This window comes from Pararge aegeria, chromosome 24, assembly GCF_905163445.1.
Source record: "Pararge aegeria chromosome 24, ilParAegt1.1, whole genome shotgun sequence".
In the NCBI taxonomy this organism is placed as follows: Eukaryota; Metazoa; Arthropoda; class Insecta; order Lepidoptera; family Nymphalidae; genus Pararge; species Pararge aegeria.
Genome location: NC_053203.1, coordinates 740,981 through 813,069, shown reverse-complemented (window position 1 = coordinate 813,069; position 72,089 = coordinate 740,981). Strand labels below are relative to the sequence as shown.

The 72,089-nt window shown below is 36.8% G+C and overlaps 1 protein-coding gene across 2 annotated transcripts; it reads right to left on the bottom strand.

Moving 5' to 3' along the window:
* Positions 1 to 35,939: 35,939 nt before the first annotated feature.
* Positions 35,940 to 63,265, bottom strand: LOC120634521. Of its 2 annotated transcripts, none has more exons than XM_039905197.1 (6): positions 63,056 to 63,152; positions 62,258 to 62,393; positions 58,366 to 58,499; positions 38,195 to 38,391; positions 37,783 to 37,928; positions 35,940 to 36,747 (listed from the first exon to the last, which is right to left on the bottom strand). In XM_039905197.1, the coding sequence occupies exons 1-6, from the start codon at positions 63,098 to 63,100 to the stop codon at positions 36,683 to 36,685; spliced, it is 723 nt and encodes a 240-aa protein (XP_039761131.1). In that variant the 5' UTR covers positions 63,101 to 63,152; the 3' UTR covers positions 35,940 to 36,682. The 2 variants fall into 2 exon arrangements, with proteins under 2 accessions (XP_039761131.1, XP_039761132.1); XM_039905198.1 differs by lacking the exon at positions 35,940 to 36,747 and adding an exon at positions 37,133 to 37,259 and having other exon boundaries at positions 63,056 to 63,265.
* Between the last annotated feature and the right edge of the window lie 8,824 nt (positions 63,266 to 72,089).

The following is a 72,089-nucleotide window of genomic DNA, read 5'->3' as shown; positions in this document are numbered from 1 at the left end:
AAAAAATCAAATATCACTTGTTTCAACGGTGAAGGAAGACATCGTGAGGAAACCTGCAAGTCAGAGAGTTCTCCATAATTATTTCCCATGCCCTGAGGTGGATCGGTAATGGGTTGATATGATGATCGTGATAACTGCCGTAGGCCATAACAGGTTTAGCTTGCTACCATCTTAGACTGCATTATAATTTCCCAGCAGGGGAGATTGCAGTCAAGGGCTAACTTGTAGTGTAGTAAAAAAATCTTTATTCCCTTACTGTATAATTTTTAAAGTGAAACTTTTTTTACCCTCGAACTTTTTCGACTGTGTGTTGCATGTCGCGTGACGGTCGGCCGCGGGAGAAAGTGACAGGCGCTCGTCAGAGCAGCCGAGGCCAATATGGCGGCGCCTATAGTTCGCATCAACTGACCTTTTAGTGTATAGAGTATCACTCATTTGTGCCAGTGCCTCAAAAACAAAAGACTCAACGATTATAAAATATTGTTTTAGTTTTTTAATATGTGTATATCATCTAAATAATTGTTGAGTGTTATGTATGCCGTACTCTAAGACTCAGAGTTCAATAAAAATATTAGTCGGAGACCTAGTCTACTTTTATCATTTTTCATTATCATTCCCATTTTCCAAGTATAAAATTAATATTGATGAAGCTATTTTTATAACCTCAATTTAAACCTCAAAATTATTCCGAATTTTTTTATTTAAATGGCTATAATGTGAAAAAAGTTTTACTTTTACCGTGATTTCATAAAACCACACAATCCTTTTATTATTTAAAACTTTGATTTCTTGGACATAGATTCCATTCCCATTCCATAAATATTTTAGGTATTGGTACTTTATGTGTATCTCGTATATACTCCAGTTATATACTAGTCTCCTACATCTCAGTGGCGATGAGGATAAGTTATACCATTCGTCGCCATAGAGATATTATAAGTGATTCATTTCAATTAATTAAATGGCGGCCTACTTAGGAAGTCCGCAAATAATTGAGCAAAACAAAATAGCAAACGGCAATTATTCAAAGGAAAAAAAGTGCAGGTTTTGAAAATTAAAAAGTTTTGGACGAAGACAGTAAGATTGTAGTTATTAGTAAAATATCATTAAAGTTTTTGTTTTGTTTGTGCTTTTACAATGTCCCGATATGATTTGAAAAAAAGTCTGAGTGTATGAAGCGGTGATAGCCCAGTGGGTGGGACTAAGTCATCGGGGGGGCGAGTTCGAATCCCAGCACGCACCTCTTAGTTATGTGCGTTTTAATTAATTAGAATATCACTTGCTTCAACGTGATGAAACCTGCATACCTGAGAGTTCTCCATAATGTTCTCTAAGGTGCGTGAAATCCACCAATCCGCTCTGGGCCAGCGTGATGGACTGCAGCCCCCTTCTAAATGTGAGAGGAGACCCGTGTTCAGTATTGGGCCAGTAAGGACTGTTATAATGATGATTATGACTCTTTTTTCGTATGTTTAACAAAAAAAAACAAAATAGGATACAAAATAAGAAGTCTGATTTTTGCTAACAGCATTTAAATTGTAAGAAAAGGGCCGAAGCCTTAAAACAAACAACTAAAAAGCGAAGGTAAAACCTAAAACTAAGTAAAATGTAAAAAAAATGCGACGTGGTATCTTATTAAACTTTAACGCGGCCGACGAAAATCCTTTTAAAAGCGAAAAAACCTAAAAGCTATTCGTCCCTTAGGGACTGTGAAACAGAATTTTAGCCCCGGTACGTTGTGCGAACGTAAGGTTTGAATATACGTCTAGTAAACAAGTTAAACCCTTGGATAAAAAGCAAAAACGTTATTGGTTGAAAGAACAATGAAAAATCTAGCAGAAAAACTGCCAGTTTATTGGTTTTTTTATTAAACTACGAGTTGTTTTTTTAATAAAAAATGAAAAAAGTTAGAGATGCGTGCCGAGGATTGAACTCGGCCCCGCCAAAAGGAATGCCGAGTTACAACTGTAACTGCTCTCTGACCTCACTTGACCTTAAATTTACACAATTGATGTAATGGTTGACACTGCGTAATTTTTATGAAATCTAGGTATAGTCATTTATATGAAATTATTAATAGTTTTGGAACAAAAGTTTTTCATTATTATAAATACGGTAATAACTCGTCGGCTCGAACCTTATTTCTAACAAGCCTTAAATAAACGATGTAGGCAGTTCATCGATCTCGAAGTTAATATTTGGCGAAACTTGACGAAATATACAAAAACAACAACTACTATTAGCATGGCTACGGGCGATATCAAATATCATGTCTTGTCTTGACTTTGTTATTCAAATTGTCTTATATCTCACTTATATACACTCATTCCCAAAATGTCGACCTTATATTCTGCGGGATTAAGTTCAATTTCATATGGATTATAACACAAAAGCTTTATACGCATTAGTCGCAGAGGCAGTTGCAAAATTTATAGTGATATTTATACATTTGTTTTCACTGATTGCGAGGTGAAAGAGTAACTTCTGATCAGTAATTGAGGATACACGTAGAACGTCAGAATATCTTATATAACACTTTATGCGTAATGTTGGAAAAGAGCAACTGCTGAGTTTCTTGCCGGCTTCTTCTCGGTAGAATCTGCCTTCCGAACCGGTGGTAGAGTCACTACACACAGACAGACTTAACGTTTCAAAAGTGCTTATATTAGGCCTACTTGAAATAAATGAATTTTGAATTTTGAATTTTATAAATCTAGTCATCATATATTATAATTATGTAAATTCTTATTTTTAAAAAATTGTCATTCTTTTCAATGCAGTAGTACCTCATATTATTTCAAACTCTTGGCAGTGTGCCTAGAGTTAATAAATAAATATACTACGACAATACACACATCGCCATCTAGCCCAAAGTAAGCGTAGCTTGTGTTATGGGTACTGAGATGTCTGATGATTATTTTTATGAAAAATACACTTAAAGTCTTATAATATACATATAAACACCCAGACACTAAAAAACATTCATGTTCATCTCACAAACATTTTCTAGTCATTTTCTACAAAAAGTATCAGCAGAGTGACAGTAAAGATATTTTATATTGATAAGTGTTTTCTTTCGTAATATCTACTGTTTCATTATTAATTGTTATTCATTACTAAGCAACACAAAACTAATTCTTTAATTTTAAAGTACGTATAAAACAGATGGATGGACCAAAAGCATTTTCACCCAAGTTCACTCTAAAACCTCGCTTAACTCAATTATAGACCAAAAATTGTAATTTTTGCAAAAAAAAATTTTGCATTTATTTCAAGTAGGCTTAATATGAGCACTATTGAAACATCAACAATATACATTTTACATTTTTCATTCATTCATTAATTATTCTATTTTATGAGAGCTGAAAGCGACCTAAAGAAATTCATCAATTGCATAGTAACCTGGCTGTAATAAATGTGTTTTAACATATTATTTAAACTTATGCATTGGTATACTCATATACTCTAACCAACACAGGAATTCTACAAATTTCGTTGACGATACGCAATTATCACAAATTTATGTCCGTTTCTAGTAAGTCGAGTGTGAATATCATTTTTTTGTTTATATAGACTAATATGTTGTCTTACAAATACTATATTATTATAAATACATTGTGAAGCTACAGTAAGTATACCTATTTCTTTAAATTTCTCACGGAGGGATTCGCGTGATTTAAGTTTATATATTGATTGTAGAGCTCTTTTCTGCAATATCATTATCGAGAAATTGCATTACGAGAAGTCACCACCGTCTCTTACACTGGATAGTAAAGGACTATATTAATTCTTATTTCGGCAAATATGAAAGCGTGTACTGACTGAGCACTTTCTTTGTGGGTGGTGCCGCGCTGGGTTCCGAGGAAATGATTTTCAAAATATCCCAAATGATACACAATATCTCACAATATCTATATTGTGCTCAACATATTTCTCATATTTTTGGGATGATATTTAGATTTAGCGTCTATTTTTAAGTGAAATAACCGAAAATGACGTGCTAAACGATTTAGCGTCGATGCTGCGTCGAAACCGATTAGGTGTGGTGTTTATACAAAAGCCATGCCCCTAACAGGTGAGCCCACTACCATTATTGACACGAGCTAACTTTTAGCAATATAAATCAATAACCGCTTTCGATATATATATATATATATATAATATATATATTTATATAAGTTTAAGGTATACCTTGGTAGACCAAACGGAGGCCCCACGCTGGCCCAGTGCAGATTGGTGATCTCCACACGCCTTTGAGAACATTATAGAGAACTCTCAGGCATGCTTTCCTCACCGTTGAAGCAAGTGATATTTTAATTGCATAAAAAGCATATAATTTAGAAAAGTTAGGGGTGCGTGCTGGGAAACGAACTCGGCCGAAAGTGAAGCAACAATCCTAACCACTAGGCTATCGCGGCTTAAAAAGTTTAATAACGTCAAAATGTTAATGTTATCGTCCACTTAGAAACAGGTCCGAGTGAGTCCGACATGTCGAAACGTCACCCGCACTAGCCCGGCCTAGATATGAACGGGACGGTCACATGCGGGTGGTGCAATTAAGGTTTAAAATTAAAACCTTACTTTATTTATCTTTGTTTATCTAGTTGACTTACGGATTCCGATAATGGTCCGTTTCTATCGGCCTCATAAGAAGGTTCAGAGTCACTCAGCGGGCGATGGAGAGAGCTATGTTAGGAGTATCTCTACATGATCAAATCAGAAATGAGGATGTCTGTCGAAGTATTAGAGTTACCGACATAGCTCAGCGAGTCTGTCTAATAAGTAGAGGTTAACTAAGGGGTTACAAGCATGAAAAGTACTTTATAACATAACAGTGTCGCGCGGCTGGCGTACGAAAACGTAAAAAAGCAAGGCGCTTTACCTGTCCACCGGACGCATGCAGCAGCAAGCGAGAACCGGTATGTACATAGATAAACCTGATGGTACGTAATTATACAGTCTCCGATGGTAGCGGGTCAACCTACTCAATATAACTGTCATCCCTCGAACTACACTGGTTTCGATATAGAATGCTTCCCGGCGTAAAATTGCTTGGTGGCGTCTTTGTCGGTAGGGTGATAACTAGCCACAATCGAAGCCTTCGAGACCAGTCCAGATATTATAAATTTCCGAATTTTCCCCGCACGGGATAGAACCCGGGGGAACAACGTGGTGAGGAAAACATCGTCAGAAAACCTGCATGCCTGAGAGTTCTCCATGACGTTCTCACAGGCGTGTGCAGTCAACAAATCCATAAACGTACAACCCGTGCATTATAGTGGAGTGGTTGATAATGATTTAGATGAGAAGCAGTGATAGCCTCACTTTCGGCTGTGTCCAGTCTCGGCACGCGCCTTTAACTCCTCTGAGTTATGTGCGTTTCTAGCAATTAAAATATCACTAGCTTTGACAATGCTAATCTTCCTAGCAGAGCCCCATTCCGAGGCGTGCCAACAAGCCCGCGTTACGCTGTTAAAATCATTAGGGTTAATCAGCTACACACAATGCGAAAAAAAAAAAAAAAAGGTTTATATGTTGATGATAAATTATAACTAGCAACATGACGTAACGGACGGAGTTAGCAATGCCAACTAATGTTACATACATTATGTAGTTATGTATGTAACATTAGTTGGCATTGCTAACAGTATGATGCTCATACTTTTTAAGAATATTTTTACAGAAAATAAATAAAACAACTTATTGCTTTCTGATCCAACCTGATAATAAAACTGAGGTCCTCGTAATCCTTTGTTAAACAATCTGACCGATTAGCCCATGAGGCAGATAAATCGTCAATAGTTATCCAAATAAATAGTAATTTTTTAATAATTTTTTTCATGTTTCACTTCTACATAACAACTGACAATGGACAGTTACTGCTTACCCTCATCACAACCAACATTTCTATTATGAAAATGAAATGAAACTCTAAGCCCTAAGATTTAAAGCTTCATTTACTTTGAACACATTATGTTTTTAATGAATTCAGCGAGAGTGTTACCGAAAATGTCCTGGTTGACATTTTGCATGTAACATGGAAACAATTGTTAGTTTGTCTGTCACACCCGCTATCTTTTTAAAGCAGGTTTAGGGTTCCGTGTCTCAAAGCAAATATTACTATCTTAAGTAAGTCCACACATTCCGGTCTGGAGGGCGTAGTTTTCGGTGTAGTAGAAGGCACATGTCTACACCTACGTTTGAGGTTGTTGGACAGGGCGCGCTTTTAGCATTTTTATTTCTTTCATATCTTCCAAACAGGGACGGTCGGGGTCAAAGTCAACGATCATATGGCTTTGTCACCAAATCGGCATAATACCTAATGTACCTTACCGAGCAAGACTAAAAAAAAGTTATAAAGAAAACCAATTTCATTTTCATACATTTGAAATATACAAAGTCATTTTTTTATCTTAAATAGTCAGAAAATCACTTCGTGACTACAAAATTAAATCATTTTTTTATGTTTAAAACAAAACTGTATACTTCAAACTGTCAGAATAAGATTTTTTTTTTTTAATCCTAACAAACGGCAGCTCGAAATTCAAAGTGCTGTTAACGGGCAATAGTTTTCTAATATGCACCAGATCGTTTGCTTGGCCTGTCAATTATAGCTATTAAAAACGTCAGTAACAAAAATGGGTGGAGTAAGTTTTTTTAAGTATAGTGGATGTGTGTTCGCTATACAGTGCCTATGTATAGTCTACGTGATGACTTTATTATTATGATTTCAGTTTGCTACTATTATAATATCGTTCGATGATTACACCGTCTGGTGGTTAAAAGTGAACCATCTTATTAGTATTAGTGCATTTAACCTATGACAACTTTACACTAAGTATAATAATAACAATAATTACGTTTAATTCAGATAAAAATCCATAGCTACAACAATTACAATTACCTTTTTACTATATTATAAACTAAACTTGGCCAAACCTATAAATAATAAATAATGAGGAGTAATAGGTGCGTATGCTTACTCTTTACACATACACACACACACACACACACACACACACACAGGCGCACAGGCACACATTAACGTTTCACGATCTAAGCATGGGTTTTGACTTTTATTATTTTGTGAATTGAAGGTGTTAAGATAATTTTGTTAAGTTGTATTTGATTTGTATCTATAAAAAAATCACAGTAAAAATGAATTTATTTATTTTAGCGATATCCATTAACATGAAAACCCGCTGGACCTTTAACTTTACACTTTAACATGAAAATTATTTAAAATTATTAATTATCAAATAAAATACTTGGATAAATATAGTATTAGTTTATATAGATAAATTATAGTTGTATAACAATAATAATTGCAGAAGAAAAATAATATAATAATAATATAAGTCAAAGCGAAAATAGGTTCAGGATACCTAAATAATACCTACTAACTTATACCCGAACAATTATTTTCTTTTTACGCCGACTAGAATTCGACGACGACTAGACGTCCTACGTATCAGGTGTTCCACAACACCACCCTTTTTAAAATATTTGTATAGCATCTGTAATATATAAGAAAAGCCATAAAATTTATATCGCATAAGACAACAACAGCAATGGCGCCTTGAAGCCATAAAACTGTATCTAGTGCCATGAATTCACCATAACTTATGACGTCACGGATTTAAGTACCGCGGGCACTCGACTTAGTTTTATTGTAACCCCAGTGGCTTAGCCGTCAACTTTACAATCCATTCTCGCAGCTCGCTTGCAGCTGGATATTATATTATATTACTATATTATACTATATGAGAAGTGGTGATGGCCTAGTGGGTAAGGCATCGGCTTTCCTTTCGTGGAGACCGAGTTCGAGCCCCGGCACGCACCACTTACTTTTCGGAGTTATGTGCGTTTTTAATTTAAGCAATTTAAATATCACTGGTTTTTAACGGTGAAGAAAAACATCGTGAGGAACCTACATGCCTAAGAGTTCTCACTGCCGTGTGGAGTCCACCATTCTCACTGTGGGAGGAGACCCGTGCCCTGTAGAGGGCCGTCTACAGGGCACGAGTCTCCTCCCACAGTAATGGGTTGATATGATGATAATTTCTTAATGACAAGGTGTAGTGGAAGCATTCGGCTCCGATTTCTTCTCCCACAAGATAGGAAAATGTATGTAAATATGTAAAATGTAAATTGTTAGAAAAGAGTTACCGCTGAGTTTCCTGCCGGCTTTTTCTCGTTAGAATTTGCCTTCCAAACCAGTGGTATAGTCACTATAGATAGACTGAATTGACGTTTTGAAAGTGCTTATATTAGGCTACTTGAAATTGAATTTTGAAAATTTTGGTAACCCTAATCAGCTTGGAACGCTAATCAGCTTGGTGACACATCTTTGTCAGTAGGGTGGTAACTAGCCATGGCCGTAGCCTCTCACCGAAGTAAAAGAGACAATTAAGTAATTATAATAAATAAAATTCACTAATACTAGCAGCGCTAACTACTGCACCAGTAGTTAAATATAAAATAGTCAATTAACGCTGCAATTTTCTGCCAGCAATATTTTCTGTAGCATGCATGTTTTGAGGCTCCATTACAGTAACTGAAACTATCGAATTTCCGAAATAAATACCTGTCTGAATGCGTAATTGTATCTGCTATAAAAGTTTCGAATAATATCAATTCATCAGTTGATGACTATAAGCTAGCAGTAGAATTATGATATACATCAGAATCTATAGAAGCTTCGTGTCATCTTTTTTCCAAAAGCTCATAGTGCTTGCATGAACTATAATATATATGTTACAGTATAAATCATATTTAATCAGTTTAAATTATTTTGTGGTTTATAATTATAATATCCCGTCCCGCAACTAACAGGAAAAAAATCTATATCCCCATTCTAGGTATCTATATTATGGTGTTCTCTATTTCTTCTTCCTCTCCCTCTGCCTCTCCCTCGGCGTGTAAAACATATATTTTATATATTATACTATAAATTATGGTATATGTTGTAATTTATTTATATATATTTTATATATTACACTATATATTATGGCATATGTTGTAATTTAGTTATTTTTTTCATTTATAAATGAGGATGTGCGTTTTAAGCAATTAAATATCACTTGATTCAACGGTGAAGGAAAACATCGTGAGGTAACCTGCATGTGTGAGAGTTCTTAATAATGTTCTCAAAGGCGTGCGGAGGCCACTAGTCTGCACTGGGCCAGCGGCCTAAACCCCTTCTCACTGTGGGAGGAGATCTGTACCCTGTAGTGGGCCAGTAATGGATCCATGGATCCATTTCTAGGCTATTTTGTTACAAACCCACGCGGCACACCCGAAGCCAGCAAGTTTAATAAATATGCATTCACATTTATAAAGTAACTGTGATTATTGCAATTTTTTGCACTCATTTGTTTCGCCGGGCATTAGTGGCAGATGCAGTTGACGCCGAGAAGCGATTCCTTACAACTGCTAGTATTCTGTTTATTTCCACGTTCTGTTTATTCCGACGCGAGCGTATTATGTAGTTGTTGCGAAAGACTCATTTATTTAACGCCAGCACTGAAATGTTGGGACTGTGGAAATGTTTGCAATTTTCTTTTCGGAAAATAGATTAATTCCAGCTTCGAACTTCAACCCTTTGTATATTTTACTATATAATATAAACTACCTTATTGGTCTAGTGGTTAGGATTTTTAGCTACGGAGCCCGAGGTTCTGGATTCGCAGGCTGGACCAAGAATTGTTAAATATGGGGTATTTTTTTTAAAAGGAAATTACCAGTGAAACCTATTAGGTGTATGGGTTAAATATAACTGCTATAGGTGAGTCCGTTACCACCTTAGACTGCATCATCACTTACTAGCGGGTGAGATTGCAGTCAAGGGCTAACTTGTAGTGAACAAAAAAAAGTGTAAGGCCCCACAATTACGCACGTTAAGCGATCGGCCATAGTTATTATCACTTAATTGATGTGATAACAATCTTTAAAACCCTCCAACCTGCATTGACGCAGTGCGATGGATCTATGTTCTAAAGTCATCTTAAGAGTGGCCTGTGCCCAACAGTGGGACTTTAATAGGCTAATGATAAAACTATACAAGGCTGTTAACAATGGCACAGTAAAATGCATATATGGACATAACTTTTATTGCACGTCACCATTATAAAGCCATACAGAGCCGGTCCACTACAGAGCACGGGATACCCTGGCAAACAAGGATTAGGCCTTAGTCCTCCGCGCTGGCCATGTACGTATTAAGTTTCTGGACTTCATATGCCGTTGAGAACATTATGGAGTACTCTTAGGCCTATAAGTTTCCTACGCCGTTAAAGCGATTGATATTTAACTAAAAAAACAGAGCAAATTCAAAGGAGGATCTCCTTTGAATTTGAGTGGTGACCCGTGCCCAGTAGTGGGCTGGCAATGGATTGAAAACGATGATGATACAGGTTTAGATACCAAGTGTACCAACCAACGGTAACGGTTAACAATTACTCATTGTAAAGTCAACATCTCCGCTTTCGGAGCGAAACGTGCGTATAGGGTACATTGCCGAGGATCTGTTCGGTGTGGAGTATACGGATTGAAGTAATTATAAATTACACCATACAGATTCTCCTGCTGTTCGCGGAGTATAGAAAATTAAGCTTAATTTTCGTAATTTTATTTATGGTTAATATTGAAGGTTAAAAAGCCAAGTGGGTAAGCAGTCGGCTTTGCTTTCGTGTGAGCGGGTTCGATTCCCGGCATGCACCTCTAACTTTTCGGAATTATGAATAAATACAATTTTATTGTACACCAAAGAAAAAAAGTAGTTACAGAAATATAAATACATATCAAGAGAGTACAATTTGGTGGCCTTATCGCTACATAGCGATTTCTTCCAGGCAACCAATGGCGTAAAAGGAAAAAACATAGAAAAGAGGTATGTGGTGCAATAAATAATATTTAAATTTATACAAATATATAAATAAAATATACATCTAAAATAAAATATATATAAATATGATTATCACTTGCACAGGAAAACATCGTGAAGAAATCTGCATACCTAATAGTTTTCATAACGTTCTCAAAGGCGTGTGAATTCTACCGTTCCACACTAGTCCAGCGTGGTGGACTACGTCCTAAAGATTTCTTATGAGACGTAGTCTGTAGTGGGCCGGTTATGGGTCGAAAATGGTGTTTAATAATACTTAAAAGGTTTTCTTATTTTTATCTTTCATTAATACTTTTTCTGTAGCAGATAGAACACTTAGTACCTACATTGAAGCTACAGCAAAAATATAAGATTTATTATTCAGAAATTCTACTATTTTTAAATGGATGTTTAGTATATTAATATAATTTATAATAATAATTATTTTTTACCAAGAAATACGAAACAAATGTGACATAAAAATATTAACATCTAAAATACCAGTCAATTGACTTAATTTAACTGTTATTTTGATTACGAATGTATACTTTGGTTTCTAAATGTGATTTTGTAGTTGTTATGGAAACAGTTTTTCATGCCTAGTGTTAAGGTAAAAATAATCTGTACAAACTCCTAAAACTCCGACACACCAGTATTTTTCTGTAAAATAAATAATTTGAATTTGATCGACGACTGACACAATTGTAATAACAGACTCGGGGCCAGGCCTCTAGTATTTTGTCGCCCCTTTTAATAATATATTATGATCGCAAATGTAAATGAATCCTGGCGGTACATCTCGAGCACACGCGTCCCGACAATCCCGCCAGCGCCTCACTTGAATCGGAATTTGTTCTGTGGGTTTCCATTGTAGCTAGGAGCTCGTGGAAATTTCGGTGTGCGAGTGAATGATTTTTTTTATTTCATAATTTTCATCATTCCATGACGGACCACTATAGAAGGTCTCTCTAGTAATCCACCAAGCTGGCCAAGTGTGGTTTGGTGGACTTAACCTGGCTAAGTTTGTTGTGGACTCTTCTTACCCTCCTAGCTTTAGTTTTAAGTTAACGAATGCAGTTATCACCATCACCTAACATTAGTGTTAACATTTTAAATGTATGAACGCTTCATAAGAGCCTGTGTCGTGGTCTTCGTGAATAAAACATTTTTGGATTTGAACTTTGGTTTTTGTACTTTACACCGACCGATTGGCGCAGTTTGCAGCGACCCTGCTTTCTGAGTCAAAGGCCGTGGGTTCGATTCCTGGAAAATGTTTGTGTGATGAGCATGAATGTTTTTCTGTATGTATATTGTGTTGTATTGCATGTATATTCTTTCTAAGTATTTATGTATATTATTCATAAAAATATTCAACAGTCATCTTAGTACCCATTACACAAGCTATGCTTACTTTGGGGCTAGGTGGCGATGTGTGTAGTATATTTATTTATTTATACACGCCTCGAGAACATTATTAATAAAGAGAACTCTCAGAAATGCAGGTCTCGATGTTTCCCTTCACTGTTAAAGCAAGTGATAATTTATTACTTCAAACGCTTTCTTTTTTATATAAATTCAGAAAGTTCGAGGTTCAGGGGTTTTAAATCTGCCCTTTCGAAAGTAAAACCGGAGTCCTAAGCAGAAGCGTATCATCGCTAAAAGGCTAGGTCGTGCAAAAAGCTAAGGTATTGCGTGTTTTCGTCAAAACATTCTCTCTTCGAGAATTAGAGAAATAACGTTGTCCAACCTGGTGTGTTTTTAATTTCCTTCAATAGTAGCTATAGTTTTGAATATTTGACCCTATATTGTTCTTTTAATAAGAGCTAAAAAATTAAATTCACTCAATTCGTAAACCACTAAACATAAAATGTGGAGTAGTCATAATTAAAAGACAGCAGGGTTGATCTTTATGATACAGCGTGAATAGTTTTTCAATGATTTCATTACATTTTAGTTTCTAAAATAAAGACTTAGCCTGGTTTACTAATCTAAGTTAAATCATAAATGTATCTAATTCTTATTTTGCCAGGTGGCGAATCCCAGCTTCACGGTTACAGTAAGTCAGCATGAAGCCAATTTAAATTCAAATTAAAAATTCCTTTATTTCAAGTAGGCCTACTGTGTATGTACTTTTGAAACGTTAAGTATTTACGTCCGTAGTGAATATCACAGTCATCATCTTCCCGTTTAAAATGAATAGATTTTTTTGCCACAAGCTCTCTGCTCTACGCTTCTTGATGTTACTGTCATTGTTCTACCAACTAATTAGAACAATTGATATTTTATTTGCATTACAATGCCTATGACCTCTACTTATTGTTGTAAAAAATAACATTTCAATATAGCTTTTCAATCGAATGATTAACATCATGTCTACTATTTTTTCAGAGCTAGCAATACTGACGTATTGGTGAGAATGGTGAGATCTTATATTACAGACGATGTAGGTTGTAATTACATTTGGTAGTTCTGCTGTTGAAATTGTGCGATTATGATCTCTACTTCAGCGATAAAAGATAAAACATCATTTTAGATTTTCGCGTATCTTCATCTGCTTAAAAAGTGAGCAGAGATTTTACACTTGATAAAAATAGTTAGGTACCCAAGATTCGAAGTGGTTTTCCTAATAAGCCTACCATTTGAAACAGTGCAGATCTTATAAAAGCCATAATAATATCCCCCCTTTATGTGAAACAAGAGGCCGGGAACAAGCATAAAATATATTTTAAAAAAATCTTAAAACTAGTAAGGGTTTAGAATTGATATAAAAAACATGGTGCCGCGGTAACATTAACAGTATTATGAACTGTTTTGCTGGCTATATGACTCTCTTATCAAAACAAAAATATTGCTACGTGATCAATTTAGGGATGAGGAGATCCGTATAAGTACTAGAGTTACCGACATAGCTCAAAGAAACGCTAAGCTAAAGTGGCAATGGGCGGGCCCATAACTCGGAGAACCGATGGACGTTGGGCTCCATCTTGGATGGTGGTGGTGGTGGGTGGACGGATGGTGTTTGTAGACCCCCGATGAGGTGGACTGATGACATCAAGCCAGTCGCAGGTAGCTGCTCGACCCTGATGGTATTTGGAACTCCGTACAAAAGACGTAAGTCCAGCAGTGGGCGTCCACATGTTACATGATGATGATGATGAAAAGTTCCATGGATATTGCTAACATATCCAGTCCATTCTCATATATTTTTCGCTGTCGAACGAGAAAAAACTAGTTTCCTCGTTAGCCAGACTTAATTCTCAAAGCGTTTCATAAGCAGTGTATTGGAAACGAGCGTTAGTCGCATTATTCATCGAAGTGCGACAGAGTTGCACTTGTAGGGTACAGCGAGCCACCCAACTCTTTATAGCTTCACGCCATTTCGGTCTTTAATGCCTTTTGATAAGGTGCAAAAAGTTTCTGCGCGGTTGTCTGTACATCTTTTCACTCGCGCCAAACTATCAAACGAAGTGGGGTGTGTTTTGAGAATGCAGGACTTTATCGCCGGCCTTTGGCATCCTTCTCGCGGTGCAGTGGTAATTTTATTGTTTGTTGGAACATTTCTGCAGTTTCGCGGACGTGGGGGACTTTAAGTGGAGAGTTTGACTTGTTTTTTACCGATTACATAAAAGGGGATATCACCCTTCGATTGGACAGGTTTTTTTGCAACACTTTTTATTGCTTGCGACGTTGTAATATGTTAGTATTTGACCCCTAAATTATCTTGCTTGGTGAAGAACTAAGACAGTATTTTTCTTAGTTTTTGGCGGGTAATGAATTGATTTGATGATGATGATGATATTATACATATATCCACAAGAAACTAATCCTAAACAGGTTTTTTTCTTTAAATCTTTCATAGGAAATCTTTTGGAGTTCACAAAATAGTTAATTGATAAACTCTCAAGTGTAACGATGTGAATATTGAACTCAAAACTAATTTTAGCTGCAGCGTATAAACTTAATAACGTTTTGCAATAAGTTATGTTCTACTCTACCAACATTTCAGTTGGTACTACGAAAAGTAGGTAAGTTTATTCCAAACTTAGATCCAGTGATTGAGTAAGTTAAAATAAAGTGTTGAAACATATTTCATCCTTAATATCGCTTGATTAACACTGTTTATTACTTAGTAAACAACTTAATTAGTAGTGGGTTCTTTTCTTGAGGTAAGCACTCAACTTTTCATTAGACATTTAATGCCAAATCCCGAAAGCCATCAGCGAAAAGAGATTGAAGATAAAAAAAAAATCAACAATGCGTTCTAATTTTTTATTTTTTTCGGTAACCTTGGAGTGTTTAAAATATCAAATCTAACTTAAATCATGAGTCATCATCATATGAACCCATTACCAGCCCACTACCAGGCACGGATCTTCTCCCACAGTGAGAAGGGTTTACGCCGTGGTCCACCACGCTGGCCCAGTGCGGATCGGTGGACATGAGGATGAGCTTACTACCTCATTTCTATGTGTTTATGAAACTAAAATTAGTAAGTACCGAATAAAAACTTGGTATAAAGTTAATCTCACTCTAGTGTATGAATTAATAAAGATTTCAGAGAAGGGATAATACACACAACATTTACAGAATTTAATCCAAAAACACTTACCATTTAAGTTGAGGAAAAATACCATAAAACGCCAATAAAAGTATTTCTTGAGGGGCATTTGTAAATAAGAGCCTACAATCTATTAAAAGCCTCTCGCGAAGGGTCCGCCCCGAGCGATAAAGCTGTTAAAAGGGGAAGGTACTCTCATCACCATAAACGATTTGCCTACTGGTTATCGCTTTGTGATCACATTACCATTTCGGTCAAGAGCATGTATATCTACCTCAGTACCAAATGTATGTTCAATTTAAAATAAACTCGATGAGAATTTCCCACTGCATCGCGAACGATGGTTTCGGTGTTTTAAAAATACCCAGGGACAAAAATGGATCCAGGATTCCAGGTATCTTAGTGCAAAAATTCATTAAGATTCATGCAGCGGTTAAACAGAATGCGGGTAACAAATATCAAGACATACCTTCGTATTCATTCATTACATTAGTGTTGATGTTCAGTCAGTCAAGTGAGTGAGCTTTTTTTGACAGAGCTCGTCCGGGGAAGTACGCCATGCTTATTCCTGCCGCTAAGCAGCATTGTTGCAATGCTGTGTTCCGGTCTGAAGGGCGTGGTAATAACAGGCACACGGAGCTTTTTGCGATAGAGCTGGTCCAGTGATAACCGCCACATACATACTAATTCCTTCCGTAAAGCAGTCAACTATGCTGTTTACTGGTCTGAAGGTGGTGGTTACTGGTGTAGGTACATGTGTAGAACACTTGTTGTTGGACGTGTTCCATGCATTCCTTATTTATTGTGTTATGTTTATAAGCGATTATTTTCCACTTTAAAACAAAAAATACTCATATTTTTATAGATTTGTAGTGTTTGTGAAGTCACACTCAAAACAAGGGTGTGTAAAGTCTAGTCTAGTCTAGAACATTATGGAGAACTCTCAGGCATGCTGGTTACCTCACGTTATTTTCCCTCACTATTGAGACAAGTGATATTCAATTGTTAGAGTTAAAACGCAAATAACTCCGAAAAGTGAGATGTGCCTTGGTCGCTCAAAACAAAAGCCGAAACCTTACCTAGGCTTTCCCAGCGAATTCATTAGCTTTTATTTCAGAATTTAATTTTGAATGGATTAAATTTAAAGTTTTGCACTCTCAAACTCTCGCTTATATGTAAGAGAAGGGACATAATAAAACTGATAATTACCAACCCGTCATTTACTGACGGCAATGGGATAAACGTTACAATATTTGAACGCCGTAAATCTATAAGAAACATCTTGTACAAATCGTCGATATAGTTAACAGTACCTTTACCGATAACTGCTCTATAGCCGACTCGGCCCTTTGAGCCCTTAATGGTTTTCCGAGTCCCTCCGACACAGGGTCGCGAGCGCTTTTATTGAGGGCTTATTGGTGTTTAAGCTGCTCGTTTATTGCTATGGGACTTCTTCCTACAGGTGCTTTTAATTGATTCCGTACTTTAAGGTCAAAACGGGACGCTTTTAATAAGAGTCCGCTGTCCGTCCGTCTGACACCAGGTTGTATTACATGAACCGTGATAGACAGTTTGAATTTTCACAGAAGATGTATTACAGTTGTGGCATTGACGGTAAGGTCTACAAAACAGAATAAAATAAATATTTAAGGGGGTTCCGATACAATAGACATAATTTTTTGCACTTCATTTTATGGAGCATAAATCCGATCAACAGCCCGTCTGCCCAGCTAGTGATTATGGGCCCTTCCGTTAGTCCAGCAGTGGACTGGTATAGCCTGTTGATAATAAAGGTGACAGTCAGCGGCTGACAGTCTTTAGAAGCTATGTAAGCCTCTGTACTCTGTCTCGACAAAGAAAATGTTGGTATTCACCGCCAGATCAAAAACATCTTTCGAATGTATCTCTTTTTTATGTAGACGAGTGCTTGGTTGCAATCACACTGTGGTAAGTAGTAATGCAGCCTAAGGTAAAGCGCGCTTGCCTAGAAGACGCTTATTCACTCTTGATCTTAAGGTACTCATATTGAAGGTACTGGGAAAAATGGAAACTGGGAAGGCATTCCAGATCATTGCGGTGCGAATCAGAAACGATAATGCAAATTGCATCGTATGCGTCCATGGTATATCAACCACGTTGGGATGCAGATCCTTCCGGAGCCTAGCGGTTCGATGGAAAATAGGTGAGGGGGCTTTATCAAACAGCTCTTGAGCACACTCACCGAAATATCTCTTCTTTGTACTTTGCCATCACAGAAGTTACCTTGACACCCCGACCTCTATCTACACTCTGAGTTAGATAATATTCACGGTTATTGCTTTGCACCCTTTAAGCTACAGCAGTTACTGATTTTAACGCATCTCCTTATTTCTGAATTAATCACGTAGAGATATTCCGAGAATCATTAAGCACTTGTCAGTCTCCCAAACATCTGTTGCTAGCAAACATATATCACTGCAAACTTTATATATTAATACTAGTACTGTTGAACGCGACTTGGTCCACGTTTATTATAAACAGTGAAGGCTTCGCCTGTGGCTAGTTACTGCCCTACCTACAAAGAAATTCTACCAAACGATTCAACGTTCCAGTAAGATGCTAACTAGAACACAGTAAAAAAAAAAGAGTGGTCTATGGGTTCAATAAATAAATTTATTACGACAAAACACGTAATCATCTAGCCCCAAAGAAGGCGTAACATGTGTTATAGACCCTGAAAACACAAACATTTTCCAGAAGTGGGAATCGAACCCACGGCCTTGGACTCATAAAGCAGAGTCGCTGCTAACAGTGCAAATCGGCCGTCTATTATGCACGAAAGAACTGCTCTGTAGGGCACGGGAGGTGACAAAGTCTCAGCTGAAGTAGAGAATCCTGTACACCTCCTTTTGAACCGCCCCGGGAACCCCGGATATTCAGCTTAGCACTTAATCAGTGGGGAAAAACACGCATAGACTCTAAATGAAAAGGAAATGGTGGTTCAACTCATTATATCCAACACAGAAACCGGAGTACTGCGACTTCTCATTAATGGCAAAGCAATCGATACTTCGAAACTCAATATCGAGGTCTCTGGAACTTTTAACGAGAATTTTGATTTTGCATTGATCGCTATAATATTTTTGTTCAATTTTAGAAGTTTTGGGCATTTCATACAACTTATCTGTGATATTAGAATCGTATCACACTCGTTAGTGCTAATTGTGTCATAAAACTTGACATTAGTTGTACGATGAGGTGTCAAACGTTTGAAAATGCGGTCTTAAAGTTTATACATTTATCGCGAATCGTTTATTAGTAGACCATTAATTAATAAATAGTTAAATTATAAAACAATATTAAATACTTTATTGTTTATTAATTTTATTTAAAAGAACAATTATTTACTGCAAGTTAGATAAACTATATTTAAACTGATAATTCCGTAAAACTGAAGTGTAGAACACTTCAAATAACTGTTCTACAGTTTACAGTTCTCCGCTTTTGGTCCGACTATTACACCTATTAAAAAACAGTTTTTTACGAACTCTGTGGCACAACAGTGAGCGTTGTAGTTTGAAGTAGGAGGTCCCCGGTTTGATCCCTGGCTTAGCATCATCATTACCATCATGTCAAAATGGTGACGTAGGTCTTTTGTAGGGAGTTCCAAACACCATGTTCTTGTACCGCATGGGTAGGCTATTACGTAACTTATAATTTCAGAATCATCTTTGGTTTGGTCTAGTGAGAGGCTTTGGACGTAGCTACCTGTACCTGTTGCTGCTAATCGACTGAGCATTCCGGTACGATGTCGGGAAGAAATCGATTAAGGCATAGGTTATACAACTGCCTGACATAAATAGGTTAGCCCGTTACCATCTTAACCTGCATCATCACTAACACGTTAGATTGCAGTCAACTTGTAAAGGTAAATAAAAAATAAATTTTCCCAACTACGCCAGTTAGGTTGAAACGTACGTCTTAAGTAGATTGTAGAACATATTCAACTGGTTAATAGTCCTGATTTATTGAGAATAAATAATACAAACGCGACAAAGTTGTGCGCACAGAATGCAATAACTCAGCCGCTGTAACTAATAGCCCATTATTAAGCCGCGACAGAATAAGCTAATGCCCAAAAACACCAAAACAACTTGACAATAATTACTGTTGCTCTAATATGGACACTCCCACAATATTATCGCTTCAGCTCCAAAAGGAAATAGAAATTTTATAACAGAGTGGATAATCTGTTTATTGTATAAGCGGTGATAGCGGATTGGGCAGGAGCTTGACGTCACTTTCTTGGGGCCGAGTTTGTTAGTTATATGCGTTTTAAGTAATTTAAATATCACTTGCTTCAACGGTAAAGGAAAACATCGTGAGGAAACATCGTATGCCTGAGAGTTCGACATAATGTTTTCAAAGGCGTGTGGAGTCCAACAATCGGGGCTAGAAAACTGGGCCAGCGTGGTGGGCTTTAACCCCTTCTCACGTGGGAGGAGACCCGTGCCCTGAAGTGGGCCGGTAATGGGTTGATGTGATGATGATGATGATGAATATGTGATATACATTATTAATTAATGTATATTTTTAGTTATTGTAGTATTCTCCTCCCATTGCGCTGGCGCCAGTGATTTTTGATGTGGGACTTGTTTAAATAAAACTTCGAGTAGTACGAATATTATAAAAGTTGATTGTATTCCATGACTTAGTTTTCTTTTAACGAACATTTAAGAACCGTTTCAAAAAAGAATGAATCAACAAAAATGTTACATACATTTATTGTCCATACCACAGATGAGAAATTTAAATGAATGGCCCAAACAGTTATCGTCATTATTTGGGTTATACATTATTACTGTTAGTTTGTAAACGTTTCTGTACAAGAATATGCAACTTAAACAAATCTTAAAATATACACGCAATTCATAAGATTTTACAGAATATGTATTTTAGTATCTTACTTTGAGTCAATTTAACGGTTACTATTTGTTGATAGTACTAAGAGCTTAAACTGAAGTACACTAAATTCTCCTTCAAACCTCCCATGTGGGTCCTATCAATTTACTGACTCCGGTTAACATCGCAATCGACTATTTTATGGTGCTGCTACTGCCACACTTCTCTCAAATAAACTATTCCGAAGGGATACTTTAAAAATAAAAACAAAAGCGGACGGAGTAGCGGACAGCAAGCTAGTCATATTTATAAGAGAATTATTATTAATTCGCCGAATTCTCTTTAAGCCCTGCGAAAACGAACCCTGTTGCCCAGGGCAACTGTAAAGTTTCCCATGGGTATATTTTGACTGAACCAATAAATAAATTATAATACCTTTTTGCTTGATAACTTTAATTGTTAACCCTTATTAGTTAGGATGTTGGTGGTGTCAATCCTTGTACCTCGGATAGCACATTAATTAACTTGAGATATTAGTTGCAAAAGCGCCTACCCTCGCTGGAATAGCGTGGTGGGCCTATGCTCTAAATCATTCTCTCCTATGAGAGTGGAGGCTTGTGCCCAGCAGGCCATTAAAAGGATAAGAGTGATTGTTTGATAAAGCGGTGACAGCCTGGTGGTTCTCACTTCGGCTTACCTTTCGGGAGGACTGAGTTATTTTCCGAAGTTTTGTGCGTTTTTATTAAAAGTATTATTCGTTATTTAATTTAATGGCGAAGGAAAACATAGCGAGGAAAACTGCATGCCCAAAAGGTCTCAATGGCATGTAAAGTCTAGCAATCCGCATTTGGCCAGCGTGTTTGACTACGGCAGACAACCTTCTCATTTGCCATCTTATTAGTCTTGTGGTTTGAATACGCATCACGAGGTATTCTTCATCATCATGTCAACCCAATACAGGCCCAATACAGGCCACGAATCTCCTTTCGGCCGGAGTCGCGACTTCACACGCCTTTGAGTACACTACGGAAAACTCTTAGGCATGCAGGTTTCTTCAGGCTGTTTTCTTCACCGTAGCAGCTAGTGATATTTTAATTACTTTAAACGCACATAACTTAGAAAAGTGACAGGTGCATGCTGGGGTTCGAACTCGGTCCACCGAAACTAAAGCCGAAATACTAACAAATAAGCTTAATAACCTGCTAGCTTTTACAAAATACGACTTAAGATATTCTTTATACAGCAGAATACAAAAATATTTTTTACGACTTCATTGCGAGCATCATGAACGTTGTTTCATATTTGTTTAGTATTTAAAAGTACGTTTATGAATCATCGCGTGTAAGCAGAACAACACTTCACTTCGCAAAGACACGTCCTACAAGGTGGCCGTCCTGTTAAATCTAGTGTGTCTGTAATCACAGTGGCCACAAATAAGCATGGCCATAGTACTCTCCATACAAGCTCTGTCAAAAGATGTTCTGCTTCTACGTAATATGGTATATTCGAGTAAGAATAAAATATGTAAGACCACACCTGAGTGCTGTTTTTCGTGATTCCATATAATGTTTAATATTCGTGATATATTCCGATGGCGCGGCCAAATTGTTTTGACGCGATAAAACTCCGCTCCCGATGTTTATGCGTTTGTTTGCGCGGGTGCGACTTTTTATCAGATTGCTCCCCGACTTTTGTTTTATAGCTCGTGGGATATTGCTGGGGGACTCTTGTTTTCGACCAACTACCAAAAAGGGGACGTTATATTATTATTATGGTAGGTAATATTATAGGTCGGTCTATTGGCCTCATAAGAAGGCTCAGAGCCACTTGGCGAGCGATGGAACGAGCTAAGGAGATCCGTAGAAGAACTAGTGTTACTGACATAGCTTAACGAGTCATGAAGCTGGTGTGGCAGTGATTTGCGGGGCACATAGCTCGGAGAAACGATGGACGTTGGGGTTCCAAGGTGTTAAAGTAAACGCAGCGTTGGTCGACCCCAACCAGGTGGACAGATGACATCAAACGAGTTGCGAGAATCGAGCGGCCCAGAATCTTGGAGTTTGGGACCCCCTACAAAAAATCCAGTGACGTGCACTACATATATGCACAAAAGCTCTGCCTACCCTAAAATTGTTGTATAACTCATAAATGAAAAGGTTTTTTCCATTTAATGGGATCTACCTTCTTTATTACCATGGTAAAAGAACTCTGTGCACGCCACTGAAAAGACCTATGTCCAGCTGTGGACATATGATGATGATGATGACTAGAAGTACACCGAAGTTACAAAAATCAAATGAATTCAGAATCTTCAGATTATACAATGAAGTTAGTACGGCCATCCTTATTTTACAAAAAAACACAAATGTAAAATAAAATATTTCTTGAATAAACAAGGTAGCTCTGGCGGACCAGTTTCATTTGTTCGTAGTTAAATACTTGATTAACAGAATCGTTTATTGTAGGTACTTTTTACCTTTTTTTTTCAGCTAAACTTCTGCACCGAATTTTATGAAATTCGGCACATATTATATAGCTTGTATCATAGCCTAAACCAATTCGAACTAATATAGGAAATAGTCGTGAGATAAACAGACGAATACACACACACAGTCAGATCTGCATCATCCTTCATCATATCGACTCATTACTGGCCCACTACAAGGCACGGGTATCCCACAATGAGAAGGGGTTAAAGCCGTAGACGACAACGCTGGCCCAGTAGATTGGTGTACTCTACACACCATTGAGAACATTATGTAGAACTCTCAGACATGCAGGGTTCCTCACGATGTTTTCGCTCACTGTTGAAGCAGATGATGTTTTAATCATTTAAAACGCACATAACTTAGAAAAGTTAGAGGTGCGTGCTGGGATTCGAACTCTGCCCCATAAGAAGTGAAGTCGAGCCCAACGCGCTATAATCCTTACTAATATCCTAATATGTATCTTTGTTTGTCCTTCCTTCACGCGTTAAGTAAGCAAACAACGAACTAGATTTTTGATTTATAGTAAGTTGAAAGAACGGAGTAACCAAAGCTACTACTTTTATCCCAGAAAAACAGAGTGTTCCCGCGGGATTTCCAAAAAGACGTAATAAACGCGGACGGAGAACGCGGGCAATACCTAATGAAACTGAAAAAGGCGTGTAAAAAGCAAAGGTGTGTTATTTATTTACCCTGCTACCCTGCTGCTGAAAGGAATTAATGTTTAATTTTTCTATTAGACACCGTTGTAACATGAAGTAGACATGAACATACAGAACCCTCATTCAGCCATGTTTACAAGCAGTGCATTGTGTCCAAGAACAGTGAAAATAATTCAAATTCGTTTATTTCAAGTACGCCTACTTTATAAGCACTTTTGAAACGTCAAGTATGTATGTTTGTAGTGACTCTACCACTGGTTTGGAAAGCAGATATACCGAGAAGAGCCGGCAAGAAACTCAGTAGTTGCTCTTTACCATCATCAACTATCTTGCGGGAGATGAGAGCGAAACTGGCTGCTTCCAATCTACCTTAAGTCATTAAGAAATTCATCAAATACTCCACGCACGTCTCACTTCACCCGCGGAATGCTCCTAGCTCACAAACTTTCCCATTTCCCCCATTTGAAATGCTTAGAACTTACTTACTGTTAACTGCTAAATGGTATGAAGTGACTAACCGCCTATTCGAGTAACACTACTAAAGTGGAGTGGTTTTTGTTGCTTCAATATGAATCGGGTAAATTCTTAATTCTGTGGACGTAGATATAAGTTAATAGATTTTTTGTCTGGTGGGAGGCTTTGGCCGTGGCAAGGTACCACTCAACCGACAAAGAGGTCCCGCTAAGCGACTAAGTGTTCCGGTACGATGTCGTGGAGAAGCTAATTCGGGGTATGACTCTCATACTCCCTAACAGGTTAGCCCGCTACCATCTTAGACTGCATTATTACTTCCCACCGGGTGAGATTGCAGTCAAGAGCTAACTTGTAGTAAAATAAAAAAAAACATCATTTGACATATAAAAATCAAAAGCGATTCGGGTAGTAACAATCAGTAGTGACATTAAATCGTGTTTTAATTGAAAATCCCATTTCCCTCTCGTGCATAGCTCATCCATGAGAATAACAATAAGCAGCTGCCTAGATAGGAATAAAAATAATACATTCCATGGGATGGTGCTAATAAAACTTTTCCCCACTGTCCGAATTTACGACAGGTAGGGTTACGGAGTAAAGGAGTTACGGGGGTGAATCGGAAATCGACGATTCGATACTTTATAGTCTACTCCTGTAAGTATAATAGTATCAGTAAGTTGGGGAGGTTTATTTGTTTTATTTGCCTTTCTCAAATTGCTTCATCCTCCTTACGTATGATTCTATTTTTTCTTTTATGGATATTGTTGTACCTTGTGATGTTCTCAAAGATCATCATTATTAGCTTACAAAGGGTTATATAGCATAAACTCACCATTCCACCATTTACTTCTATGCGATTTGGTGGGCTTTAACGATAAATGCCACATTATTTTTTTTACATTACTATAACACACACATCGCAATCTAGCCCCAAAGTAAGCGTAGCTTGTATTAAGGGTACTAAAAAAACATGAATGATGAATATTTATATAAGTAATGTCACTGTAATGTACATAAGTACTTATAATATACAGAAGAACACACAAACGCTGGAAAATATTTGTTTGTAACACAAACATTTTGCGGTTGTGGGATACAAACCTTGGATTCAGAAAGCAGGGTAAAATAACATTTAAAATAAGCATCGACGACGACTTAACGTGGTATCTGAGGTACGGGTGTAGATATAACCTTCCAAATTCCTTTGTTAAGATACACCTCAAAAATTTAATTCGGTAATTTGTTATAAAATAATGTACAATTGCCCTTGAATGAATTTGCCTATATTATTACAGCCTAGTAGACTGCACAACGAGTGTAGTTTTGCTTCTAATTTTAATATAGTTACAGTCCATTTTTCTTTTAAAATTTTGTTTTATTTTATGGCCATTAAATAAATATTCAAATTTGTACTGACTGTGCACCGAGATTATTTTAACTTATTTAATGACTCTCTCGGGTCCATTGTATATATTGCACGAACAGCCCTTCTGCAGGACGAAAGCTATTTGATCTTTCCATTTGTAATTTAGCTAAGGATATCGAGATACTTCTGTATGAATGAATTAATACACTTTTATTGTGCACCAAAAAAAAATTGTTACAGAGATATAAATACATATCAAGAGAGTACAATTTGGTGGCCTTATCGCTACATAGCAATTTGTTCCAGGCAACCAATGGCTTAAAAGGAAAAAACATAGAAAAGAGGTAGGTGGTGCAATAAAAAATATTTAAAATTATATATAAATATATTACATATAAATACAAATAAAATATATAACATAAATACCTAAATAAATAGATAACAAATAACATCCTCAATCCTTCTGTAATAATTCTGAAAAGCCCTATGCGTTGCTGACTGATTTTAAGCTTATACAACGTGTAATTGAATTACGAAATATTGTTGAAGGGCGCATAAGGATATTTTAATAGGAATCACCCTGTGAAAATCGAATCAAAAGAAGCATATTAATTTTACAATACAAAATAGTTCAAAACATTTTAAGTGTTTACTTATGACGCGTACTATCACAATAGATCAAATAAGTGACAGGAGACACTTGCTTTTAATTTTGCATTTAATTATAGGGCTATATCTGTTTTTTTTCAGTAAATCTATGGCAGTGGTATTCTTAAAAACTATTAGCGTTTCAGTTTCACAGATAAGTCTCAGGGACATTAAATAATGTGCCCCTAAAGCCTGTGAAGTATTATTTCGCTTTTCATTTACACGTTGTCAGGCATGTCTACGATGATACCTTGCAATACAATATCTTCGCTATCCTCAGAAATCATTGTCCACTGCTGGACACAGGTTACCCGATCTGTATATTGGGTTTAAACCCATCACACCGCTCCAAACTAGGTTTAAGAAGTCTTTAACCTGGACCACAGCTTCACTGACAAAACGCACAGCTCAAATACTCGTCTTGAGCCTTAGTGTTTAAATTGCACAAAATGTGCAAGCTCAAAGCAGTCTAGACCACTTTATAGCGGGAATGCTCAAACAGGAAACTTTAGAGGTAAAATTTAGAATTCACGATCCGAACTTTTCTTTTAAACTTCGCAATTTTACCTGTTATTTAAACATTTTCAACTCAATCCACTTTGCGTTCCAGCCTGAACAAAGGCCGCAATAATAGGATTTCCTTTATGGCAGAACTCAAAAACGGAGTTTTCGTTTTGAGCCAATTACCAACTTATTTCCAATCGCGGTTTTAGATACACTAAGTAAAGCAGACCTAGCAAAGAATCGTGATTACTGAAAAAAGTTTCAAAATTTGTTTATCGAATAGTTCGATTGCTAGTAATATGACATTTTATTTAAAATAGTGAAATATGAAACGGAAATGTGAAACGCTGCTACATCTCAACACTACCTATTAACAACTAAATTGGTTTCTTAAGAAAACTCAGAGGGTTTCAGTTTAGATAAAATAAATAAATAAATATACTACGACAATACACACATCGCCATCTAGCCCCAAAGTAAGCGTAGCTTGTGTTATGGGTACTGAGATAGCTGATGAATATTTTTTTATGAATATAATACACATAAATACTTATAATATACAGATAAACACCCAGACACTGAAAAACATTCATGTTCATCACACAATACTTTCCAGTTGTCCATCGAACCCACGACCTTGGACTCAGAAAGCAGGGTCGCTGCCCACTGCGCCACTCGGCCGTAGAGTTTTTAGTTTAACAATTATTCGTTGTAAACTCAACATCTCAGGATGCTCTGGTGTCTGAACTTGCGTACAGAGTACATAGCCGAAGACTTGTTTGGTGTGGAGTATAAATTACACCGTACAGATTCTAATGCTTTGCTTGCATTCTGTAGAAGAGGTTAACGGAGTAATACTGTTGCACGACTAATAGACGGACAGACGTACAGCTTAGTAATAGGGCCTCGTTGGCACCCTTCGGTTACGGAACCCTAAAAGCTACTTCAGGACGAGTAGCTCTTGATTGTAGAGGTATTAGTTGAGTAGGTTATTCATATTTCCGTTTCCAGTGAAAATTCAAATCCCGACTAATATTATAAATGTGAATGTAAGTTTGTTTGTTACGCTTTGAAGCAAAAACTACTAAACCGATCCTCATGAAACTTTGTACACATATTCTTGGCAGTGTTAGAAGTAATATAGAATGCTTCTTATCCCGACATTAAGCTCGGTTCCTTTGGGAGAGGGGATAAGTGTTTGACGATTTTACACCATAAGCACGACAAATTATAATCGATTTAAATAATTATTTTTGTAGAGTATAGAGGTTATAATATGTATTTAATTTTGCCCAAACTTTGGTTGGAGATAGAGGAAAGAAATTCTCAGCGGACCGCAACAAATCCCTCATTTAAGGCTTAGCGATACTGAATACTTAATTTTTTTTTAGATCTACATCAAAATTTAATGCCTCATCAAAAAAACTAAATCAAACGCAGACGAAGTCGCGGGCAACAGCTAGTATTTGATAAGATGTCTAAATTGAGTTTCATTTTGCAGTTTCCTCCAGAAAAGCTTTATAGTATACATTAATCTCTGATATAAACTAAATTGACATGTTTCAAATTATGCTATTCCGCTTACTTGACAACAGTCGGCTAAGCAACTTAATTCTGCGGACTTGTCTTGCGTTTGCTGCCGCTCTAAAAGTTGCGGGCCATCGGTTCCAAATGCATCTCTGTGGGCATTGTGGGTGGATCGCTTTGACCAATTAGACCGCAGTCCTCCTGTCCGTCGATGCTGAAATTCCTATTTGCATTTCTAACACTCTCATGCCCTACAACTGCCCGATGAAATCTTTATTTTTATAACTGACATTTTGTTATATAAAATGTAATGTGTAAATTCTAAAACCGTTAAACCGATTTTTAAATAAATAAATAAACTACGACAATACCCACATCGCAGTGTAGCCCCAAAGTAAGCGTAGCTTCTGTTATTGGTACTAAGATGGCTGATGAACATTTTTATGAATAATATACCTAATATTATTCATAAAAGCAGATGCAGATGTACACCTAGAAACTGAATAAGTTTCATGTTCATCGCACAAACATTTTCCAGTTATGGAAATCGAATCCATCGCCTCGGACTCAGAAAGCAAAGTCGCTCCAAACTGCGCCAATCGGCCGTCTTATTTAATAGAACCAAGGTTTTCAATTACTCATTATTATCACTGTGAACCCATTATCGGAAAATGAAGGGCTTAGGTGGTAGTCCATCACGCGGGCTAAATGCTTCACACGTCTTTTGGGAACGTTATGGAGAGGCTCTCAGGCACTCTGGTATCCTTACGATGTTTTCCTTCGAAATTAAAAACAAACAACTCCGAATACTTAGAGGTGCGTGGGGGGGGGGGGCTTGGTTACCAGTAAGTGGAAGCCAAAGCCTCACCCACTTCTGCTTCGCTTTTAAATGGTCAATCATATATAAATACACAAACAAAAATATTGACCTTCAGTAGTTCTTGCCATTTGTTATAAATGACACAACTACAACTTGGCTGTTTCTGTTCTCCATTATATTCCTTTAGTCGCCTCATCGTTGTAACACCCGCGGAAAGAGGAGGGCTGGTGATAAATGTAAACGTGCTCTGCCGTCACGTTATCATAACTATTGTTTGGTTACCATAGTTATTCAAATACCATCACACATACATTTATGTACAGAACCTCCCATGGTGAGAGGCCTTTAGTCCAGCAGTGGACAGTGCTATTGATGAATTATGATAACGGCAGTTAAAATGGTTTTCTAATAGTTAATAAGAGTTATACTTTATACAATATATAACCGATTTACGAAATAATGTTTAAAGATGCATAAGTATATTTCATAAGGAGTCACCCTGTTAAAAATATTAAATCAAAACGAAGAATATTTATTTTTCTATTTAAAAAGTAATAAAATAAAATAATATAAATAATAATTTAAATAATATATCGGTGTCCTTTTTTGTCGTTATTAAGTTTTGTATGTTTTCTAGTTATATTTAAAAGGAATCCAAAATATTCTAAGGGTTTACGTATTACAACCCTATTGAAGATAAAAGAACGACACGCGCATAGTACCTACACTGCGCGACGCGTACCTAAAAGAGTTTTAGGAGTAACTTTAATTTAATTTTGCATGTGATGTTAGGGCTGTATCTGATTGTTGTTTACTCGCAAACTATTAGGTTTTCGGTTTCACAGATACGTCTCAGAGACAGTACATTATGTAACTCTATAGACTCTGAAGTATTTTATTATGTTTTTATTTACACGTTGTATATCCAATAAAATAAATGTAATTTGTATAAATAGAAATAGAATGATCATAATAGATTCCTTTATAAAGGAACTTTTGCGGACCGATCAAATGATATGTGAATAGAGTAGGCCGATGGCAATTTTATTAGCTATTTCAATGAATATATTGGGATTTGCTCCGAAGGTTTTTTTCGCTACAGCTTTGGCCCTTTTCGGATTGAACGACCTTTTATGAAGAAACTAGTGGACCGTTTTGATTTATTTGCATACTGAAAAATATCTTCCGTTAAAGGAAGTGAATTTCAATTCATTCGATGGGTATCTGATCTAACTTTTCTTTGAGTATGTAGGTACCTATGTCATGCCCATTGTGTTTCAAGATCGTGTATTCAGGGGTTTTCTTATTCCACTACAAGTTAGCTCTTCAATCTTACCTCTTGGTAAGCACTTGACTACAATCTTACCTATTGGTAAGCTTTTGACTAAAATTTTACCTGTTGGTAAGTTTTTAACTAAAATCTTGGCTTTGGTAAGCTCCTGACTAAAATCTTACCTGTTGGTAAGTTATGTTGCTGTTTAAGATAGTAGCGGGCCTACCTTACATTCAAATTTTAAATTCATGTAGGTATCTCTAATGCCCTTATGAAGCGATATTTTATATAATATGTTTATATTATGTGAGGTGATAGTGATTATTACGTTCTTTAACTAAATCCTAAAGCTAGGAGAGTTCCAAACGCGCCCTGGTCTAGGAAGAGACCACAACAAACAGAGCCGGCTTACTTTTTTAGAACCAAAACACTTATCGGTGTTTACGCACATATATATATACATATATATATATATATATATATATCGTACCGGAAAGGTTAATTGCTTGACGGCTAGTATTTGCCATACATCATAAACTCTTAAAACATACGTTTTTTTTAGCTTAGCTCTCTGCATCGGTTGCTGAGTTGCTCTAAGTTTTATCAGGCCCATAGATAATGACCACAGGCCAGTAGGTATAAATTCACCTTATCCTTATAACAAGCTTGGGTCGCTGACTAGTACACTTACTCCTGGCTTCGCTCCAATTCGTTGCTTTATTGTAGGACCCTTCTCCTCCTTGAGAAATAACGACCCTGCTTATAATAAACTCAACCGAAAATAATCCTTACGCTATTGAAATAAGAACTATATCAAACGCACATAAAATTGGCAAAGATTGATTCTCGAAGACGAGCTAAATTGTAGCGCGGTCAAACGATTTTGTACCTTTTTATTACTTGTTAAGGTTGCTATTGCTGAAACTTTATTTTTTAAAATTGAATAAGAGAATCGGATCTGAAGTTATCCTGGATTGTATTAAGGCAGTGCAAAGTTTTTTAGTTGGAGGTGTATTTTACATTTTCGACGACAAATCGTTCGGAACGACTTCATTTTGTTCTGTATTTGGCACAGATTTGTATTCCAGCTCGCAATGGCTGTTTAAAACGATACTGTAAATAATTTATTTTTGCATAAATTTGGGTTCGTAATGGAAAATCAGAATTTCTTAAAGAAACACTCGAGGGTTTGACTGTCTCTTTGTTTTATTATTATTTTCGTCTCAAAAATAATTTTCAAGTATATTATGTGGGGAAAATAACAAAAATAAGGTCATGTAATGACTTTTACATTTGTAATTCATAGTAACGAAGCGGTGATAGCCTAGTGGTAAGGATTTCGGTTTGATGCGGGGAGATCGAGTTCGAACCCCGTACCACTAACTTTTCCGAGTTATGTGTCTTTTTCAATTCAAGCCATTAAAATCAGTTGCCTTAACAGTGAGGAAATACATCGTGAGGAAACCTGCATGCCTGAGAGTTCTCTATAACGTTCTCAATGGCGTTCGATATCTACGTGGCCAGCGTTGTGGGCTACGGGCTAAATCATTCTTATTATAATTTACTCGTTTATTCTGGGATATCTGATGACACATAGATGACTTGCTCTTGGAAAAACAAAACCATATATCCCACGGGAGCTATAACAGGTCCCAGTAGCTCCCAGTAGCTTATGTGCTTTTCGAGAACAAGCTATCTCTGTGCATAATTTTATCCAAAATCGTTCAGCCGTTCTGGCAAATTGACTAACAAACCTCCATTCATACTTTCGCATTAAGAAAAGATTCATAAAGAATTTCGTTCGAGGTAAATTTTTATTTTTAATCTATCTCGTAAATTTTACTGCATTGTATAAAACGGGTAGTCTTTAGTTATAAATATATAGAAGAAAATATTTTTTTGTTGTGAAGAACTAGATTAGTTTAAGTTCTCATCATCATCATCATATCAACCCATTACTGTCCTACTACAGGGCACGGATCTCCTCCCACATTTTAGGTTTAGACCGTAGTCCACCATGCTGGCTCAATGCGGATTGGTGGATTCCACACGCCTTTGAGAACATTATGGAGAACTCGGTTTCCTTCACCGATGAAACAAAAGATACAAGTCGACTTACAAGAAATGGACATAAATTAGTGTCATCTGCATATCGTCTGCGAAAGGTACAGAAGTCATAGTAGATTGGGTAAACGCTTTTATAATATGATTCCTAAGGTAATTTCAGACCCACCAACGAATAAGTTTAAAGAATATGTTATAACACATTATTTATAGCGAGGTTCCTATACAATTGATTAATTTCTTAATGACTAGGTTGTTTGGAAGCATCCGGCTCCGCTTTCATCTCTTGAAAGATAAATAAATAGCAACTGCTGAGTTTCTTGCTAGCTTCTTCTCGGTAAAATCTGCTTTCCGAACCTGTGGTACGGTAACGACAAACAGAGAGACTTGACGTTTAAAAACTTATTTTCAAATAAATTTAAAAAGCACATGGCTTAGAAAAGTTAGCGGTACTTGCTGGCATTCGAACACGGCCCCACGAAAGTGAAGCCGAAGTCCAATCCACTGGGCCATCACCGCCTTATGTATGTTTGTGCTGTAACTCATTTAACAGCACTTAAATTTATGAAAAAACTTGTTAAAGTAACCCTATAATTTATGAAGTACCAAAGGACTAAAAGCTTATGTTAATCCTTGTTAAAAATAAAAGCCTTAATAAATAAAGAACTGTACGTAGTTACTCAATAGTTGAGTTATGTCACCAAACCGTTTAAAGCAATTCAACGAAATACCCTGAACAAACTCAATATCTGGAGTGGGGCCCATTAGTGCGGGATCGGTTCACGCTGGCGCCCTGCCAGACAAACAGACAAACAAAACAGCGATACCGGCTATCAGGAGATTGAGCCGCTCGAGTTCGTGACTCCATTATTTCGAGCGGCTTTATAAGTTTCTGTGGGTTTCCAATTTTTGGAGACCTGTCAAATTTTGGATAGATACAATGAATATTACGTTCAATTTAAAAGCAGAGAACCTGTACGATGTACTCGTAATTGTGTTTCAACAGTCTTGTTGTTACCACGACCTTCGGCGGCCGAATAGCGCAGTGGGCAGAGACCCTTCTTTCTGAGTCCAAGGCTGTGGGTTCCACAACTGAAAAATCTTGTGTGATGAACAAAAATGTTTTTGATGCCTGACTGTTTATCTGTAAATATTATATGTATTTTTGTATATTATTCAAAAAATATTCATCAGTCATCTTAGTACCCATAACATAAGCTATGCTTTCTTTGAGGCTTAATCGCGATGTGTGTATTGTCGTAGTATATTTAAAACAAAAAAAAACAAAAAAACTGGCGTAGTGGCGAACGCTGTGGTCTTGTGGGGCAATATGGGAATTTATTATTTCTAAATTTTATCTGTACCGGTCAGTTCTGAGACTCTAAAGCCGTGTCTAGGGTATACCCTACTATAGGCAAAGACCTGCCGATAAGCTATTCAGTGTTACGGTACGATGACTCATAGAAACTAATGGTAAAACATCAACAAGCTCATAAAGGACATGATTAAAATCCTTCCCCGCTTTATCCAGTGTGTAATATACCATATCTTTTACATAAACATTCGGTTCGTATCACCAGGTTAGCGAAGACAGCTCAGCGGGAAAATCTAGATTCTACTTTACATTTTTATGAGTCGAGTCGGTTCCATAATTTTACACTCGTATTCAGCACTTTTAAACCAACTGTGAAAAGGGAGAATGTTTTAAAATCTACGATTTATAAGTTTAATTTTATTTATTTATTTCACCTTGTGTTGATGATACAGTCTAAAATTCTAACCTGTTAGGGGGGATGTTATACAAAACAAATACCCTAATCGGTTTCAACGCGATATCGTACCAGAAAGCCAACTCGCTTGGCGGCACGTCTTTGTCGGTAGGGTCATCAATTAGTCACCAAGGCCTGGTACATTGGAATTTATAATTTTTATACATTCCTAAATTGCCCTACCGAGACTGGGACACGGGAAACCCGGGACCTCCCATTTTAAACCACTGCGTTCACCGCTGAGTCAATGAGGTGAACAAAATTGTAATGTGATAAAACCATTTTCTGCTCTTATTTTTCACTGGTCTTATTTCCACTGTAAATTCTTAATAGCGGAGTAACAAGTCCACTTTCATGGTTTAGTCATCGGTCCCGTTTATTGTCACGCAACATGTGGTGGTAAACGTTTAAGCCCGCCATCCTGGAGTAAACCACCTCTCTCTTCTGTAAGATAAGTGTGTTTGCAGCAGAGGGAGATAAGTACTAGGTGATATGTAAGTATAATATTATTCCTTTGCATTAAATATGAAAAAAGCCCTGACTCAATATAGTTTACATTATTCTACTAGTCAAGCACTTTCGTTTGAGTTATGAAAAAATATGTAATTTGTCATTTTGTGGTGGCGGCCATCTTGAATTTCAAATTTGTCATAATGCATAGTATTCTACTAGTCCATCCATATTATTTGATACCTACACTGAGAGAGTTGTAAAAACATGTAATCCGCCATCGTGTGGCAATTTTTTATCAAAAATAACTAAGAACATTCCCGACGAATGCACCTTTCAAACTGAAAAACACAAAATCAATATCGGTTCTTCCGTTCGGGAAATAAGATGCCACAGACAAACACTCACACACAACAAGTCAAACTTATATCACCGCGTCATATATGCATAGGGGGTAAAAAAATGCTTAGTAAATAAATAGGATATAGTCCTCTACCTGAGTTTCCATTTATATCGTACCTACTAACATTGAGCCACTTTATTCAGTGCTTAATACACCATATCTTTTACATAAACATTCGGTTTATATCCTCGGGGCATCCTCAGGTTAGCGAAGACAGCTCAGCGGGAAAGAGTAGATTCTACTTTACATTTTTATGAGTTGAGTCCGTATATTTTAGTCTTCCGAGATATCCGTGTCTTTGATGTGCCGTTCATAATCAAAGTTAAAATGACGTTCCCGGATTTCACGTTATTTCTTGTACGCTTAAATTATTTTATCGTAGGTTTGATACCAGTAATATACCAGTAGTCCTAAATTCAAATCAAAAAGTTCAAAAAGTTCCTCAGCCTCTAAATTCAAATTCAAATTCAAAATTTCTTTATTCATGTAGGAGTATCACGGGCGTGAAGCGTTCATGCATATATGTTTACATCATTGTAAGGGGATGATGAACTTCGTTCGCCAATTTAAACCTAGAGCTACGAGTTCCAAACGCTCCCTGGTCTAAGAAGAGCCCACAACAAACTATTTCCAGGAGACCGATTTCGATTCTCAGAAATAACTTTTAACTTTTCGGATTTGTATGAGTTTTATAGTAATTAAATAGCATTTTTTTACCGGTGAAGGAAAAAATTGTTAGAAAAACTCCATGAGTTCTCCATTATGTTTTCAAAGGCGTGTCATCAAGATAAGTACACTAGTTGCCAAACAAACAAACAAACAAACATAGGCTTACTTTTACGTTTTTAATATCATATATTTTTATAGTATAGACTACTCAATATAGGTAACTAACTAACAGACTAACAAGGTATAATAGATAAAAAGTTTTAATTAACTTTGTGGTAAGCTGGAGAGTGAAAATAAAATAAAAGATTTAGTAACTAATAAATTTATTTACATATTCACATATAGTATTTTTAACATTGAAATAAGTATTATATAACTTATAGCTAGTACGCTCGGCAGCACAGCTCTCAACACAAATAATAATTATATTAATATAAATATCAATCAAATTGACACTATCGTCATTTATTTACATGACAATAAAAAAATCAAATTGCATCTTTACGTATAAACTTTGGCTGCCGATTGTACGTATCAACTATTTATTATTACTTTAGCAAGACCAATATGTAAGAACCACAAATATTTGCCAAATACATTGTCAAGCTTCTCGCAAGTTAAACATAGGCGACATTAACTATATTGGCAATCTGGAAGATTATTGGTGACAAACCACGAAAGACTTTTAGAGTGTAGTAGATAAATGTTTACTCTACAATGATGAAAATAAGTATGTCCAAAGTAAAAATATTAAATCATTATTAACAGTGCCTAAGTGGCTTGTGTAAACTTCTATTTGGAGCATGCTAGAATGAAACTAAAAAAAAATGGTAAATGGTAAGAGACGCACATAATATAAGCACTTATTTAGAAGTAGCAGATGTTTATCAAAACTCGCCCGTGGAATTTCAGCATTGATGTGTTTCAGACTGAAGAGAATAGAAGCCGGTCAAATTACAAGCACATTCATAAGGCTTAACACCCACGTCACAGTTCGATGGACACAAGGTGGCCCTTTTTAGGACATTTTTCTCTTATCTATATGTCAATAATTATTAAACTTAGTTTAAAAAAGATATTGCATTAAATAATATACAACGTGTGATGATAAAGAATAGATACCATTTGATAACATAAATGTTTTGTACACGAACAAATAAATGTGGCTCAGACAAAAAGGTCCTTAATGTCTATCACAACATTCAGTTTCCTTAAGATCTTACGGGATGCTGCGACGTTGTAATCATAACGAGGCGAGAGTGACGCAAGCGAGGCTTGTGAGGAGGACGCTGTAGTTTGCGGTTGTACCTGGAACAGAAGTGTTGTTAAAGTATCTATTAAATACACAAAGGTTAGAGCACACGGGAAGGTGGAGGGCCTTATATTAAGCACAGCCCCATAAACAGACATTTACATCATCGGTGTCACCGAATGCCCTCTGTGCACATGCATGGAGTTGGAGGAAACAATGCACGTGATGCTAGAGTGCACGGGCGTGGCAGAACAACGCGAGGTCTACCTTGGATCCCCAGCCACTTTAACGGAAGTCCTTGGCAATCTGGGAAGTCTACTTGGCTTCTAGGACGAGTTAGGCTGGTTTGAGTTGTAAGCAACAACAACGGGGAAGTTTGACGTACAACAAGTGAAACGCTTACGTGCAGCAAACGGCCCAGTCCGAGGAACAAAAAGACGATAGGTTTTAGCAGTTTGCGGTAAAGCGGTGATAGTGGAATAGTAGTTAAGGCTTCAGCTTCCCTTGAAACCCCAACGTGATGTTACACTGAATGAGACTGAGTTTGATCCGCGGCACGCAACTGTAACTTTTCGTAATGTACATTTAAAGCTATTTAATATCACTTGTTTTGAAGAAAGCTTCGCGAAGAATCCTGCATGCTTGAGAGCTTCATAATATTCTCGAAGACGTGTGAAGCCTACACCTGCACTGAGCCACCAACTAAGCTGGAATCAGCGCAATCCTCTATTGTATAATGGATGTAATATGACTGGCAAGTTATGTGCGGTTCAAGGAATTAAAATATAACTTGCTTCAGCGGCGAAGGAAAACATCGATAGAAAACCTGTTTACTTGAGAGTTCTCAAATGTGTGTAGAGTCCAGTGGTTGACTACCGTCATAATCCCTTCTTATTATGGGAGGAGACCCGTGCCCTGTAATGGGTTGTTATGATGACTGCCCTACCCCTAATAGATTAACCAAATCAACCTCTTCAACTGCATCATTATTTGACGCCAGTTGACATTGCAGTCAACGGCTTACTTGTATGGACAACGTTGGAAATCGCTTGCAAAGCGAGTGATTGTATAATGCCAGGACATTGGCTTACCTGACGAGTCTTCTCCTGTAACGGAAGCTGGATGCGGAGCTTCCTCTCGGATGTAGATTGGCTCACTCTTGCGCGCGTAGATGTCGAAGATGGTGGCCACACAGCCCAGGGCGAACTGCCCAGTCGGAGGCGGCACCATCGTATATCTGGAGAAACAAAAAATATTGAAGTAATCTGTCAGCAATGACAGAATCTGGTCTAGCATTACCACATGGCAGAACCAGCTGCTCCAATTCAACGACTTTTACCACAAGTAAGTAATAATAATTGAGACCGACGACGGCTTTGCGTGCTCCCCGAGGCACGGAGGTTAACACCGCTAAAAAAACCTTGTCATCCGTTGTTGAACATGTTCGACAGTAAATGCTAGATCTTCAAGGTTAGGAAAATAATACTATGCCAAAGTTCTTACCTAACAACATCGCGATCGTCCTCCATCTCCCGGTCGTAGATGTAGTGATCCTGATAGACCCTGTTCAGACTGGCGCTGGTGTACGTCAGGCCCACTTTGTAATGCTCCGCCTCGAGGATCGTAAGCTCCATCTGGCTGAAGGCTCCGCGCTCCTTGAAGTCTTGGTCCGACGTCCGCCACGATATCGTCTCTGCTATCTGTGGGGTGGAAAGGTTTCAGACGACTTACTGGCATGGCAGATACCAAATTACCTAACTAGATGGCGCCACAAGATCCTGCAACGCGCTATCAAAGTTTTCACAGATCAGGACTGTACAACGTGTAACAGAGTTATGAAAAATTATTAAGGTACGCAAAGTAGATTTCAAAAGGAATCTCGCTGTAAAAATATTAAATCAAAAGAAGCATATTTATTTTTCCTTACAAACGAATTAAAAAAACATTCTTAGTGTTTACTTATGATAGTCCTATTGAAGATAAAATACCGATACGCGCATAGTAACTACGCTACGAGACGCGTACCTACTAAACTGACAAGAGACATATCTTCCTTTATTACGGTCCAGCACACTACCACAGCTCCCGTACCAGATATAAGAGTTTTGTGAACTTGTGCTTCAAAAACTAATAGTCAATCTAAATCACTCATTCATAAAATTAATTACTGTTTATTATGAATGGACCATACCATACCATCTTGGACTGCATAATAGCTTGCCAAATGGTCAAATTGTACGCTAACTTTTAGTGGAATATAAACAAAAGGTAACCTTTATTATAATTATAGACATATTCATTAAAATATATTTTAAAACGACTTTGTATTTGTAAGGTCCTGATTTTAATCAAATTTGGAACAAAGATAGAGAGCATGATTTCTGGAGTCCGCGTAAAGCATACTTTCATCTTTAGGAAATCAAAGCATAGGTTAAAATTGATTAAAAGGTTGAAATTATTGTTTGATTTATAGATAAAGTACTAATGCGCATGAAGCCGTGAGCAAAGGCAATAAGAAAAAATTACAAAGATAATCCGAACCTTGGTAAAACAGACTTCATTCGAGAAATTATTACAAAGAATAAAACAAACATAATGCTATAAGCCCCTTTCGTTTATTAGCAGGTACATACGCCAACGTTGGAAAAAGAAAACAGTTTCCGTTTGTAATCTACATTGATTATAATTCTACTAGCTTTTAACCGCGACTTCAACCACGTCTGTTTTGGTCCATAGTCTTCGTTCATGCTATGTATATCTTCGAGATACAGGCTATGTCTATAGAAAATGTTGTCAACATCAGTGTACCTACGAAGGTAATAATATATATTTTTGCAGGAACCCAATAAAAGATTAAAGAGAGCTTAAAGCTAGCCGCACACTAACTAACAAAAATATAGGATGATAATATTTTAGCTGGAAAAACCATTGGAAGTTGTGGTTTCAAGTTTCTGGAATGTCGATCCCCCGTCTGTAAACGCAGCGTTGGTGTTGGCCTCCAACGAAGTGAACAGGCGACAGAAAACGAGTTACTAAATATTTTTTTTTTACCAAAAAGAAATTACGGAATGCATGAAAACATCTTTTGTTGTTGTGCATATTGCAATTCAGATTACTTTCAATAGAAAAATCAAAGTCAAAAATATCTTAATTTAAGGAGGTCCATAGAATGGCAATTATGATGCATATTTATCATGAGAATAAGACATAACATGAGATTAAACTTGGTTCACCTGATCATCTGGTGTCTTTCTTTATTTATCAAAAATATCTTTGATAATAAAGTTGTCTTAACCGACATAAAAAAGGAGAAGGTTCTCAATTCGATTGTATGTTTTTTTGTATATTTTTTTTTCGGTACTTGATCTATTGGAGGAATCCTGGAAAAACACCTACCACCTATAGCAATTTCAGTATTTTTAGTGTAGCTTAAGCATTTTCTTTCGAAAATTACCAATTAGGTTACGTCAAACTGATGATGAAGACCAAGGATGGTCTCTGAAACTATACAATAATAAGCCAAACCCTAGTTTGATTTCGATATATAGTAAGTTAGCAATTTATGCTCGTCACTATCCTACTCGGTGAAGTGTCGGGAGAAATCTTCAACCATAAACAACCATCCCGGCTTCGGGAAAAGCATTTTGTAGAAGTTTATGAGTGTGTGCGAATATGCAAACAGCTTTAAATTTAACCATCGACATTGTTAAAACCTAGAGTTGATACAAGGGGTAAAAAACCCCAGTCTGTTTATCCGGAGCAAATTGAAGAAAAACATAAAACCTTTCACGTTAACGAGTGGACTCGATCCGGGAACAAAGCGGAATGTAAACGATCATGAAGCGTAAAAACTGGTCAAGTCTGAAACAATGTTGTTCGAGAAAAGCGATCTGCAAGGGATTATTTTGAACGAATTAAAAGTGTGAATCGATTGAATTCAACGGATTCTATCTCTTGCTATGGCTTGTATTCTTACTTTATAATATTGAACTGAATTTTCAGACGCGATCAACCTAAATACAAATTTCACAAATAGTTTAGTAGGAAGTGAAGGTTTTGCATTTGGATGCGCTGACGTGTTCTCTTCGATCATTGGTTCTGATTTGATAGAGGTGCACTTTCCTGGACCGAGTACATATTCAGGAAACTACGAGTAGAAAATTACTTGATAGGGCCCAGCTAATAAGTGGTTCGATGCAACAAAATCCCTCCTTATTGTAAAAAGCCTCGGGCAATAAAATGTCAAGTATTACAACAAATTACCAACGGAAATGAAAAAGTCGTTTACAATTTTTAAACGCGACCTAAAAATCGCATTCTATCTCAGTTGTAATAATACCATTTTAAGTTACACTATGACAACGACTTCGTTTTTCGCAACATCGAAGATTCTGAGGGTAGATTTTTAAAAATTTATATTTATACCTATTACCTAATGATAAGTTAATTATGATTGCTACTCAAATAATATAAGTTCAATATGATTTCTCTGTTAGTGAATATGTAAAATTATTCTTTAATAGAAAAAAAAAATTCTTTAACCTGAACCTGTTAAGAAATTCTTTTCAAATAAAAGCAAAAACCTAAAACGAAATGAAACTAAAAGGAAGACTGAAGATACGTTTCAAGTGTTTCAATAAAAGCGGGTTCGGGCAAAATATTGATAATCTCATCTGTTGAAGTTGATACAATAGTTCCGGACGAGGAAAAAATCAGTCTGTTTATTTGGGCCAAATTGGAGAACGAAAATACAACCTTTCCGCTGCTAACGAGTGGACTCGATCCGAACAACAAAGTGTAATGTAAACACGAGTAAGCGATCGCGAAGTAAAAAAAAAGTGGCCAACTTTGAAATAATATTCCTTGTTCTTGTATTATTTTTTAACATGTCCGACCATTTAGTCTGTTTGTGTTTAACTGTAAATGTCATTTTCTTTCTACGGTATGGACTAATGTAAATACGGTTCTTATCTTATCTTTTAGATCTCTATCTCCTATCTTCTTCTTTTATTTAATTTTGTAGCTTATGTTGTAAACTATCACTGCCTTTTTTATGGGTGAACATCTAAGCTGTACACTGTAACTCTAAGCCAAATTTAAAATAATTGAAATTCGCTATAGTTATAAAAAGATACATATCTTTTCTGCATTTCGAAATTAGTAACAGCTAAAAAATTAAACTATTCCAATATTTATTTCTGCTACATGGAAATGACCGCAATCGATTGAATTGACACCGCCGCTGCACTGCGCTCCTTTCATAGGGTGCTTTTTATACACTACACTATTTAATTATGTTCAGAAATTAGATTACAATACATTCGGTTCTCAATGTGATGACACACATATCTAACATCCCTCCTTTTGAGTTTCCGTTCAAGAACAGATCCTTAGATTTGTAATACTAAGAAACACTCAAGGTAGTATTGCTTTGATTAGAAACGTGAAAATTAGCTATAGTCGACGCTTTCGATCAAAGGTGAGTCTGTGACACTCACAGAGTCAATTAAGGAAGTAGATCATCTGGAAATAGACCTCGGGACAATGAGTAAGTGAACGCAATATTGGCATTTATAATTCTTATTATGGTTAAGTATTTTGTGTATTATTTATGATTTTCGATTCCGTAAAAAGTATTTATTGTAGTACCGACTCTTGTAAGGTCGGCAACTCACGAAGATTTAAATCAAAGAATTTTGACCTTATTTAGGTATTTGTAATTAATGTTTAATATTTTACGTCAACGTTCATGAAATACCACACACAAATTACTTTTAAATATTTATATAACGAACTAAAGTTTCTACGTGCGTTCAGTTATGGAATATGAGTGTTCAGTTAATTTTCGTTGATGACATTTTGCATCTGGCTTTCAATAAAAATAGCTTGCTTCCTAGAAACGGTAATATGATTTTTTTTCTTTTGGGAAAATTGACAATTGTCGCATGATTTTTAAAAACCTATACTTTCGCGATGCTAAGCCGAACGCATTTCTATATATAAATTATAAAGAGGAAACATTATTTTGCTCGTTGTTTGAAAGTACTGGATCAATTTTAACCATTCCTAGGTAAACTAAGATGAAGTAACATAAGCTTTAATTTATAAGCTTTATAGAAAATTGAAGTTCCTTAAGAAAATTGCAATTTAACCCAAATTAGATGAAATTTATTACTTGGCGTGCGCTTAGAAAACTATTGAAAATACAAAAATAGTATTAAATGATTAAAGTGCTAAAAAAGTCCTGGAGGGAGTATATTTAACTATATCATAGTTAAATCGCAATAGCGGCTTTGGCGTTCTAAAATTCTATTAAATCGCCGGTTGACACAAAAGTGATTTACATGGCAATCGTATTTAAATAAATAGTTTTATCATCAAGGGTATTTATATAGCAGTAAAATAGTTAGTAGTTTCCGATTGGTCATTAATTTAAGTTATTAAGTTTACAAAATTTAAGGAGTACACCTAAACAAAACAGTTATTTTTAGAGATTTACACAGCTCGTATATATTAATAAAATTCCATAAACATCATCACCATTATATAAACCCATTACCGGCCCACTAGAGGGAACGAGTTTCCTTTTACAATGAGAAGGGGTTAAGGCCGTAGGCCGCCACGCTGGCCCAGTGCGGATTATTAGACTTCACAAACCTTTGAGAACATTATGGAGAACTCTCAGGTACACAGGTTTCCTCACGATGTTTTCCTTAACCGTTGAAGCAAGTGATATTTTAATTGATTAATAAACATAATATTAAGTAAAACGCAGAATCACAAAAACACAATAATCCATTTATGCACAGTATCTGCGTAGTTGAGGCTATTGCATAAGTAATACCAGTAGGAATGGTATACTCCCAGGGGAAATATTATGAGAAAATACGACACAGTTTATCTCAAATGATATTCTGAGGTAATGGATACTGCCGCTCGCTAGAGCCCACAGTGGATAAAACATCCCTTTCTTCAATCAAAACAGTTGCCCAACTGTGAAATGTTATTAGGCTTGAGGATCAAATAGGATGTGTACATCGAGACGCAATATCGCAGAAGAACTTTCAGTTTAGGTTATTATATCACGAAGAATTTCCCGTCTATTTTACCCCATTTATAGGAACTTAGGTTTTTTTGTAGTAATAATTGACTTACGGAATAGATGGCCATGGTTTTCCCCTTACCATTCACGTGATGGTAAGTTGCCCATCGTCTATAAACAGGACAGCACTTCACAGGGCATGCAAGAAGCAAGTCCTGCAACATGCCGCCCTGTGTGCACCAATTTGAGGTGAAGGTGTTTAATCTCATGTGTCTGTAATTTTACCGGCAACCACGCCCTACAGACCGGAACACAGCAATGCAACAATGCTGCTTAGCGGCAGAAATAAGCACGGGAAGTACTATACTTCCCCGGGTGAGCTTTGTCACAAAAAACTCTACTACTACGAGTTGCCAGTGATGGCTCTGAAAAGTGGTTGCTTATTATAGAAGCCTCGAAGTCGCCCAGAAAAGGCTACGCTGGGAGTATCTTTTACGTAATAAAATTAGAAATGAGGAGATCCGTATCACAACTAGAGATACGGAAATCAACGAATCGTGTAGATTGCCCCCAAGGTGTTGGAATCGTTCACCCCCTACAAACTCGACAGACGATACGATATGATACGAAAAATCAGCGACCCAGGATCGTGGATTTTGGAACTCTCTACAAAAATCATTTGACATGGTCAGATAATTTGCATTGTGGTTGCCGGTGTAATTTCAGGTACATGAGGCTTAACACCTACGCCTCATTGGTGGACACAGAGCGTTGCAGGAATTGCTCCGAGCATGGCCTGTGAAGTGTTGCTCTGTTTATAGGCGATGGTATTCCACTTACCATCAGGTAGACCACCGGCTTTGTCCGTCAATTATAACAAGAAAAAAATAGCGTGCATGAGTAGATGTTTAAAGAAAATCATTTAAGTAATAACAGTTGTCTAAAGTCGTATGAATAAATCTTTTGTATTAATCTTGCCCGCGACAATAACTTCAGGCCAGTATGGTAATGCCCACGGATTCATGGAGAGCGATTGCTCGGACTTCCGATTGTTCATGAATTTTAAATACGTCGGTGTTTTTGTATAATTCAAGAGACGGGACTACTTCGGAATTTTTAACTACCAAGTCTAAAGGAACCGTTTATGGAAAAAGTTTATCGGGCCTTTATCATTCAAAGCGTTTGGTACTAGTTTTTATGGCCGATTCACATGTGTCGAGCAGCATTTAAAAATTCATTATAATTAATTAGGTGCTGCAGGGCTAGCATGGGCACGAGACAATTATATCCCCGGGGATAGGATAAAAATATCTCCTCCCACAACTTTATCAACTCTCAGAGCACTGGCGCACAAGCGGAAATAATATCCAAATTATATATGTGTAATAATAAACTGGGTGTAAACTTCTCCTAATCCATGTTCCCGTGCTTTAGCAGGTGGACACGTAAATTATATCCCCTGTGGTCTTCTTAATGTAATGTGGCAAGCCTGACACAGCGGTCAAACTTAGAATTACCTTCTTCTTGACCTTGCCTTCTTCTTCTGAACATTTTTACTATATGGCACACCAGTTGCTGCCCATGACTGTATGCATATGTTATTCTCCTGACTCCTCAACAACCAATATGCAATAAAAACCATGTCAGTTCATGCCAGTCCAGTTGCTCCGTAAAAAGGACAAAACAAATCTATCCCACAAGAAACAAAATTTTTTTCCGTATTCGCCTTTGTGGTATTTCAGGAAATAATAGATCTCAGTGCAGACTTTTATCCATTTTGGCGTTCTGACGTAATTAAGTACAGAAATATCTATCCAAACTGTCACATTTTAGATATTATAATATAATAGTGTGATTATTATTTTTAAATCCCGTGGAAATGATTTGTTTTCAGGAAAAGGTCGGTATTTCTTACTCAAGGATGACACTCTTTGTCTATTTTAAGAATTTTAAAGAAATAACACACAGTGAGACACAGTTTCGTATTTATTATATTACAAATGGTGACGTTCAGAAATCAAGTAGGTACTGAAGCCAAGTTACTGGTTTCGGCGAGTAGAGCTATGTAAACCGGGAATTATCATCCAAAGCGTGTTCGGTTCTAGTTTTTATTTGCTGTAATTGGGGGAAATCTTCGGGCAACTTCTGCGAAAGAAAATTCAAACTCCGATGTTGTTTTATTTTCCTCGGCTCTCATTCTAATTCATGAATTTTAATGTTCCAGTATAGGTAGTTAAATTCAAATGATTATAAGCTGTAAAATGATGCTGAAAAAGAGCAATCTGCTGAGTTTCTAGCCAGTTCTTTGCAGTAGAATCTGCCTTCCGAACCGGTGGAAGAGTTAATACAAACAGACTATAACTAGGCCTACTTGAAATAAATGAAATTTGAATTTGTCTGATTGTTTGTAGTTACTCTGCCGCTGATTTCGAGCACAGATTCTACAGAGACAAATCCGGCAAGAAACTTAGCAGTTGCTCTTTCCTGACATCAATATTTTACAATTTGAGAGTCGCATTATGCAAGATATCTAAGAAACCTTGTTACTAAGAAATTCATCACTTATGAATGGCGTAATGTCCTCGCTGTAATATAATATGTGTTTTAACACAAAGTTTAAATTATGCAGTATTGGTAAAATGGTAGGTAGTATTGGTAAAGTAGTAGCATATCACTTCTATAAAGGTAGAGGCGTGTGAAAATTGGGTTGATTCCAAACATAATATCAAGAATCAGAATAATTTATTCATTGCTTTTGAGTTCTACTTGCACCTTTAGTTTGAAATCAGTACTCCTTCGATATGACCGGACACAGATGCGGTCAACTTAATGACAATCTCAAATTGACTTGCACCTTAGGGTCGATATAGCACCAAAGAGATGTTGAACGGACAATAGAGCTAGCCTCGGTTGAACTAGAGCAATTTATAATTGTTACTGTTTATAGGCCACCCTTGTCAAACTTTGAACTTTTTGAAAAGGTAATGGATGAAGTGTTATTTAAAATATCAAAGTGTAATAAAAAGTTAATAATATGCGGAGATTTTAATGTAAACATTTTAGAAAATAACTCTTTAAGTATCAAGTTATTGAATTTATTTAAAACTTACAATCTATCAAATATGTTCATGGAGCCCACAAGAATAACTGCTACTAGCGCCACCTGTTTGGATAACATCTTTACAAATATAATTCCTATAAGCAAAAATATTATTAGTAAATTAGACTCTGATCATTGTGGTCAAATTATTCAATTTGAAAATGTGAAGAAAAATGTTTCTAAACGTAAAATAACATTTGTTCCTGTAACATCCAACCGCATAGAGAAAATGAGATATAGCCTAGTAAATGACCTCCCATTCCTACCCTCAGGGGCGACTCCAAATGTGTGATGTCCAATGTACAGCTCCTTTTTCAATACCTTTAATAGACTATTTCATTCTATATTTACTAGTAAGTCGGTTGTGATTACTGATACATTAAATTTTAGTGAGTGGGCGACAGTTGAACTTCATAAAAATAGGCAAAAGCTGTACGAATTGTATGCTGAACGTCAATTTAACACTGGTGATAAGTTTGGGGATTATGTTAAATTGTTTTCCAAGAATTTTAAACGCGCTTGCCACTTAGAAAAGACGCGATACATCAAAAATAAAATTAAAAATAGCAGCAATGCAATCAAAACTACTTGGAACATAATTAATGAGGAGACGGGAAGAGTAACACCACGAAATATTAACTTTAAACTTAATGTAGATAATAAAGCCTTAACAACAGATTTCGAGGTGGCTACTGCTTTTGAAACCTTCTTTACCAACATTCCCGTCTCCACAACAGAATCATTAAACTCTTCACCAGATATGGCTCTCTCTCTATTAAAGGAAAATGTGCCTGAGTGTAACCATTCTTTTAAATTCACGCATGTTAGTGGCTCTGACGTTATTAAAGCCTTTAAATTATTAATTAATAAAAAAACAAATGATCTGTGGGGCATTTCCGTAAACGTTGTCAAATCATTAATTGATATTGTTGCACCCGACTTAGCCTTAATATTTAATAATTGTATAGATTGTGGTGTGTTTCCTGACTTAATGAAACTTAGTAAAATAGTTCCATTGTTTAAATCGGGTAATACTTCTGACCCCACTAACTTTAGACCAGTATCCGTACTACCCACTTTCAGTAAAATCTTTGAAAAACTCATTTTAAATCAATTACTTTACCATTTTCATAAGTATAATTTACTTCATATTAAGCAATTTGGTTTCACACGGGGTCGCTCAACAATCGACGCAGGTGTTGAGCTAATACAAAACATATTTGAAGCCTGGGAGGAGTCACGTGATGCACTTGGTGTGTTCTGTGACTTATCTAAGGCGTTTGATTGTGTTCAACACGAAACGTTAGTTAGGAAACTACACCACTATGGAATTCAGGGTGTAGCTCTAGACTTAATGAGTAACTATCTACGCGATAGAATTCAGAAAGTCGACGTGAATGGAAAACGGTCTAATGGATCAGTTATGAAAATAGGTGTCCCACAGGGGTCTATATTAGGACCATTTCTGTTCCTTATTTACATTAATGACCTTCCTTACCTTGCCAAGGATAAACACGGGATAGTTCTGTTTGCCGATGATACATCACTGACTTTTAAAATAAATTGACGTGAACTAGCTTTTGACGACGTAAACAACTCTCTCGCTAAAGTGGTACAGTGGTTTGAAGCTAATAATTTGGTTCTTAACGGAAAAAAAACCAAGTGTATAAAATTCACTTTACCTAATGTTAAACACGTGAAAACCACTGTACTACTTAATAATGAGGAACTGAAACTGGAGGATACGACAGTTTTTCTAGGAATAACGTTAGATTCTAAACTTCAATGGGGCCCTCATGTAAATAATTTATCGAACAGGCTTAGTTCTGCTGCCTATGCGGTAAAGAAGATACGCCATATGACCGACGTAGAAACTGCTAGACTGGTATATTTTGGTTACTTTCACAGCATTATGTCATATGGAATTTTACTTTGGGGTAATGCTGCTGATATTAGCACTATTTTCGTGCTGCAGAAGAGGGCTGTTCGTTCTATCTACAAAATGGGTCCGAGAGAGTCATTGAGAGATAAATTTAAAGATTTTAAAATAATGACAGTGTATAGTCAGTACATATTTGAAAATTTAATGTACGTCCATAAAAACATTTCTAAATTTAAGAAAAAATTTGACTGCAATAATTTAAACATTAGAAGTAAGAATAAACTTACAGTGCAATATACTAGGTTACATAAAATTCATAATTCGTTTAAAGGAAATTGCATACAATTTTACAATAAACTACCAATTGACATCTTGGAGATGTCTCTTAAAAAGTACAAAGTTTGTATTAAACGTAAGCTTATAGAAAAGTCCTATTATAGTATAAAGGACTACGTCAACGATAAAAAAGCTTGGGTGTAAATTATTGCTCTAACCAGGTTGCTCTTCTTATAATTTAAAATGACATTGTGAGATGGCGATAACAAAAAAAAAAAAAAAAACACCCGGCTAAGTTTGTTGTGGGCTTCTTCTTAGACCGGGACGCGTTTGGAACCCTCGTAGCTTTAGTTTTAAGTTTACGAATGTGATTATCGCCATCATCTCACTACCGTGTAATTCTTATGTACGCATCAAAAGTGCCACCTGTGGGCCTACTTGAATAAAGATATTTTTGACTTTGACTTTTGACTTTGATGGAAGTTTCCTATATCCATGGACTGTGTAATGCAGAGGATTCCAAGTTATCGCGATCTCTGTTGTCTGACTGCACCTCTTGTCGCAGAAAAAACTTTGTGATCACCCCATTTCTTCTTTTCTTATTGCAATAATTGTTAACCCAAGTATCTGTCCCACCTTTAGTATGTCGAAAAGCGTCAACTATAAAAAAACCAACAAAAGGAAAAATTGGGTCCCTGGCTAGGTCCCCTTACATAAGGTATAGATGATAACCTTCATGCGCTCCTAGTCAAAGTAACAACCATGACTAGACTGGTGCATGGTGCTACTTCCCTGGGCAAGGTCTTTCACAAAAAGCGTTCTACTACTAAAACTTGGTGTGCGCAGATAAGTTTTCTTGTGACGTGCCGCGAAACAGTGGTCGTCGGTAGTAATCACGTCTGTTATCATCAGTTTTTTTTGCTATTGTAAATAATAAAGCATTCTTACACCTAATGTGACACACAAACAATTTTTGACCCAAATCTGAATAGAACCAATTCCATGATCGTGTATGCTAAATCTTCGACTAGTGAAGTAGTTTATTACACTTTTATTATTCTATCTCCAAAAGCTAACAAAATCCTACGAAGTGAATCTAAAATTACTTACGTCTCAAAAAATAAGTACGTTAAAAATTTTCCCAAGAACAAGATGGCGTCGCAAAATATAACAGGTCCTTTGTACTGCGATCACGTACGTCTTTTATTTGATAGTATTTCATCTGTACGGCCATTTTGTTATTTAAATTACGACGTCATTTGTCGCCAATGTCGCTTCTTTTCCTAATGGCATTGCTAAAGTAGTTACTTCAAGGAGACTGACTTGAGGAGTGTGCACCATTTAATACCGGCACAATGAGACGGGTGTTCTAAGTTAATTCAAGACCAAATCTCGGCGTCATAACTATGTCCTAAACGGCATTCAAGATCACTTCCAGCAAGCAACCAATCAAAAATGGCGTGCATACAAGCTGTCTTGTGATTGGTCGGACGCAAGACGGAAACTTTAACGCATCTAAAGTCGCAGCTTGGGTGCGATGATTTGGCTCTCGCTTTATGGATGGATTGGTACTAGATGGCAACATGGGGATCTCTCTCAATTAGTACTAAACGGACGCCATGAATCCGATTACACTTTAACTTTTAAGTTTTTTTTTATAAACTATAAAAAGACTCAGGTGTGTATTATTGCTTGTGCGTTTTAAGTAGAAATTTGAGACGGAGGTAAACACATGGGTGAGTTTTTGTGAGCTTCATCTAAGACCAGGGCATATTTAGAACCCGTGTAGTATTAGTAATAAGTTAACAGATGTCGTTTTCACGCCTATGCCAGCAAATGAGTAAACTACTTAAATAGTTCACTCATTCCACTCATTTGCCTATATGTTAACATAACATATTTCAGTTTCAAAAAGCATGATATTTGTAAATGTGTATGTAAATATAACATAGTATGCTAACACGATGGAGAATTACAGAACAACTTAATAAAACTTAGTTGAAATGTAACGAAATGCCAAGTGTCGCATAGCACTTCCAAAGAATTATTCTAGTAGTCTCTTGAAGTCCCTTGTAGTCAGCTCCACGCGCCGTCTTGTATATAATTTACACTTTAAATACTGCAGTATCCAGACGTGCTTTAAATTTTTACACAATTCAACTCCGGAAGCATTTGGAGGACAATTGTGAATTTCCCGAAGGAATATCGGCTTGTTAGGAACTGAATTGATACTTGAGTTGGCCAATGAGTTAGTCTGTGCTAATAAACTAAACAGGCGGCGTAAAATCTAGAACGAATTATACTTTTTTAAAAGCTTATTGTGTTTTCATAGTTTGCGCTATATTTTGATTCATCCAATTACCCAGGGAAAACAAAAACAATAAAATACAGAATCTAATTGAAATTAATAAAGAAATAATAAACATGAATGCCGAATACTGCACAAATTTTCTTACTTGGAATGGTGCCTTTAAGTTCATTGTATTTGTATATACTTAATTACATTTAAGAATATAAAAAATAAAATGTGCTTTGGCATTTAATTCCTCTGGTATATAGAAATACTCTAAAAATTCCTATGCCTAAAGCCCGTTTGAAAGTAAAGGTACCTACTACGCATGGTTGAAGCAAACACTATAAATAAATAAATAAATATACTACGATAATACAATTCAATAAATATACTACGACACACATACCCATCTAGTCCCAAAGTAAGTGTAGCTTGTGTTATGGGTACTAAGATGACTGATGAATATTTTTATGAATACCGTCCAGTTGTGGGAATCAAACCTACTTCCTTGAAATCAGAAAGCAGGGACGATGCCCTCTGCGCCAATCGGCCGACAAATCCAAAGTAAGTGACAAATCCTGACTCTTTAAATCCCTACTAATATTATAAATGTCCAAATGCGTTTGTTCGTTTGTCCTTCATCCGCGCCCCAACTGAGCGCCAAATCAACTTGATTTTTGCATATAGTTAGTTGAAAGGACGGAGAGTAACATATGCTACTTTTTATTCCAGGGCAACGATCGGTTCCCACGAGATTTGGTAACGACCGTTATAAACGAGGACAAAGAACGCGGACAACTGCTGTAAGGATTATATTCCTAAAACTAGAGCATAAACAATACTTAAATAGTGTTGCTGGAAGCGAAGGTAGAAACGCCAGTTCCTTAGAAACAAAAGCATCCGTACGTAGGCAAACACACAACTTCCGCAGCTTTACAATATTAGTATGGAAGTAAAGATAACAAGGAATAGTTCTGTATTACATTTTTCCAATATTCAAAACCAGCTGCGGTCTGGAAGACAATTCGAGATTTCCCGCGGGGCGCGCTGCGCCGTGTTCTGCGGGCGCGATCCAGTTTCACTTTTAATTCTTTATGTTGTAATACATACTGAAAACATTCGTATTGCGATCAAAATATGTCGTTGTTGTTGCAGAAAAATGTTGTTTCTAGCGCGTAAATTATGTGATCATCATCAGCGATACCACAACCGATTTATTTTCACTGCTGGACATTTTAGCGTTTTATCATCATCATCATCATCTCCACCCATTACCGGCCCACTACAAGACACGGGTTACCTCCCACAATGAGAAGGGGGTTGAAGTGGATTGGTGGACTCTACATACCCTTGACAACAACGTTTCCTCACGATGTTTTCCCTCACTTTTGAAGTGATATTTCATTGGTTAAAACACACATAACTTAGAAATAGAGGTGCGTGCTGGGATTCGAACTCGACCGTCCGAAAGTGAAGTTGAAGTCGTTCCCAGTGGGCTATTACCGTTTATATAGTTAGTCTTTTATAGTGAAAAGTCAAAGTCAAAAATATCTTTATTCAAGTAGGCCCATAGGTGGCACTTTTGATGCGTACATAAGAACTACACGGTAGTGAGATGATGGCGATAACCACATTCGTAAACTTAAAACTAAAGCCACGAGGGTTCCAAACGCGTCCTGGTCCAAGAAGAAACCCACAACAAACTTAGCCGGGTTATTTTTTTTTATCACAATGTCACAATGTAATTTAAAATTATTAGAAGAGCAAGTTTTTTCTAGTCCTTTATACTATTTCTATTCCTTTAGACTATAATAGGACTTTTTTATAAGCTTACGTTTAATAAAAACTTTGAACTTTTTAAGAGACATCTCCAAGATGTCAATGGGTAGTTTACTGTAGAATTGTATGCAATTTGCTTTAAACGAATGATGAATCATTGTGCTATATCCGTAACTCTGGTTCTTCTGCGGATCCTGATTTGATTACGTAGTACTCCAAACATAGCTCTCTCCATCGTCCGCTGTGTGACTCTGAGCCTGCTAATGAGACCCATAGTTAGCGACCAAGTTTTGGAGCAATAAGTCATCCCTGCCATCACGCACTGTTCGAAGACTTTCGGCTTCTGGCACTGAGGTATTTTGAACATCTGATAAGTCTCATGTACCTGTAATTACATCGCTCTGCAGACCATAGAGCATGGCGGTAGTACTCTCCCAGACCAGCTCGGTCACAAAAAGCTCGGCTACAACTATATGTCTGTGTGTCTGTGTGTCTGTGTGTAGATGTTCCAATTTAATTGTTTTTTGTTTAACTACACTTCCGTTAAAGAGACAGATGTTAAAGTTTTACTCTCCTACAGTAAATTCCTCTCAGCTGCCTCTGAGCTAGGTCTCCGGAGTGCTGCATCGTTCAAACTATTTGCAGCTTCCTCGGCTAGCGTCATTGCCCGAGCGGCTCCCCCGCCGCGTTCCCGGGGGAAGTGCGCTGCATACACACAATGAACCTGTTGGAACATGCTGCATTCCTTTTTATTACTAGAACTGTTTTCTATTTTTGAAGCGAAACGTCTTACTCACTCCGTAAAACAGTTTGAAGTGAATTTTCCTACACGGCAATAAAGAATTTAGACTACAATTGAGACACTGTACGGGAGCTATGGTGATACGCTCGACCGTAACAATAAGAAGATTTCCTCCGAGCGGGTGATCGTGCTCGGGGACCGAGGTCCAAACATTCATTTTTGGAAGTTGTATATATAGGCATTCTTAGTGAACACTTCGCTAGCGCAATGCAGGATTTTTGTAGCGCAATCTAGTTCTGTAATGTGGAGACCGCTACAGATCTGTGTTTTGGATTATGAGCAATAAACTGAGACGCTTCTTTAATTTTTTTCTAAATGGCGTCAATAAATTAGATGGAAACACAGCACCCTGTATTAAGGCAATTATCATCATCATGAACCGACGAATCGGCTCACTTATAGCATAGGTCTCCTCTCAGTGAGAAAAGTTTAGGCCGTAGTCCACCATTCTGGCCAGTGCTGAGTGGACTTCAACCGAGGTACCGCCCACTAATCACCGCTTCGCTTTAAGCAATAAAGAGTGGTACCTACAGAAAGCCCTCCCGGCAACTGTGTTTCCTGCCACGTATAATTTGAGTACCTTCAAGGCTAGAGTGAATAGGCTTTTTCTAGGCAAGCGTGCTCCAACCTAGACCTCATCATTGCTTTCTAACGGGCATGATTGTCGTCAAACGCTGGCCTATCGTTAATAAAAATAAAAAATAAGCCAGTGAGATATATTAGGCTCGCGCGTTGCCAGTGTCAGAACTGAAATTGACAGTTGTTATTTTATTCCACTCCAAGTTTAGTAGTTGAGCATTTTGTGGCATAGCTCATGCGGCGTCCCCGCATTTACTACCACCCATTTTCCAATTCTGTGTTCCGATCTGATAGGTGTGGTTACCAATGTCATTACAGGTTTATGGACTCGGGGCAGCTTTGCTGGACGTGTACCTTGCATACAAGGTAAGCCTGGTCCATCAATTACTCTTAGAAAAAAAGATAGAATTTTTTTATTCAACAGCTAGTTAGCCCTTAATTGCAATCTCTTCCGATTGTAAGTGATGCTGTAGTCTAATATGGTAGCGGGCTTACCTTTAAACCTCTGTAGTCCTTAGGGTGGTAACTAGCCACAGCCGAAGCCTCCGATCAGACATAGGTACCACAATTCATAGGTATTACGGATACATGATCCTGTAGGAAGTAATAAATTATTGTGTTTCGCGACCGTCTCTACAAAGTAAAGTAAGTTTATTGCAACGTTTTGTAAGATCTTTATAATGAAATCTAAGACATGGCAGCGCGTAACTTCGCAGTCTGACTTTGATATTGGCAGCTCAAGGGATTTCACCTGCCACCTACATCTTTTCCCACGACGACGCATGTGAGACGGTGTAAATGCGTTCGGCTTTAGAATTTAGGTGTTATATGTTTACGAGTGTCAAAAAAATGCATTGCAATTAATCAAATTCTGAATGTTATTAATTATTTTTAAGTTAAGATTTACATGCCTTTAAATGGGCTAAACATTGTTATGTATAACTTTTTGTAAAATCTATAATTTGACATGTTTTTTTGCAAATAAATGATTATGATTATGCATATGACGATCTCTCTGGCGCAGCGGTAAGCACTGTGATTTTGAGTGGGAGGACCCTGGTTCGATTCCCTGCAGCGGCCATTTGGGAATTTTAAATTTTAGAATATTCTCTGGGTTGGTCTGGATCTTCAGCTGAGGCTCGTTACAACCCTGCGTGCTAGCGTTCCAGTACGATATCACGTAGTAACCGATCAGGGGTATCGGTTTATTATAATGCTGCTATACCCCTAATAGGTTCGCTCGTTTCCACCTCGAAATTACTTGTAGTGATATAAAAATCGGATAGTTCACGATGAACATTAATCTATTTAAAATATATATCTATTTTCCCACTAAAAACTTCCAGTACTAGCTGTAACCCGCGTTCTTCGTCCGCCTTTATACAGTAAAAATTACGCATTTATAATATAAGTAAGATGGTACGCATTCATTCAATCGCTGTCCCATAAGCCTTGCTACTCGCTGTTATCTGACAGACAGACAGACAGACAAAAATTAAATAATAATCTGTTTTGGACTCAATATCGATTATAAATGGACAGAAATCTTCCAGTTACAGTTTTATTATAAGTATAGATTATTTTAAGTTGATGGTAACCGCTGGGATTTGAACTCGGCCTCGCGTAGGAGACGTCGAAGTTCTACCCGCTGGGATACCACTGCTTCCTTTTTTCCTTCTTTTATTGCCTTATGTGCCTGTACAAAAGCAACCACGCCATTCAGATTGATTAATCATATCAACCCATTACCGGCCCACTACAGAGCACGGCTCTACTCCCACAATGAGGAGGGGCTAAGGCCACCACGCTGGCCCACTGCAGATTGGTGGACTCCACACACCATTGAGAACATTACGTAGAACTTTCAGACATGCAGGTTTCCTCACGATGTTTTCCTTCACCGTTGAAGCAAATGATATTTTAATTGCTTAAAATGCACAACCTGCTGATTAGCACAATGTAATCATGGTAGCAGTACATCTAGTCTAGACTAGAACTAGACTAGTCCTAAAATTGCAACGTTACATAAACCAAAAAATGCTTTAACATAATAGAAAGAAGCTGCGTTCACAAAATTTAGTATCTTCCCAGACATGACTGAGCCAAGGAAAGAATCTATTTAGTTAGTACATTAGTGTGCGCGAACGAAATCTATTTATATGTTCACGAGCGCGCTCGGGGAATGAATCGGTTTTATGAAAAGGAGTTGGTTTAGAGAAATTATTAAATGTTCGCGTATTAGCAGATGGAAGAATTTTGAATTAAATAACATTACATTCTGGACTCCTAGTATTATTTTGGATGCGAGAGTTTTTCTTTTCTTTATCCTTCTTTCACGCAGCAACAAGTTTGAGGATTTGCACAAAGTTCATGAATCAGAGCGTGACGTATGCTATTTTTTTTAACGGAAATCGACCCCGAAATGGGTGAAATAGCGAGGAGTAAATTAATGTTCAGATTTTTTTTTTTACTTTTTATATTAGAGTGGATTACTAAACTAAATACAAATACTGTCCTTGATCACTTAGTGACGAATAGATGTTCACTGAGGGCTAGTTTAGAATATCTTATTAATGGTTTGAATAGTGACAATTTAGATGTAAATAAAAGTATTGTTCTTTTGATAGGAGACAGTTTAAATGTGAAAAGCATCAAAATATTATAAGATGCATTGATAAATTACTAGCTTTACATAGTAAAACTAAATGTAGATTCGTTATGTGTGCCCTTGCTTACTGTGGCACATTAAGTTCAAAGCAAAATGAACATTAACAGAATTTTAATTTATTAATTTATAACCTGCCATGCCAATCAATCAACATCAATAAATCCATGTCATCTCTATTGTCTAGAGATAGTTTTTTTTTCATATTTCTCTGATATTAATGTATATTAATTTTTATAGTAATTATGTTTGAGGACTAAGCAGACAGTACTCGAAAACTTTTTGAATGACTTTATCATGTAATGTTATGACAGAAACATGAGAACGCATTTTAGAGTAGATGTATTTGTTTAGGCTTTCCCAGCCATTTTGATCCAAAGACAGTATCAGCATATTTGTGTTTCGATGGTGTTTTTACTCTGTAAGTGATTTTTAATTTTAATAGACTTTATTCAATTTATTAAATTTAGTAAAATGTCTTTATTAAATGACATTTTACTAATGAATATTTTGAAGTAATGAATGAATGATTTTACTATTTGACATAAAATTTTACTGACATATTAATACCGAATTAAATTGAGTCGTGTTGAATTTTAAGTAATTAATTTATTTAATAAAAATAAAATTTTTATTATTTAAATTTTTATTATTTTATTTTTTATAAATATAACCTAAAATAAACTATTTAAAACTAAATAAAATCTAAAACGTCCTCAAAACCACCACAGCGAGGCACAGTTCCTAAGATGCTGGCAGCATTGCCCCTTTGGATGGCCAAACTAATTCGTTGGCCAAGGTAAATGCCCGCTCTATCACCGGTAGACTCGATAACCCTTTTCGATAATTCTTTGAAAAGAGCTCTTGCCTCCGGACCCCACGGTCCCAAAGTCTCTACTCCAAAAGGCACAAAAATTAAGCTGCTATCCAGATTTTCATATTTACGCCTCGATTAGTACGAGAACCGCAGGGGAGGGTTGTGGACAACTGTATTTTGATCTGAACTCAAAAAGTGGTTAAAATAAGAATTTTTATACTGTTTTAGATTTTTTACAACAAAATGACATTTGTTGCATTATTTGCAGGATGCTTAAATTTTGCATGCCATGTATGGCAAAACACTGTTACCTTAAACCTTTTTAAATATGTAACAGCTTTAAAACGTGTATTTTGCTTTTGTTTCCCTTCAATAAGCCTGTCCACTGAGTAATAACATTAGAAATCATTGCAGCGTAACAATATGAAGTTCTTTTTACCTTATGGTTGTCCAGGATCCACGTGATGTTGGGTGCGGGGTAGGCCTCATCCACGGAGCAGTTGGCTCTGATGGCATCCCCCCTGGCGTAGCTTCGCTGGGAGACAGACAGACGTGGTGCTCGAAACGGCGGATCTGGAACAATTAGCAGGTTAGAGTTTCTGGAACTCTATATTGATATGCGATTACTGAATTTCTTAACGAAAAGACAGCTTTGAAGCAGGTCACTTCGCTCTTATCTCTCACTACAAACAGACTGACTTGATGTTTCAAAAGTGTTTATTAACTAGGTCGTCTTGAATTAATGATGCCTCCCACCAGACCAGACCACAGAAAATTCAGAAATTATACATTCCTAAATTGCCCCTGCCGGGAATCGAACCCGGGACCTCCTACTTAAATTCTCAGCTCTCACCGTTGCGCCAAGTAGGTCAACAACACTTTTTACGTAGGTACTCGTACGTTACAATATGTACACACACAAAAACTTTGTCGTATGACACTGTATTTATCATAACTATTATAAAAATCTATATACACACTCTTCTGCAGAATCATCTAATTAAATTCCTTAAATGAAAAACGCACCAACCTCCAAAATGTTATACGTGCGTTTCGGTGCGACCGCAGCTCTGACCACTCGCTTAGACACCGCTTACTACAGAATGGGTTAACGAAAATTGTACCTATAATTACTAAGAATAAAAAATACTAGTCCCATGGCAATAAAAAAGAATATCAAATAATTTTGTTCCCCCTTTTCCCCCTATTAGAGTCAATAATGTTTTAATTCGTTTACAAGGAACATAAAACGCTTGCTAATCTTTAGGAGTAATTAAAAACCATTTTATTTTAATAGTCAAGTTGTTTCATCGCAAAGCCAAACGGGAATTACTGCTGTTGAATAATTTATAAAGCATTCTCAGAAATCTTGCTTTCTTCAAATAAGTTTCTTAGCGAAATGAAAGCGAGTGGCTTAAATGTTTTTGATTTGCGATTTTTAAATTACAAATAAAAATGAAATCAATTTAAGCAATCAGACTACAAAGAAATTTAAAAATATCAGGCAGAAGTTCAAAGCAAACAAGCAAATTTGAATTGGAGATCAGTCCGTCGCATACCATCTAACCATGATGAGGTCAGCTCAAAACATCACAACCCCTAGTGCCTGAATTTTATTTTCATCATAAATTTAAGACTAAGTCGAAATCAAAACATTCTTTAAACAAACTTCTGAAAAGTAGCCTACGATGGACTGAGGTGTATGTAGAGTATCAGAACTATTAGAATAAATGTAAGGTTTATTATTTAGTTTCCGTGGTAACTAGAAAAGTTAAAAAAAAAGGTTTTCTATCTCACTCTGTCCTATACATTTATGTCTCTATGAACTTATTTTTTCGTTTCATCAAGTTTGAAATCACAACGATACTAATGAAGTGTCAGTTCAAAAAGTGGAATAAAAAAAGTGACTCTGTGACCATCATTTTAAATGCAGTGGATCGTCTCCTATAAAAATAAGTTTATTCAGAAGTCCCACCTCCTTGGATGCCGGAGAGGTAAGAATGCTATTAAACATACCTGTATATAGCACACACGTTTGAAACACTTTTACAAAAAGCTGTAATCTTTTAGGCTCATTCCGGACACGTGTAGCCGTCATGTATTGTCTTCCACTACATTGCATTTTATACAAGCGGCTGATGTAACCTTGGCTATTATTCTCGCTACATTGCTTACTGGAGTATGTTTGAATGGAAACCTTGGGCATGTACCACCGTTGGTCCAAGAAAGACACAAAAAACCAAAGATAATCAGCTGTATTTATATGTATCGAACTCTACTTTTTCTCTTCATCATATCAATGCTGGCTTTTAAAGGGAGTTCTAAATTTCACTTTTTGTGCCGCTTTTCCCCCTCCCCGGCAGCCCCGTTTCATCAAGTTATATTCTGCAATGATCCTCTTTAGAACCGCCATATTAACAAGCGATGTAATTCCACCACTGGACGTACGTCTTTAGTAGGACTCCCAGCTCATGTTTCAAGTGGGTAGCGTCCAGTGGCTTCCTGTGACTCGTTCCTCCAAGGAGCGTACCGACAATTTGTGACAGCAGAGTCCATCTATACTCGAAAGTGTTCCCGACCACTAAGTTGTGCAAAATTCATTTATTTCAAGTAGGACAAGTAGGCCTAATATCAGCACTTTGGAAACGTCAAGTATGTCTGTTTGTTGTGATTCTCACCGGTTCGGAAGGCAGATTCTACCGAGAAGAAGCTGGTAAGAAACTCAGCTGTTTCTCTTTTCCAACATAATTTTACAATTTAACAATCATTGTTCTACATTCTTTAAAGTTATGTAATATTACTTTCTGTATCATGTTATGTAATATAAGACACCCACACTCCAGTACATAGAGTCATTCTTTTAGATCTACCGGCTTTTTCCATTGTTAGTCATTCAGTTTCAGAGTTTTGTTGAGCTGCATCGCTTTGACTGACAGCGTGGCTGTATAAAAGCCAAAATCATAATACATTTAGTAGGTCACCAGGCGTTTGAAAATTCAGGAAGTTTCATGAAAACGAAACACCCACAAAGCCTTTTACGAATCTCTGAAAATATAAGTCCGCTTTATAGTAAAGGTGAATTTCCTCACAAAATATGTTTATTTTTTGGATGATATTCAAGAAAAATTCAACCGCATTTTTCAGAAAGCCAGTCAAGTCAAGTCGCTAGTGATTCCACAATTGTTGGGGAAGTTGAAAGAAAAATTCAAAGTTTAATTTTCTTGAGTGAGAGAGGAGTCCCTAATTGCTAGTTAGCAACGTTCCCACCGACTTTAACAACATTTTATTATTCTACCAACTGAACCGACAGACATTGACCAACCAAATGTCAATAGAAACAGTAATAATGTGAAATTATAACTATTGTGAGCTGCTTGGAGACTGAAAATGTATGATTATAATATGTTTTTGAAGTATAAAGTAAAATAAATCTTCGCATTTAAAATATAAGTAAGGATTGTCAGGCACACTCATTTAATGAATGCGGTTATTTTCTTGTTATTATAAAGCACTTTTATAGTTTCCAAAGTCGCAGAATAGCGGCATAAATTAAATATTTTTATGAGACTCAGGCACAAGTCCACATTGCAATTAACAAGAATCAAGGGTCCTCCAAGTCGTGCGCACTCGCTACACAATATCCTCAACTCTCAAGTATCAAGATATAATATGAGATATATAACAGTCACAGAATAAATATTAGACTTTAACGAGTATTTATTTTATACAGAGAATGCATAGTTTATTAAATTTAGTACTTAACTATCTTCAGACCAAATCGAGGATCGAATGCAGGACCGATTCAAATTCAAATTTAATTTCATAATTCATTTATTTCTAGTAGGCTTAGTTTATAAGTACTTTTGAAAAATGAAGTCAGTCTGTTTGTAGTGACTCTACTACCGGTTCGGAAGGCAGATTCCACCGAGAAGAGCCGGCAAGAAACTCAGCAGATAGAAAAATACATAGAAAAATATATACTTTGTCAGCGTGGTCGTAATCCACAATGCTGACTGAAGTGCGGATTGGTTGAATCTACACACCTTTGAGAACGTTGTGGATAGCTCAGGCATGCAGGTTTCTTCACTATGTTTTCGTTCACAGTTAAAGGACACGATATTTGATTGCTTACAATGCACTTAATAATGCTAGAAGTACCTGCGGGAGTTCGAACTCAGTTCAGAGTTTTTTTTATCACCATCTCTCATTGTCATTAGAAAATATTTTTAGAAGCTTTTTTATCGTTCACGTAATCGTTTTTACTATAATAGGAATTTGAAATTAGTTAGGGGCATCTCCAAGTGATTGTGAAACATGTCTAAAATTCTTACCGACAACAGTGAGCGGCGCGGAGCGGATGTCAGTGTGAAAGAGGGGGGCGTCAGCTGACACCTCGCACTGGTAGTCCCCACTGAGGCGCCGGTTTAGGTTCACTATTCGCACTTGCTGGTAGTCCGACTGTGCTAGCTGGTAAAATACAGTATTAACTTCATCAGTATAATAATAATGATAAGTGTTTTGATCCGGCTCGAAGGACCAAGATGTTGTGTGGTACGAAGTGAACTGTATTTATGATGATGTTTAAATTAATCTGCTTGCTGGTAATAAAGGATATTTATTATTTTGCTACAGTGAATGTTGAATGCATAAAGACATGTCCGCCACACGTATGTCTCGCTCGCGGACCCCACGACAGAGCCCGCAGTGTTTTGTTGGACGCAGTGGACATCGAACACAAATCTTGAAGAAACATACATAAAGAAACATAAATTATAAATTTATATTTATGACACATACTCATTCCCTTTCATTATAATGTACATTATTATACTAGTCAGGCCCATAATCCGATTTGAATATCCTAGTGTTTAGTATTCCCTTTCATTTGATACCATATTGTGTGTGTGTGGTGGCGGCCATCTTGGACTGAACTTCCCCAAAAACTCCTAAGAACACTACCGAATAATTCACCTTCCGAATAAAAAAAAACCTTTCGAACAAAAGTTAAATCGATTCAGCCGTTTGGAAGCTACGATGCCACAGATACAAAACGCAAACACAGACACGTTAAACGTAAAGATCCCGATTTTTTGCATGCGGAATGCAAAAAGGGTATAGAGTGCACTTACGTCGACCGAGGCTCCAGGCAGTGGGAACACCATGGTGGGCGGCATCTCCCGCGGCACGTACCGGTAGAACTCCGTCTCAGCCTTGTACCAGCGGATGGAGTACAGAGCTGCGCCCTCCAGGTCATAGGAGCAGCGGAGCACCGCCGACTGGCCCTCGCCCGACAACACGGCGCGCGGCACGGAAATGGACAGGTTCCGCAGCGACCACACCCCTCCTGCAACAAGCGTTATACGCAATTAGTTACACATCGAGCCAACATGTAGGTATCGTTCGTTCGATAATAGGGTATTTAACTATTTTCATCGTCGAATGAAAGCTAACAATATGTTGAATTTTAAAGCTAGCAATATGTTAAATTCGTCAAAATTCAGTATTTAAAAGGAAATTCTATATATGAATTTAAATAAAAAAATGGCACCAAAACTTCCGGTTTAAGGTCACATGACTGTGATGGCGTCACAAGTCTATAAAAATGTTAAAACTGATAATAAACAGATAATGCAGAGTCACGCTTGTGAGTACTTTTAAGGGTTTATTTACGAGAGACTCATAGTTTAAAATGTAAAGATTTCTTTTTAATTTTTGGAGTTTGTGTCAAAAATCCATGAGACGGCCTAGTCACACTTAATTATAATCTTTAAGTGCAAATAAATAAAGTTCTTTATAACAATAGCAATACCACATTATGTATGGTCTTGTGACGTCACATGACTGTAATTTAATAACATTAAGTCAATGGTCAGATCACGTGAACGCGGCTAGGAAAAAAATAATATTTTAGATTTATAGAAAATTTATATTTTTATTGATACTCTCAATATAGTGAAAAAAAAGTCTATTTCTATCTCAATTGCCCCGATGACACCCACACGGAGGAAATCGCAAGAATCAGTTATTAAATCACTTACACGCTACGAGTACAAGCGTTATCCTATTAAGCCTGCACACACACTTTGGAGCAGCAACGTAAAATCACTGCAATAAATTCTTTTTTTTTAACTGAAATAGTAATCAATAAATATTCAAATTCAAATTCAAAAATGTTTTATTCATGTAGACCTCATCACAGGCACTAAGAAGCGATCATACATAGAACATGTTCACACTAGTTAGGTGATGGTGAAAACTGCATTCGTTAACTTAAAACTGAAGCTAGGAGGGTTACAAACGCGCCCTGGTCTAAGAAGAGCCCACAACAAACTTAGCCAGGTTTTTTTGTTATCACCATCTCACAGTCGAGTTAATGTGTAGCTATGAAGTTAGAGCAATTCATACCTAAGCTTTTTTATCATACATGTAATAAACCTAATAATATCATGTTTAAAAAAACTAACACGTCAGTTTTGTTTATTTCATTTATTTTGCTCGGTATCAAAGATTGATCGCGACTATCCCTCAAGAGGAAAACTTGCAAAGGATTTTTGTTGCGAAGAAACTTTGGTAGATAATTTAACGGATGTTTTTTGGCTCACTGGTGCAAAACTTTTTTATACCACCCGAGGGATGAAGACAAATTGTTTGTTATTTTAACAATTTCACGCTAGAAGTCCTCGTGGACTAAACGATAGTTTCTCCCGGGGCACTTGCGAAGGCTGCGTAATGTGGCGGGATATGCGTCTGTGAAATAAACATAAATTTCTTTCTTCTAAGGCACTGTAAGATACACAATCTATATAATAATATTATACAAATGATTTTTAAAGGTTATTTTATATTTTACAGCTTTTTTGCTGAATTTGCGTGGCAATAAATTTTCTTTTTTAAGTAACATGTAATTGATGAATGTCCCGTGTGGTAATCATCATGATTATAATATCAACCCTTTATCGGCCCACTACAGGGCACGGGTCTCCTCCCACAATGAGAAGGGGTTAAGGCCGTCGTCCACCACGCTGGCCCAGTGCGAACTGTTGGACTCCACATACCTTTAAGAACATTATGTAGAACTCTCAAGCATGGAGGTTTCCTCACGATGTTTTCCTTCACCGTTGAAGCAATGATATTTAATTACTTAAAATGCACGTAACTTAGAAAGGTTTGAGGTGCGTACTGGGATTCGAATACGGCCCCCCGAAAGTAAAGTCGAGCTCCTACCCACTGTGCTATCACCGCTTCGTGTGGTGATGGCAGATCAGAATACAGTTGTACAGTTGTTTTGTATGAATACGACGAATTTATGGTGGGAAATAAAATAGTAGAAAACCTCAACCAGAGGCGTAGGTGTTAAGCCTCGTGTGCCCACGACCTTCAGACCGAAACAGCAATGATACTTGGCAGATATAAGCATGGAGTAGTACTTTCCTGGACGACCTCTTTTTAAAAAACCTTTACTCCGACTTTAAACCATCCAAGACCTTGCCTAATCCTTCATAAAATTATACACACACAAACCCAAAAGTAAACACAGTAAGTTTCTTTATTTTTTAATCCAATTATAAATGTACTAGCTGTTGCCCGCGACTTCGTCTGCGTTTGATTTTGTTTTTTGATGTGACATTAAATTTTGTTGTAGATCTAAAAGTTTAAAGTATTCAGTATCGCTAAGCCTTAAATGAGGGGATTGCTGCCGTCCGCTGAGGAGTTTTGTCCTCTATCTTCAACCACAGTTTGGGCAAAATAAACACATATTATAACCTCTATAGTAGAAAAATAATTATTCAAATCGGTTATAATTGGTCGGAGTTACGGTGTAAAATCGTCAAACACTCATCCCCTCTCCCAAAGGAAACGAGCTTAATGTCGTGATGAAAAGTATCCTATTACTTCCAAGAATATGTGTACTAAGTTTCATGAGGATCGGTAAAGTCGTTTTTGCGTGAAAGCTTAACAAACAAACTTACATTGACATTTATAATATTAGTAGGGATTATTTTAAGGGCTCCGTTCGGATATTATAATATGTACATATTATAGAGACCGTGTCGTAAATAATGGATTACCTTGTCTGAAAATTCGGGAATGTACGCCTTATATTATGCCAAATTATAAAATCCATTAGACAAATATTTTGTCTCGGCGTTTTATAGCTACACAAATATGTGTTTTATTTTAAATATGTGTAATAAATGGCAATATTGGTACTGAAATAACTTTTCGCAGTAAATTTTGGTGGCCATCTATCTATATCTATATCTATATCTATACTAATAATAAAACTGTAACTGGAAGATTTCTGTACCTTTAATATATTTTGAAAATTTTGACCGGGGGATGCTTTATAAAAGATACTGATTCCAAACAGATTTTTATTTAATTTTTGTCTGTCTGTCTGTCAGGCATCACGTGAAAACTACGGAGCGGATTTAAATAAAATTTGGCATAGTGGTTGCTAATATTCCGGGTCAACATATAGGATACTTTTTATCCCGATAAACAATGAGTTTCCTCCGGGAAATGGGATGAAAATTTTTATCAATATTACTTTATAGCTCAAAATATTTTAATTTGACTTTCAAACTAAGTTATATAGAAAACCTATTAAACATTGTACCTTTGGAAATATAATTTGTTAGATTTAATTTACGCCCGTGAAGTACCCGCGATGAACACAGCGAGTATTTCCACAACATTAAACTCACTAACAGCGGGGATTGTTTCGGCAAATTACAAATAATAATGAAGTGTTAGCAGTTGACATCTCCGTCGGTTTGCGGCCGCCGGCGTCCGGACTCTTGGAAATAACTTCATATTTAGAGGTGTTCGTTGTTCTCTGCCGCAAAGACGACCTTTCTGGTACGTAATGCGATTTAACAATTATAAATAAATGCACTACGACTGGACCAAAGTAAGCGTAGCTTGTGTTATGGGTACTAAGATGACTGTTGAATATTTTTATGAAAAATATATTTATAATATACAGACAAACACCTAGACACTGAAAAACATACACGTTCATAACACAAACATTTTCCAGTAGTGGGACTCGAAACCACGGCCTTAGACTCGAAAGCTGGGTCGCTGCCTACTGCGCCAATGGGCCGTCAGAGAGAGAGAATTAGTATATGTTTTTATATCCTTCATCAACATCATCATATCAACCCGTTACCAGCCCACTACGGGGCACGGTTTTCCTCCCTCAATGAGAAGGGGTTAAGGCCGTATGCCACCATGCTGGCCCAGTAGTGGTGGACTCCATACACCTTTGAGAACATTATGGAGAACTCTCAGGCATGCAGGTTTCCTTTCCACGATGTTTTCCTTTACCGTTGAAGCAAGTGATATTTTAATTACTTAAAACGCACATAACTCTGAAAAATTAGAGGTGCTTGGTGGTGCTTTTACGGACCACCTCATATACCGAGCATATAGCTCTCTCCATAGCCCGCTGAGTGACACAGCCTTATTATGAGACCCTTAGTTAATCAGTAACCAAGATCAATAAATAATTAGTTTAACAATTAAACCTTCAATCAGTATCCAAATATATCCATCCCACTAAATTAACATATCTGACCAAATCAATCACAGAACAATGAACTAACCACACCATAACAAACCTTAAGCTGTTCCACTAAAGATTATATTTGTTTGCAGGTGGTTAATAAATCGGGATGTGTGTAAAGGGGGCGTGCATATTCCGGGATAGCAAGGAACAATTTACTCGCGGTCATCTGGAACGGTATTAGCTCCTTTGTAAGACGCTGTAGCTTGTTGGCGGATGCTAATGCGACAATGCTGCGGTATTATCATATAGATGACATTTTGTACCGCGAAGTGACGTAATATTGTTAGCATATACAACGAAACGAGTTACCGACATAGCTCAAGTTGCAAAGCGTAAAGCTTAAAGACGGACGATAGACGATGGGAAAGGGTACATTGCCGAAGATATGTTTGCTGTGGAGTACAAAGATTGAAGAAATTTTAAATTACACCATACAGATTCTCTTGCTTTTCGCGGAGTATAGCAAATTAAGCTTAATTTTCATTATATATCATGGGATTCCGCAAAGTAACGCCTGCGTCTAACCAATATATAAAAGAAAAACAAAAAAACACTCCTCGGTTCGCGGGGCTTTTGTGTACTCAAGCCCTCACCATCGGGTTTAGGGCTCCAGAATGAGAAACCTCCTTGCAACATGTACCGTTTCAAGATTTCCTGTCTTCTGTATACGAAGACAGGAAATACATACATCTATATATGTTACATCTCTTCGTAACAGGCGGGATATTCTTGATCTGTGTTTTTTACATAAAATATTACAAAACAAAATTAAATGTAACAACCTTCTCAATCATATATCTCTGACTGTCCCGCGCCGGTACACCAGAAGTTGCAAATCAACAAATTTTTTTCATATACCATTTACTAAATCCCATCTCGGAAAACAAGCGCCTATTATACGTATTTGTGCGAAATACAACGATTTATCTAAAAAGATACCTAGCATCGATATCTTCCATGACTCACCCACAGCATTTAGAAAAAAACTCGCCGAACATTTATCGGTGAGTTAAATTTTGTGTTAATTTTTTTTTATTTTTTGCAAATTAAGTTTATATGACGCTTTGTCAATGCTATGTGCACTTGTCATTGACGTGCATATCAGTCCATGTGTTCGTGTGTGTCCTATGTTTAAAAAACGTGTAATATGCATGTTGTTAGTGCTCTTAAATAAATAAATAAATAAATAAATAAATAAATAAATAAATAAATAAATACGAACCTTGAATCAACATCCTAGCGAAAGCTTCTTAAGATGTTAGTCGAAGCAATTATTGCACGGCGCACTGATCGATCGACTAGCACTGTATCAGATCTATTAGCTGTAATATGTAAGTGACAATCGTTCGAGTCGAGTTGAGCAAAGCACCGCTATTTTCAAGAACTGTCGCCGGGTTGTACCTATAGTAAGACATCTCAAAATCGATAAGGCAATACCGAAGAGCAAGTTGTTGATGTATTATCCTGGCTACTTGATTATGTCTGTGCAAGTATTCGCCGTTAGCAAGATGAGAACACCCGGAAACTATATGCCTGAGGACTCCCCAGGGCGCTGACACGCTCGACATATGTCTAGAGTGCCATCTTACATAATGTGTTTCCGGTAGTTTCTCGTCTTGATATAATAATGAAAAAATAACATGATATCTCAAATAGCTACTTTCTATTTCATTAAATATTCGATAGAATTGTTTTCAACTAGTTCTTCAGTTGTTCCCAGGCCTTAAACAACATTATTTATTTATTCATAAGACACACCAGCAATACGATGTAACAACATTCTTAAAAAAATAAACGGTGTTGGAATAATAAATTCTGTCTAGTGACAACCATTATCACTTACAATAATTTCAGAGGACTTATTACGTAAAAGAACCAAATAACAAGACGCCGGGTGATTACTTATAAGACCTCAGAACAGTCAGCAATAAGTATGAAAAGAAACAGGACAACTCAATTCATTATTCTTACTCTCGGACAAATGATGTCTCAACATGTCCGCAATGCTCTGCCTCACTGTCCCATCTGGCCTCAGCCTCCCCTTTGTATGAACACTAGTTATTTTATTACTCTGTTATTAGTAGGCGTGCTTGATTGTATTTTCACATGATGGTAAATTATAGTAAGCGACTATGCAATCACAAATAGTAAATCGATATTGTGGAAAGGGGATTCCCCGGTTGAAAATATCATAAACTATTACTTCTAATTGGTTCCCACGCGTCTTATCAAAATTCTTTTACTATTGGTAATATCAGAACATGTATTCCTTACGAATTTTAATTTGTGACATTCAAACCTTACTTATCTTGTATTCAATACATGACATTGATAGTTGCAATAAAATATTATAAACTTAACTAGGTACTAAATTGAGAACAACAATAGACAAAGATACGTAGATGACATCCGTTCAAAAGATATACATTAAGAATTGGGGTCAAATTGGTGAATTATATTTTAACTGGAATAATATTGAGTATAATAGTCACAGTTTTTTTTTAATTCGGTAGATATCATAAATAGCGGTAACCTATGAGTGAGATAAATATTTCATTCCATAAAGCGATAGGGCTTGGTAATTTTTCTATCTTGAACATTTTAAAACAAAATAATGACTCCTTATCCAAGCTCTTTTAGGCTTTCAAATATTTTACTTGAAAAGCGTTTGTACTATTTCGTGCGACAGGGAAAACAAATAAACTAACCAAGACATAACAGACCTCGGTGCAGTCAACAATAACTATTTCATTTTTCTTGCTCGCGGCTAAATTATATCTCCAGCATGTCCACAATTGTCCGCCTCATTGTCCCGCCTCGCCCCCGCCTCCCCTTTGTATGAACACATGAACACTACTTCCAGACATAAAGCGCTTACTTTTCCCGCAGAAGCCCAATCTAACGTTTTCTTCCACTAACGTGAAATGGTTTGTTGTTATGCTGAAGAATTTTGTTTACTTTTAAATGAGATAAACTTTGATATTCTATTTCACAAATCATAATCAATACGTGGAGTAGCTTAATATGAATGAGGAGATCCGCACTAGAACCCGAGTTACCGACATTGAATAGAATAGAATAGATCTTTATTTGCATAATACAAACGTTTACATAGATGCCATTTAAGTATCAATTACGAAGTCACAGTGTATTACCATTAGCTGGCGTACAAAGTAAAACCATTGGTTGCATTTAACACACGGAATAAATTAAAAACATGCAATTTTAATGCAATACAATAAAGTGTTCATAATTTTTTTTTAATTAAGCATTGTTAAGAATTAAAAAAATGAAAATCAATAAAGGATAGTAAAATAAAAATGAATATTTATCTTTTTATTCATTCTTTATTTATTCGCAATTTTCTTTACAATATTCTTATTAAGATACGAACGATAGGGCTTACGAGAACGTAAGCCCTATCGTTCTTTTTACGAAAATTAATACTACCTTCTTCTTTTGCCTTAGCTTAAAACCTAATAGTATTCTGGCTACCTCTGGATAAGGTGCCGCCAGGATACTTTGGCAAATCCCCACATCAAAATGACCCTCATTGGTCTATTCCGAACACACTCCCCCCACAATGTATATATTAGAGTAAAAAATTATTAAAAAATGTCAGAAATATTAAGTTGAAAATTCATGTTAAATGTCATATTGGAAAAAAACTCATTCAATCTTTGTAGTACGCAGACAAATCTATTTAACCTACGGCATATCTCGGCTACATGTCATTTCCAAGAGCAGCATCCGTCTAATTGTCAGCCTAAAAATCTACATTCCTGTAACTCTTTAATTTTACATACAAAGTTCGCGATGAAGCTGAAGTGGCAATGGGCGGGGTTCATAGCTCGGAGAACCGATAGACGTTGGGGTCAAAAGGTGTTGAAATGGCGACCTCGCACCAGTAAACGTAGCGTTTGTAGACCCCCGATGAGGTGAAAAGATGAAATCAATGGAGTCGCAGGGAGCGGCTGGACCTAAGCGGCATAAGACCGAGCTATAGAGAGTTCCAACTGTACAAAATACCTGTGTATCAATTAATAATAATAATAATAATAATAATAATAATCATTTATTCAGGCTAAAAATGATGGATATAATAATTACATGAATGCCCTAACCTCTGCGGAAGGAAAACCTGTGTTACAGAGGCTAGGTCCTTCCTGATGTTACAAGGGCGCTTGATTATTTGAAACCATTATAAATACCAAAGTATGTTTGTTTGTTTGCTTATTAATCTTCTGATTATCCCTTTTGGCATTGAGTAAGTTGAAAGGACAGAAAGTATATTCTTAGATCGGGTCGCGCTGAGTTTTAAGTTTACGAATATGGTTATCGCCTTCATACTACTATTTAGACAATTCTCATGTAATGTATGCATTATAAATGGCATATAGTTGACATTATGCGAGAGGTAAGTGGCGTACCAATATCGCATATGCATATAGCTACAGATTTCGCTAATCTGCACAAACATCAGTCAGACAAGAGCTGCTCCCAGCTAAATGACCGCATAGCCAAGTCAACGACGTCACCGCGACAGTCCCCGCTCTCTGAGCCCGACCACAGACAGGGATACGATCACA

Excerpts from the sequence above, each read along its gene's own strand:
- LOC120634521 (XM_039905198.1), bottom strand. The coding sequence starts at position 63,100 with ATGCCGCCCACCATGGTGTTCCCACTGCCTGGAGCCTCGGTCGAC. Across the intron at positions 58,500-62,257 it reads CGCGCCGCTCACTGTTGTCG|ATCCGCCGTTTCGAGCACCA; the intron begins GTAAGAATTTTA and ends TAATTGTTCCAG. Across the intron at positions 38,392-58,365 it reads GGATCCTGGACAACCATAAG|ATAGCAGAGACGATATCGTG; the intron begins GTAAAAAGAACT and ends TCCACCCCACAG.